General features: G+C 36.3%; 4 protein-coding genes across 10 annotated transcripts; 2 read left to right on the forward strand and 2 right to left on the reverse strand.

Annotated features, from left to right (window-relative positions):
* The first annotated feature begins 10,087 nt into the window (after positions 1 to 10,087).
* Positions 10,088 to 12,306, forward strand: LOC136234823 (uncharacterized). Its single transcript, XM_066024309.1, has 2 exons — positions 10,088 to 11,038; positions 11,899 to 12,306. Exons 1-2 carry the CDS (start codon positions 10,568 to 10,570, stop codon positions 12,055 to 12,057), a joined length of 630 nt encoding a protein of 209 aa, XP_065880381.1. The 5' UTR covers positions 10,088 to 10,567; the 3' UTR covers positions 12,058 to 12,306.
* A 10,836-nt stretch (positions 12,307 to 23,142) lies between these two features.
* LOC136200642 (CST complex subunit CTC1) lies at positions 23,143 to 34,045 on the reverse strand. 6 transcript variants are annotated; one of them, XM_065991065.1, is made up of 16 exons: positions 32,792 to 34,042; positions 32,565 to 32,683; positions 32,238 to 32,312; positions 32,058 to 32,136; positions 31,842 to 31,904; positions 31,672 to 31,749; positions 31,353 to 31,550; positions 31,093 to 31,197; positions 30,695 to 30,973; positions 30,043 to 30,537; positions 29,274 to 29,912; positions 29,048 to 29,139; positions 25,270 to 25,474; positions 25,010 to 25,124; positions 23,997 to 24,331; positions 23,143 to 23,739 (listed from the first exon to the last, which is right to left on the reverse strand). In XM_065991065.1, exons 1-16 carry the CDS (start codon positions 33,890 to 33,892, stop codon positions 23,566 to 23,568), a joined length of 4,152 nt encoding a protein of 1,383 aa, XP_065847137.1. In that variant the 5' UTR covers positions 33,893 to 34,042; the 3' UTR covers positions 23,143 to 23,565. The 6 variants fall into 6 exon arrangements, with proteins under 6 accessions (XP_065847137.1, XP_065847135.1, XP_065847134.1 ...); XM_065991063.1 differs by having other exon boundaries at positions 29,274 to 29,903; positions 31,842 to 31,946; XM_065991062.1 differs by having other exon boundaries at positions 31,842 to 31,946.
* A 337-nt stretch (positions 34,046 to 34,382) lies between these two features.
* On the reverse strand, positions 34,383 to 40,610 carry LOC136235557 (mitogen-activated protein kinase kinase kinase 5-like). Of its 2 annotated transcripts, none has more exons than XM_066025291.1 (11): positions 39,986 to 40,610; positions 38,826 to 39,623; positions 38,653 to 38,740; positions 38,034 to 38,096; positions 37,783 to 37,946; positions 36,873 to 36,948; positions 36,708 to 36,767; positions 36,508 to 36,633; positions 35,364 to 35,561; positions 35,127 to 35,227; positions 34,383 to 35,029 (listed from the first exon to the last, which is right to left on the reverse strand). In XM_066025291.1, the coding sequence occupies exons 1-11, from the start codon at positions 40,345 to 40,347 to the stop codon at positions 34,810 to 34,812; spliced, it is 2,256 nt and encodes a 751-aa protein (XP_065881363.1). In that variant the 5' UTR covers positions 40,348 to 40,610; the 3' UTR covers positions 34,383 to 34,809. The 2 variants fall into 2 exon arrangements, with proteins under 2 accessions (XP_065881363.1, XP_065881364.1); XM_066025292.1 differs by having other exon boundaries at positions 38,826 to 39,617; positions 39,986 to 40,605.
* Positions 40,611 to 51,576: 10,966 nt separating this feature from the next.
* On the forward strand, positions 51,577 to 55,778 carry LOC136235721 (protein OSB1, mitochondrial). The gene is made up of 4 exons (XM_066025613.1): positions 51,577 to 52,068; positions 52,167 to 52,290; positions 52,388 to 52,505; positions 55,123 to 55,778. The coding sequence occupies exons 1-4, from the start codon at positions 51,719 to 51,721 to the stop codon at positions 55,644 to 55,646; spliced, it is 1,116 nt and encodes a 371-aa protein (XP_065881685.1). The 5' UTR covers positions 51,577 to 51,718; the 3' UTR covers positions 55,647 to 55,778.
* Positions 55,779 to 72,089: the final 16,311 nt, after the last annotated feature.

Genomic DNA, 72,089 nt, shown 5'->3' on the forward strand with positions numbered 1-72,089 from the left:
TGTCACCACCACACTTTCTTGAACAAAAAACAAACTGAGGTTGATTTCTAATGGCATTCTTAAACATGTATTTCTAATTATAGTCATAAGGTTATTAATTTTAGTTCTAATTTTTGATAATATTAGTGCCAAGACAAGGGCATAGATTGTTGATTGTACATCTTGAATAGATTGTTGAACAGATTGTTGATTGTACTTCTTACATAGATTGTTGATTGTACTCGTAGTTTTTGAATGAATATATGGTTATAATTTGTTTGCTACAATTGACAATATATTGACATTACAATAGTTTTCACCTGGTCAGTGATTTACTAAATGGATTTAATATTGACAATAACAAATTCACCTGGTCATTAAAATCATCCTAAGGTTAAGATTTAACAAGCTTAGATCCAACGGTGCCTGACAAAGTGAAAACCACTGTGACATTATAATCTCTAAAATTTATTTTTTTAACAATACTGACTAGGAATTTAGTTTTGTCGGTAAAATATGACCGTTGACCTTAAAAATTTGAGAAAGAAACGGTTCATCGGTGACATTATGACGTTTACGCATTAATGGCCAGTAACTATTTTCTTCTAACTGTTTGAAAATTAGTACTAGAGGCACTTTAAACCGCATTTAGTGTAAATTTACGTGAAGTGAGACTTAATTTACATAAATTTGTTATTTAAAAAAAACAAAATATCTAACTTCATGAAAATAAGGTTTTCGTAAAATATTTCAATTTTACGTAAATCCTCTACTAATAAACGTAATTTACGTAAATTAAGACTATTAGTAGAGGACTTACGTAAAATAAGACTGGATTTACGTAAAGTTGTTATACTACAAAAAAAAGTAAAATAATAACATCCCAAAAAATCGAGTTTCAAGTAAAATATTTGATTTTTATTAAAATCATTTAGTGTTAATAGTTAGATAAATTTATAAATAAAATATAAATTAATTAACAAATAAATTTATTTTTTATTAATATTTGAACGAAAAATATTTACATTACATATCCTTGTGATTTTAGGAAGACACAATTTACGTAAAGTTGGACTAAATTTAAGTAATCTTGTTATTTTAGGAGAAAAAATCCACAAACCTTGTAAAATATACAGTTTTATGTAAAACCTTTGAACTTTATGTAAATATTTTATTTTAAAACATAAATTACGTAAGGTTTGATTAATTTACGTAACCTTGTTATTTTAGAACAAAAAATCCATAAATCTTGTGAAAAATAGAATTTTACATAAAAACTTGGAACTTTACGTAAATCTTTTATTTTTAGATATAATTTACATAAAATTGGTTTAAATTTACATAACCTTGTCATTTTAGGAGTTAAAATCCACAAACTTTGTGGAAAATAGGATCTTACGTAAAACCTTTGGACTTTACGTAAACATTTTATTTTTAGATATAACTTACGTATAGTTTGACTAAATTTACGTAACCTTGTTATTTTAGAACAAAAAATCCACGAACCTTGTGAAAAATAGAATTTTACGTAAAACCTTGGAACTTTACGTAAATCATTTATTTTTAGGTATAATTTACATAAAATTGGTTTAAATTTACGTAATCTTGTTATTTTAGGAGTTAAAATCCACAAAATTTGTGGAAAATAAGGTCTTACGTAAAATCTTTGAAATTTACGTAAATCTTTTATGTTTAGACATAATTTACGTAAAGTTTGACTAAATTTATGTAACATGTTATTTTGGAGAAAAAATTCATAAACGTTGTGAAAAATAGAGGTTTACGTAAAACCTTTGAAATTTACGTAAATATTTTACTTTTAGACATAATTTATGTAAAATTTGACTAAGTTTATGTAACCTAGTTATTTTTGGAGAAAAAATTCATAAACCTTGTGAAAAATAGAGTTTTACGTAAAACTTATGAATTTTATGTAAATCTTTTATTTTTAGACATAATTTACGTAAGTTTTGACTAAATTTACGTAACCCTTTTACTTTAGGAGAAAAATCCACAGACATTGTGAAAATTAGAGTTTTACGTAAAACCTTTGCAGTTTACGTAAATATTTTATTTTTAGATATAATTTACGTATAGTTTGACTATATTTACGTGACATTCTTATTTTAGGAGAAATAAATTCACAATCCTTGTGAAAATAGAGTTTTACGTAAAACCTATGAATTTTACGTAAATCTTTTATTTTTAGACATTATTTACGTAAGGTTTGACTAAATTTACGTAACCCTTTTACTTTAGCAGAAAAATCCACAAACCTTGTGAAAATTAGAGTTTTACGTAAAACTTTTAAACTTTACGTAAATATTTTATTTTTAGATATAATTTACGTATAGTTTGACTAAATTTACGTGACCTTTTTATTTTAGGAGAAATAAATTCACAATCCTTGTGAAAATAGAGTTTTACGTAAAACCTATGAATTTTACGTAAATCTTTTATTTTTAGACATTATTTACGTAAGGTTTGACTAAATTTACGTAACCCTTTTACTTTAGGAGAAAAGTCCACAAACCTTGTGAAAATTAGAGTTTTACGTAAAACCTTTAAACTTTACGTAAATATTTTATTTTTAGACATATTTTATGTATAGTTTGACTAAATTTAGGTAACCTTTTTTATTTTAGGAGAAACAAATTCACAAACCTTGTGAAAATAGAGTTTTACGTAAAACCTATGAATTTTACGTAAGGTTTGACTAAATTTACGTAACTATTTTACTTTAGGAGAAAAATCCACAAACATTATGAAAATTAGAGTTTTACGTAAAACCTTTTAACTTTACGTAAATATTTTATTTTTAGATATAATTTACGTATAGTTTGACTAAATTTACGTAACCTTTTTATTTGAGAAAAAAATTCACAAACCTTGTGAAAATAAAGTTTTACGTAAAACCTATGAATTTTACGTAAATCTTTTATTTTTAGACATAATTTACGTAAGGTTTGACTAAATTTACGTAACCTTGTTATTTTAGGAGAAAAAATCCACAAACCTTGTGAAAATTAGAGTTTTACGTAAACCCTTTAAACTTTACGTAAATATTTTATTTTTAGATATAAATTACGTATAGTTTGACTAAATTTACGTAACCTTTTTATTTTAAGAGAAAAAAATTCACAAACCTTGTGAAAATAGAGTTTTACGTAAAACCTATGAATTTCACGTAAATCTTTTATTTTTAGACATAATTTATGTAAGGTTTGACTAAATTTAAATAACCTTGTCATTTTAGGAGAAAAAATCCACAAACCTTATGAAAATTAGAGTTTTACGTAAAACCTTTGAACTTTACGTAAATAGTTTATTTTTAGATATAATTTACGTATAGTTTGACTAAACTTACGTAAACTTTTTATTTTAGGAGAGAAAAATTCACAAACCTTGTGAAAATAGAGTTTTACGTAAAACCTATGAATTTTACGTAAATCTTTTATTTTTAGACAAAATTTACGTAAGGTTTGACTAAATTTACGTAACCCTTTTACTTTAGAAGAAAAATCCACAAACATTGTTAAAATTAGAGTTTTACATAAAACTTTTGAACTTTACGTAAAGATTTTATTTTTAGATATAACTTACGTATAATTTGACTAAATTTACGTAACCTTGTTATTTTAGAACAAAAAATCACAAACCTTGTAAAAAATAGAATTTTACGTAAAACCTTGGAACTTTGCGTAAATCTTTTCTTTTTAGGTATAATTTACATAAAATTGGTTTAAATTTACGTAACCTTATTATTTTAGGAGTTAAAATCCATAAAATTTGTAGAAAATAAGGTCTTACGTAAAACCTTTGAAATTTACAACATAATTTACGTAAAATTTGACTAAATTTATGTAACATGTAATTTTAGAGAAAAAATTCATAAACGTTGTGAAAAATAGAGGTTTACATAAAACCTTTGAACTTTACGTAAATATTTTATTTTTAGACATAATTTACGTAAAATTTGACTAAGTTTATGTAACCTTGTTATTTTTGGAGAAAAAAATTCATAAACCTTGTGAAAAATAGAGTTTTACGTAAAACCTATGAATTTTACGTAAATCTTTATTTTTAGACATAATTTATATAAGGTTGACTAAATTTACGTAACCCTTTTACTTTAGGAGAAAAATCCACAAACCTTGTGAAAATTAGAGTTTTACGTAAAATCTTTGAACTTTACGTAAATATTTTATTTTTAAACATAATTTACGTATAGTTTGACTAAATTTAGGTAACCTTTTTATTTTAGGAGAAACAAATTCACAAACCCTGTGAAAATAGAGTTTTACGTAAAACCTATGAATTTTACGTAATCTTTTATTTTTAGACATAATTTACGTAAGGTTTGACTAAATTTACGTAACCCTTTTACTTTAGGAGAAAAGTCCACAAACATTGTGAAAATTAGAGTTGTACGTAAAACCTTTGAACTTTACGTAAATATTTTATTTTTAGATATAATTTACGTATAGTTTAACTAAATTTACGTAACCTTTTTAATTTAGTATAAAAAAATTCACAAACCTTGTTAAAATAGAGTTTTACGTAAAACCTATGAATTTTACGTAAATCTTTTATTTTTAGACATAATTTACGTAAGGTTTGACTAAATTTACGTAACCTTGTTATTTTAGGAGAAAAAATCCACAAACCTTGTGAAAATTAAAGTTTTACGTAAAACCTTTAAACTTTACGTAAATATTTTATTTTTAGATATAATTTACGTATAGTTTGACTAAATTTACGTAATCTTTTTATTTTAGGAGAAAAAAATTCACAAACCTTGTGAAAATAGAGTTTTACGTAAAACCTATGAATTTTATATAAATCTTTTATTTTTAGACATAATTTACGCAGTGTTCTAAAAGTCGGCCAAGTCGCCGACTAGTCGGCGAAATTCAGAACACTGACCGATTTTTTATAACTGGACGGGTTAAGTCGGCGGTCCGATATATTTCCGCCTAGGCAGTTCAAGTCGGGGTAAATCGGGGCATGTCGGGCTAGTCGGGCAAGTCGGGTTAGGCGGGCAAGTCGGGTTAGGCGGCTAAAAATCGGGCCAGGCGGCTAAAAATCGGGTCAAATCATAAAATTATAAAAATTTTGCTACAAAATAAATAATACAAATAATTAATGATCACAACAACAACAAAAAATAATAAAACTAATTTACATAGCACTAAATAAAATTAATTTCAAATATATTAAATTACGAATTAAATATTTTGAGGAAGAAAATAAAGAATTATTTGTTGAATATGGAAAAGGTAGTAGACATATTTTTTTATGAATATTTATGGATATTTTATTATTTATTTAAAGTAAATATTTATAATATTTAGATAATATTTATTAATATTATTTTTAGATGTGATAATTTATATTTTAAATGTGTTTATATAATATTTATTTAATTATAAATATAAAAAATAGAAAAATACATATCCGATTAATCTCCGATTAATCTTTTGAGGTCTTGTCCGCCCGAATATCGCCTTACGACTTTTACAACACTGCTGACTAGCGCCTTACGACTTTTACAACACTGAATTTACATAAGGTTTGACTAAATTTACGTAACCTTGTCATTTTAGGAGAAAAAATCCGCAAACCTTATGAAAATTAGAGTTTTACGTAAAATCTTTGAACTTTACGTAAATAGTTTATGTTTAGATATAATTTACGTATAGTTTGACTAAACTTACGTAAACTTTTTATTTTAGGAGAAAAAAATTCACAAACCTTGTGAAAATAGAGTTTTACGTAAAACCTATGAATTTTACGTAAATCTTTTATTTTTAGACATAATTTACGTAAGGTTTGACTAAATTTACGTAACCCTTTTACTTTAGGAGAAAAATCCACAAACATTGTGAAAATTAGAGTTTTACGTAAAACTTTTGAACTTTACGTAAAGATTTTATTTTTAGATATAATTTACGTATAGTTTGACTAAATTTACGTAACCTTTTTATTTTAGGATAAAAAAATTCACAAACCTTGTGAAAATAGAGTTTTACGTAAAACCAATAAATTTTACGTAAATCTTTTATTTTTAGATATAATTTACGTAAGGTTTGACTAAATTTACGTAACCGTGTTATTTTAGGAGAAAAAATCCACAAACCTTATGAAAATTAGAGTTTTACGTAAAACCTTTGAACTTTACGTAAATATTTTATTTTTAGATATAATTTACGTATATTTTTGCTAAATTTAGGTAACCTTTTTATTTTAGGTGAAACAAATTCACAAACCTTGTGAAAATAGAGTTTTACGTAAATTTTTTATTTTATGAGTCCCTATGTTAAATATCTAACATATTGTTTAGTTCTCGTATTTTAATAATATATTGTTTGTTTCTTATTTTTTATTTTGATCAACAGTTTTGTCACTTAAATTTTTAAATTATTAAACAGATTAATCCCTTTACAAGGGTCTAAAATGTTGAATTGAGCTTTAATTAAGGACTGAATAATGTATTATTAACATATAAATAGTGATTAGATTAAAATATAGGGACTCATATATTATTTACCTTGTAATTAATAATCTTTAAAATTTTCATAATTAAATATTACCTGTTATAGCAGGTTACTTTTTTTTATTAATTTTAATTAACCTTATTTTTATTAACACATGTCCAATTATTATTGGATACTAAAACAAAGTATGATTACTTTTTTTTTTCAACATAGTAACCATAGAATTTACCAAAAAACAAATTAAAAAAAATACTATATTTTGTATGAGTTGGACAAAAAATATATTTCACCGAATTTAAAAATAGTAATTTCTAATTCAATTATTAAATCTAAAAAAGTATGATTTTTTTTGGAAACAACGGATATGCAATTGATGTAGAATAAGGAATAAAATGTGTTTGTTGTATAATGATGTCTGAAATTGACTCAACTTACCAACGTTAGAGGTAAGATTGCTCTTCATTGACAATGTTAGGGGTAAAATTGGGGTAAATTTCATCTATGGTGTACAACCTTTATCCTATTTCACACTTTGGTGTACAACCTTCAATTTGTCTCACTAATATGTACGAACTTATAGGTAACTTCCCAATATGGTGTACAACCGGTAAAAATGACCGGTCAACGCCTGATCAATGCGCCACCTCAGCATTTTTCATCTACCCATTTAAAAATATGGGACCCACTTTTTATACAATTACTAAAATACCCTTCTCCATTTTAAAATTACTAAAACACCCTCTTCTCCTTCCTTGCAACACATCTCTCTTTTCATTTCTCTCTCTAAATCCTCTCTCTCCTCTCTAAAAATCCAAATAAATGAATCTTTTTTTTTTTTTCAATTATTGGCTTCCATAAAATTCCTATGAACAACAGGGCTCAAATCATGAAGAAAGCTAAGCATGTTCGGATCAGACGGCAATATCAGAGGTAATGAAGCTGGGCCGGCAATAAAATTCCAGGAAATAAATTACCCAATATTTCCATTAATTGATTACTCATTTTAATTCCTCCTAATAAATTCCCCATATCTTTGATTATCTGCTATTATCCTTGCATGATTTGGCTTTCTCAATCTTTGATTATCTGCTGTTATCCTTGCACGATTTGGCTTTCTCAATCGTTGATTATCTGCTGTTATCCTTGCACGATTTTGCTTTTTCAATCGCTGCATACCTCGCAGCCGGAGAGATTGCACCGCCGTCGTCGTCGGTGAAGGGATTAGCAGTAGAAGCTGAAAGTGGGGAAAAAGATGGACCCGTTAAGCACTGAACTAGGTTCATGAAATCAGTAGGATTTGTGTGGATTAGTTTTGGGGAAACAATGTAGATTATGATAGGAAGGCGGGGTTGTGTTTGGTGGTGGTGATTGAGTGGTGGTTGTGATGATTGAGGCACCATTTGAGGTTTTTTTGATCTTGTGTGAATCTTTGCCGACTTTGAGTGCAGGTGGTCTTGGAAAGGTAATTAGAAAGGTAATTTTAGGAGGAAACCAAATTGGGGTATTTTAGTAATTACACATATGGTAAGTTAATTTTTAACTTTTTGACCGGTCAAACTGCTGACGTGGCGCATTGACCGGTCATTTTTACCTACTGTACATCAAAGTGGGAGGTCACCTATAAGTTCGTATATATTAGTGAGACAAATTGAAGGTTGTACACCAAAGTGTGAAATGGGACAAAGGTTGTACACCACTGATGAAATTTACCCGGTAAAATTGTATCATTTTACACGTTAGGAGTAAAATTGCTCCAGAATGCATACATTAAAGGTATTTTTGCACCTTTATAAAAAAAAGGTATTTTTGCACCTTATCCCATATTAAAAATTTAATTTATTCATTTACTTGAATTAAAAAAAAATCGTTCTTATAATATTTGTTGAATCAATTATTAAGTAATGAAAAAATGCAATATATAAAAGAAAAAAATGAACAAACATAATGCATTAAATTAAAACGATAACATTCATAATTGAATGGAAGAAATTTGATGTGATCGATCAATAAAGTCGATGATTTCGAAACATTCTCAAATATGTTCTACTAAATCAAATTTGAGTTGACCGTACATTCCTTTATTACGGATCTCCATATCCATTACGAGATAATGCTTAAAATCCGAAATATATCCATTTTGAACATCTTGAGGAAGTATTGATTGAGAAACTTCTTCAAGAGATTATCTCAAGTACGCGTGTCGCTCATTTTAAATAATCATGTTATGTAATATGATACAAACATCCATAATGTCGTGTAGTTTTCTTTTCATCTCAAATTTGTGCTGGTCCATGTATTATTATAAAACGGGCTTGAACTATCTCGAAAGCTCGTTCTACATATTTTTGTAATAGATTCACTTATTTCATAAGCATATGGAAAGCTTTTCACAAAAGCAACCCATTCAGGATTATGCATCAGTTGTCAGGTAGTATCTCATGGTGTATGTCTTATTGTTAACACTGAATTGAACTGATAGAACTATACTTTGTAATTGTCCTTAAACAAATTCGACCAGTTCAAAACATTTAGGTCATGGTTCCCTCAACCGCACCGAAATATATGTGTCATATCCATAGATCCACTAAAGCGGCTACTTTGAACATGATTGTTGGGCATCCGTGATATCGTCATGTATATTGCTCTTTCCACGCAACTTGACAATTCCTTCACTCACAATGCATACAATCAAGACTTCCAAGCATACAAGGAAATCCATAGTGTTCCTCGTGCACCTGATTTGCAGTTGAGTGCCTATGTTTTTTTAGGGTAATTAATTTATTAGTCTCTATATTTTGACAAAACACACTGGTTAGTCCCTGTATTTTCAAAAATACATAGTAAGGTCCCTAACCTTTTTCTTATTGTTTAGTCCTTCCATCTGTTTGTTAGATTTTTTACCGTTTATGAATTCGGAAATGGTTAAATTACCCTTCACTATTTACTTTCAAATTTCAGAAGAGGAAATCTAATTTAGAAGAAGAAACCATTTGTATGGAGAACAAGAAAAAGAACAGACCCAAGGCTTACGAATTTGAACGATTAAGAAGAAAATCAAGAAGAAGAACACTCAAACTTGATTTCAGATGCAGTAGAGTTTAAAGGAAGGGAAAATAAAGGAAAAGAAGAACGCAAATCCAAATTGACTAACAGAATCTTCATGAGAGTCTAACGACATGGACTAAACAGTTCATCGAGAAAACGGTTAGAGACTTTCCATGTATTTTTTAAAATACATGGACTAAACAGTGTGTTTTATCAAAATATAGGGACTAATAAATTAATTACTTTTTTTTTTATGCAAAAAGAGGACCAAGTTCCTCACCTATTTTCAAAATAAAAAACTTTTAGATTTATTCTGTTAATTTGATTATGGATGATCTCAAAATATATTAAAAATAAGTATTTCTTAGTTTAAATAATTCAAATTATTACTTGATTAATTATAGACAACTTTTTAAAATTGAATTTCTTTTGTATATTTTCCTTAATAAAATAAAAATAACTTAATGGACCTCCACTCCTGATCTCCTCTTTCCAACAACTGGGCCGCGTACTGATGGGCGAAAAGATTACTGGATTCGGGTTACAGCGGCCCCGAAAATTTTATTCCCAGACCCACTGGTACCGTTTTACGGCCCGCTTCCCTTCCCTCCGCGCACTTTCCGGCGTTTGTTGTGCTTTCTTCCTCTCCCAGAGTCTACTCCGACTAAACTTGATTTCCTACACAGGAGTGGAGTGTTCTTGCATTTCGTGAATCCCTCAACTTTGTAATGTTCTTCTTTATCGATTAGAGCTTCTGTGCCTCGATTTTAGTTTTAGGGTTTATGTGAAGTTTCTGGGATTTAGATATAACTTTCAATACTCCACGCTGCCTGCCTGACCTCACTTTCATGTTCTTCTGTTTATAATATTTTCAACATTATTTGCGTTCTATCTTCTCTGTAATTTCACCTCCTTAATTTCGTCTTTGCTCAGTGAATTGAAATTCTTGTTTACTTTTGGAAATTGCCATAATAGTTGCTGTGGATAAAGTTCATCCTATTCGATAAAGATATAAACCTGTGCTGCGTTTTGGTATAAAATTAGAGATGAAGATCGATTCCGCTCCTAAACAACCTTTGTTTTGCTTGAAATGGCCATGGGATGTGGAACAAGGTCCTCGAAATCCTAATCTTTGCACCTTTGAGGGTCCTTGGATATTCAAGTCTTTGCAAACTCTTGGATCCATTGCTTTCAATTCTCTTAATTCAATTTCTAAATCCTCAAATTATTGGATCAGTCCCTTCAATCCTAACAAATCAGGTCCCAGAAGCACCCAAGGTAACAGTTTGAAGTCCCAAATGAAGGTCCTGACTCCTGAATTGCAAGGAGAGGCAGAGCAAAGAGCATTCGCTTCGGCTCTAGCAAGTGGGAAGGACGCTACAATCCTTGAGTTCTATTCTCCTAAATGCAGGTTATGCAATTCTTTGCTTGATTTTGTTTTGGAGATGGAGAATAGGAATTCAAGTTGGCTCAACATTGTCATGGCAGATGCAGAGAATGAGAAATGGTTGCCTGAGGTTTTCAACTATCCTCTCCATTTTTTATTCATGCAATTTAGTATTTCTTCATTAATACAATCTACTTATTTATTTGTTTATTATTATTAGATTGTTTGATGAAGATAGTAGAATTTGCATTTAAGTCATGGTCCCTGCTATGAACTATGTTGCACCGAAACTCCTCTTTAATAGTTTCTGCATTTCAGTTTCATTTCCGTTCTCTAGCTATATTTTTCTACAAATAACTTTTCAGTATCCGTTTCCATGCAACATAGGCTATGAACGTAGAGATAGTAGATGTGCCTTTAAATCATTGTTCTTGCTATTTCTTGATTCCTGGGACATTAGCAATCAGATATGTGATAAATTACCTACTGCAGTCAAGGAAATAATATGATATGATAGACTTCTGGAATTATAGTTTTATTCAAACTATTTCTGTTATGAATTTCTTGGAGAATTATATTAAATATCTAGTCTTAGCAAAATGAATTCTGTAACATGGATGAATAAGTTCATGCAACATATAGTAAATAGGGACATATGGCAGGTATAATAGTCCACGTTTTAACCTCGCCTGGCGGAATCCTTAGTTAGAATTTTTTTGTTTGGATTCAGTATTTCCTTTTTGTCATACTTTTTCTATTCATTACAATAATCCACTTTTTAACCTCACGGAATCATTGGTGGGAGATTAATGATTAATGTTACACGTAGACCAGGAACGCGACAAATATGCAACTAATGATTGCAGTTATCTGAAAAATTGCCTTTCTTAATTAGAATAATATCCACATGCATAAGATTTCATTTCTGAATATGAAATAGGCTTGATTTGGTATTTTCAATGATTCTATGGTTAAATTGATTGGATGCAGCTCCTCCATTATGATATAAGATATGTTCCTTGCTTTGTACTGTTGGACAAAAATGGAAGAGCACTGGCAAAGACGGGTGTTCCAAGCAGTCGACTACATGTAGTTGCAGGTATATCGCATCTTCTCAAAGCGAAGCGCTCTCAGAGTAATTCTGGCTAGGCTAACGAGGAATCTGCTACGATCTCCAGATTGATAATCATTAGAAACTGTTATCAAAAGATTTTCTTTGTTTAGTTGTTATTTTATGATAGAGCTGATTGATTAATGACATTATATGAACTGGTAGAATGTGATAAAGATGATACCTTTTCTTATAGCAATGTAAAGATGCTAACTGAAATTGCAGCTGTGAATTCATTCTTGTAATGGCTGGAAATAAAATAAATGATTTCTATGAATTGTGCATTAGCACATGAGTATTGAATGGCAGTAAACTGCCCCAATTAAAAAGTTCTGAAATTTAATACATTTTTATTCAAAAAATGGTTTTTGACTTTAGGTGGTTGAAAAATAAAGTCTGCCTTCTTTTTCTAGCTGGTGATGACTTCATTTTTGTGGGTTAAACTAAACCGCATTTAACTCTGCTGTAAAATAGTATGGCACCTGAACTGAACTTAAAAGAACTAGTACCTTGTCATAACTTAAAGAAAGCTTCAACTTTTAAATTAAAGTTAGCATTTTCCACATGAAAAGACATTACATTGAATTAATGAAGATCCATACAACAATGGCCCCATACAACATTGAGCTAAGCAAACAAGAATGAAGTGCAAATCTCAAAGCAAAAAAAGGGTAACAACATTACAAAAAGAAGACATAATAAATGAAGAAAGATGAAGAATCATTGATGTTCATGAGGGTGGTGCTGGTCGTCGTTTTCTTCGTTCTTAATTTCCGGGTGGGATTGAGGTGGTGTAGATGGAAGAACAGAAGAGTTAGGAAGTGAAGAAGGCGGAGGAGGAGGAGGAGGAGGGGTGATTCTACCATCAATGCAAGAAGAACAATGAGTCTCTGCCCAGCCCTCAATATCATAATGACCATAACCTAAGATTCTCCTTCCAGAGCAAATTCTTCCAATCATAACAGCAATTACCCCCAAAACCATTATAACAACAAGCACAGCAATGACTGGGCCAACTGCGCCGTGGGACGAAGAGTGGGTGCTGAATGAATCCTGAGCTATTGTCACTGCCGGTGTCTGCTGGGTCACTGGCATTGACATTGCCAAGATTTAGCTGCAAAATGGAAGAACGAAGAATGAAGAAGTGAGATGTAAATTTAGAAATTTGAATGTGGAGAATAGAATAGATATGGAACTTCAAATTTGCAATTGTACTATACTATCCCCACTCTGACTTGATGCCTGTAAGTAAGTAAGTGAATGAAAGAGAGAGAGAGAGAAAGAAAGAAAGAGAGATTCTGTAGATAGCCAAAAAAGTACAAAACAACTTTTTAGAATTAGTAACTAATTTTGGCATTTATCATTTTGGTTAGGGCGGGAGGATAATATTTTCTCAATCTTCTTTTTAAATTCTAAAATATCCCAAATACAAACACATCAAAAAGCTGCAATTTTTATTTAATTTTTATATGGAGAGAGTGCATAGTTTGGTGTTTCTGTTGTTGGGCGTTAAGAAATCAAACAAAAAGTAAGAGGTTTCGATATCATGATCGTGTTATGTGATCGAGTCGTGTGAATCGGGTTGTCTAGAGAGGAAGGGGGCAAAGCAAAGGGGAGGAAAGGAAAAAAGTTTCCATATTTAAATAAGAGAAAAGGACAGAGAAAGAGAAGACAGTAAAAGGACGAAAAGAAAGGTAAAAGAGAAAAGAAAGGACTGAGGCTGGAATGGGAATCTAAAAGAAACGACTTGAAAAACTACAAAAACTTGCCTTTTCGAAAACGCCTAACACCTTTCTCAACAACTTCTATGGATTGGAAAACAACCTTAACCATTTTCACTTTCTATTTCAATAATTTCATGTTTTGAACCTGCTCTTATATTTCTACCCACACCATTTGTTCTCTTCCTTATTGGAAATTTGGATGTCATCACAACTCTATCAAGACAAGTCATCAATTATAGGGTATTGCTATATACCGCAAAAGTTATACTTTCCACCGCACTCTTTTGACATTTATACCATCCTCACAATTTCAAACCAATAACCAAAAACTCTCAAATCCTCTTTAGCTTTTGAAGCTTTTCATAAAACCCGACCTAAAACGACATACCGCCAAAGGAAGGAAGGGGAAAAGGCTTAATGAATCTTCCGATAAGTTTTTTTTGAAAAAAATGTCCGAAATCACGGGTTGTGCCTCCGAAATCAGAGGCGGAACCCGTTTTTTTTTTTTTGCCTAAACGGAACTCCGATGCCGTTGCCACCACGGGCGGAACGGACGAACTGTTCGTTCCGCCCGTGGTGGCAACAACGTCGGCCATACTTTCCACCGTAAGGTGGAACTGGGTGGCACGCTCGTTCCACCGTATGGTGGAACTGGGTGACGCATCCGTTTAGGCTTATTCCTTAAAAAAAAAAATTCAAAATTTAAAAAACGAATTTTTAATTTAAATTTATATCGTAAGATTACTTCGTGTTCGAAATCATGGTCTTCGGGAATACTCGGATCCATTTTCGTTAAATTCGGGTTTTTAGGCTTGGGAGAGAAAGAGAGAAAAAAAAAATTTGAGTTTTTAAAAAAAATAAAATGAGAATGGCGTAAATGTCAAAAGCGTGCGGTGGAGGAAAAAAAAGTTGCGGTATATAGCAGCTCACTTAATTATATTTTATATATTTATTTACTAGACGCCATCTTACATTTGTTATCCTCAACAATCACAAAATTCATATATTTTCAACCATCATCAACATTATATTATTGATAACAAAAGTGTACACGTTATCAGTATTTAATACTCAAACTTAACACGTCAATCAACCTACTAGTATAAAAAACATAAAAACAAGGGCACAACATTTCTAGACCAAAAGTAGAATTTCCTTTTTTTTTCTCCTATTAAACTTTTAGGGCTTGATTGGATAGATGGTTTAGAGGGGTTAGTAAGGGAATGGTTAGTAAGGGTTGATGGAAACCCTTGTTTGGGAGAAGGAAGGGTTAGTAAGGGTTTCTACAAACCCATGTTTGGAACACAAAAAAATTAGGAGGGTAAGAGTTTGGAGGGATTTTGAAGGGTTTCTTTTTAACAAATTGCATCCAATTTTGAACCCTCCAATTTGGTGGGTTTGGAAGGGTTATAAATTACCCTTCCTTCCCCTTCCTTCCCTTTCCTTACCGTTCCCTACCTTTCTCTACCATTCCTTTATTAACCCTTCACTACCCTTCATCCAATCAAGCCCTTAGGTTCTCACCTCCAGATTCTTTGTATATATAAATAAATAACTAGGTAACCGGCATATATAATAATTACTCCTTATTACATTTATTACAAAATTTATTCTATTAGACGATAACATAAATTAATCACATTAATTATTATATTTATTTCTAATAACTCCCTTAATTAAAATACTCATTTAATATACCAACATTATGAATTATAATGGGTGTTGTTAAACTTAGCACTTGTTTCACACATTTAGCCTAGGGGAAATGACGAAACTGCCCTTATTGTTTTTGGGAAGCAAAAAGTATTTTTTTTCTCTCTACGGAACGTGGGCGTGATGTTCACACGCCCACATGTGAATTTTTTTTTTCCAATTTTTAAATTTTAATTATAATTATTCTAAAGAATTCTAAATATTACAATTATTAACATTATAATTTGAATTATAATTACTAACATTATAATTAAATAATATACATGAAGTATTAAATATGTATTAAAATGTGTTAAAAACAATAAGTTCTAAAGAATTCTAAATATTAAAAAATTACAACAAGTCAATTCGTCCTGTTCCATTCCTCCATAATCTGCTCCGAATCAGTCCTAAATGGTGGAGCCTGCTCAGCGGGCACGAGTGCAATCGTCCGCTGAGCGACGTCTGCCAAACGGCTAACCCGCTGCCCAAAATTAAATGTTAGAAAAAAACATAGGTAAAACAATAATAAATAAATAAATAATAAAAAACTTACATATTCGCTGTTGGAGCGAGAATGGTGGACCGGCACATCCTGAGGGCACGAAGCAGACGGGGATGTGAATATCGTCTGTACCACTCCATGTACCCGACAACACAAGCACCAAGATCGGCTCCAACTGTCTGGCATCTCCTGCAATCAACGCCACGAGTAGATGGAAATCTCCACCAAGTATCATCAACTGTTACTCCGGAATGCGTGAGTTTATACGATATAGACTTCCATGGCCGAAATATAGTATCCGGTCTAATGTACTTCGTCGGGATAGTCTGAACATAACCGACCTGATGAAGTACTCGGTCGGGCATATATGGCTCAACAATATCTCTACACCGTATCCACTCGGCGTAGGACGCCCAAAACTGATCATCATCGGCGACTGGACCAAAAGGCAACCACATCACCTGCAAAAAATATATAATAACATGTTAATAAGAAATGACATTTGTTTAAGTAAATTGTTGCAAGTATTTTACCTCGGCTGCCGCCATCTGGTCAAATTATGCACAAAAGCTCACGAGTCGGGAGGCCTTCCTGTCTGGAGTCCCGACATCCCATCTACACGCCCGGAGAGCAGTGTCTGGAGTCTGGAGTGGTAGTCGATGGGGTTGGAATGCCGGAAAGTACTCATATATCCACGCCTGGAGGAGGGTTAAACATCCACATATACCCGGACACTCTCCTCTACTCACTATCACTAGCTGCCGATATAAGGTGGAAAGTGTAGAAGATCCCTAAGAACGTCCAACAGCCCCTGTGACGCCAGCGTGAACCTCCTGGAGATGGGATGACCTGATCCTATCGCCACTCTTGTCGACAAACAAGGTGGATCCTAACATAAGTCATATCCATTTGAACTAATTTAATCAGAACCTCTTTCCCAGCACTAGATAAGAATTGATGACCCTAATATCCAAACCGCTTCCGAAGCCTGTCAAATAAGAAGACAAATATATTGCATTTCGATCTGCCAATGAGTGATGGAAGCCCTAGATAACGTCTCGTATCAAGTGGGGAGAACACCTGTAGAAGCGAACATAAAGCAAACCTAATATCATGTTTCACATTTGCACTGAAGTATACACTCGACTTATTCAAATTAATACCTTGGCCTGACGCTAACTCGTACTCCGCAAGTATGTCCACCACCTTTTGTGCTTCTGGTAGAAAGGCTCCAAAGAATATGGAACTCCCATATGCAAAAGATAAATGTGTTACTGAAGAAGCACCAATACATACTTTACAACCTGCAATCAAGCCCTCCCTCTCAGCTTCAGTATTAATTTAGAGAGAACTTCAGCACATAATATAAAGAGATATGATGATAAAAGGTCTCTTTGCCTCAAACCCCTTAATGGGTTAATAAGACCAACTAGCTCTTTGTTAACCATTACTGAATACGACACCGTTGGCACACACAAATTTATCCATCGGACCCAGTGATCATAAAAAATCAATCTTTGCATGACCACTTCTAGAAATGTCTAATCAACTTTATCATACGTGTTATCACCATTTTATATAGGTTTTAAAGTATAGTTTTGTCTTTATTTTTGAGTCTTCATGTATATTTTCCCCTGATTATAAGTGACTTTGATCTTATTATGGTCTTAATTAGATTTTTGAGTTATTTCAGGTAGTTTCGGGCCTTAAACAAAGAGAATTGGCAATTTCAGCATAACTGCTCACCGAGCTACACCAGGTAGCTCACCAAGCTACTCGATGAGCTACTTTTTTGAGTCAATGTAGGAAATATAAAGTCATGACATGGTACTCGAAATTAAGTGGCAGCTCGACGAGCTAGAACACAATACAGAATTAGAATAACAGTGAAACTCTACCTAGAAATGCTCGGTTTATGCATCTTCCACGACTCTAATTCGACAAGAAGAAGGTTAGAATACCCACTAATGGATCAGGGGAAATTATAGGGTTTATAGAGGTCTTTGATCCCTATAAATAAAGAACTTTTCATTGTAATTGGAGATTATATTAGTCGTAACTTAGTTTTACTTTCCGTTTTCACATACTTTAGTTTTTAGTTTAGTTTTCATTCATTTTTACTTAGTTTAGTTTACTATTTTCGTTCTATTATTAGTTTGGTTAAGCAAGATTTTCCATTAGTTTGTTAATTCCCTTTTTGTTTTCAAGTTAAGTTTATCTAATTCAAAGTTCCTCTTCATCTACACTCTCTTTCATCCTAACTTTTAATTGATAATCCAAACTTGTTAAGCGTGAGTTCATCTTCAGTCCATCCCATCATGCCTTTCTGTCTTAGCTCAGATATGAGCTAAAACACTATAGGCTAGGATAGCGGTGAACCGTGCTTAACGAGTATGGATCGTTAAATAGGCATTTATGTCATATTGTAGGACTTAACTAGAGAATTAACTAAAGTGTTGCTTACCTCTATATAAGAAACCTAACCAAGTAATTAGGTAGAGAAGTTGAATTGCAAAACCTAACCAAATAAATTATTCAACTTAGCATATTAGTTAATCTTATACCTTTATCGAATAGTGCGTCTTCATGGTCTACGTTACGGCTTAGCCTTGGTTTTCATAATGTCTAATGCCTTCAAACATAATTAGAGATTTTGCCTAACCAAGCATCGACCTAATAGTGCTTGAAGTAGATTTAGTAGTTCTTGATTGGAGTTACTATTTTCTAATGGAAAACCACCGTCTCGAGTTAACCTTTAAACACACACAACATAAACTTATTGATCCATAAGAGTTAGTATGGACATCCTAAATCCTAGTCTTCCATTCATACACATAGACAAATCAATTGTTAGTTTGCCTTGCCTTTTAGTTAAATCATTAGTACAAAATACAATTCAAAATCACCTAATTGATACCTTAGATAATATATGATTTAAGTACGAGTAGGGAATTGAATAGTAGTCCTTGTGGGATTCATGCTATTTTTTAGGACTTTATTACTTGATACGATAGAGTCCACTTGCTCTTAATTCTAATTATACACTTTAGCACTATCAATATGCTTTACTAATGTCTAGTTTGATAGCCATTTCCCCATAATTACCTTGATTTTTACACTTCATATGATGAATGGACTCAAAAGCTATCTGGACATTATTAATATTGGATCGACCAGGTACAAAAGCCGACTGACTCTCATGCACCTATTTCAGTCTATTAGCCAGCACCTTCAGTATTATCTTATACAATACATTGCAGAGGGATATAGGTCTTAGGTTTTTGATCGATTTTGGGGATTCACACTTTGGTATTATGACTACAATAATATTATTTAGATCATCTGGAAACTCCCTTCTCTCTAACAAACCCACAAGCCTAAAAAAAGTCCCTCTTGATTCTATCCCAATAACGCTGGAAAAATCCTAGACTCATTCCATCCGGACCTGGTGATTTATCTGAATTCATAGAAAATGCAACTATCTTAAATTCATCAATACAGAAAGGAGCTACAAACATATTGTCCATATCATTCTCAACTATAGGTGATATCACACTTACAGTTTGAACTAGGTTAAACATAAATGGAGCGAAAAGGTTGGTGAAATACTCACAAATGTGCACTGCCAATGTTGTTGTTCCTTCAACCGCATCTCCCTACTCATCTATGATGTAGGAAATTTCATTCCTCTTACTGCGAACTTTTACATCGGTATGGATTTTTTTTGTATATAGGTCCCCGTCTCTAAGCCAAAATAGTTTAACCCTCTATTTTCTCAAAACTTCCTCATCTTCCAACAAAATATTTAGCCTCCTTTTTGTCTCGAAATATTAAGCTATCAAGCTCCTATTGGTTTTCTCATGTAAATCGACTAATTGCTTATTGAGAAGCTGAATTTGTTTTGTGAACTTTAATTGGAATCCATTTCCCCATTTCTTCATTGCCTCTACACAACTGGCCAAATGCGAAGTTAATGGCATATTTTCCCTTCTACCTCAAATTGAACAGACCATCTCGTCGAACCCATCCTCTCTCGTCCAAGCTAATTCAAAATGGAATGGTCTTTTACCCTTAGTTACATTTGTTATTGCTAATTGGAGGCTTATAGGTGTATGATCAAAATATGAGGATGCTTGATTCTGTAATTTGTACTCATGAAATAAGTGTAACCAATTCTCGCTAGCAAAAGCCCTATCCAGCTTCTATTGAATCCATAATTTCGAATTCAAATTCTCACCCACGTGAAAAGGCAACCCTCCATGTTAAGTTCAGATAAGTTACAGTCACTGATCGCTCAACCAAACTCTTGCATCAGATGCCCCGGATAATTGACTCCTCCATATTTCTCATCACTATTAAGTATAGAATTGAAATCACCCATAACCACCTAAGGCATGTTTTGTGAGGCCTCAATGGTTCTAAGTAAATTCCAAGAATTCGTATGTTTATTACGATCAGCATAACTATAAAAAGCTACAAATCTCCATGAACCCATATCCATGTCCTTAACTAACACATTAGTATGGTGATCAGAATGACCGAGAACGGGTGCATCAATCCCTTCCTTCCACATGAATGTTAAACCCCCACTTCTACCACGACTGTTGATTACCAAGCAACCCCTAGAACTAAATTTTCTTCTCAATCTATCAAAATTGTTGTCATCTACCAACGTCTTCATGAGGAAATAAGATCGGGTTTGTTAGTCCGGACTAACTCCCACAATGATCGAACTGCACGAGTATTCTCCAGCCTTTGGCAGTTCCAACTAATGCAACTCATTTCCAGGTCAACCACTGTTTGCTACCACCCATTGAAGCGTCTTCCATCCTCCTTCATTTTCATCATTAAACATAGTGGTATTAGCTTCCTTTGCCACTTTATTCATTTGACTTCCCCTCAGCGGTATACCATGCATGCATTCCTCCTCCCTCCCTATTGTATAGGACCTCATTTGGGATCTAACTGGTGAAGTAGTCCACGAAGTTCCCCCAATCCCATATGGCAATGTACCTCCTTCCCCTGGTTCTCTTAACCATCTCGACCCTCTTTGGTTGCCACCTCTCTGAATTGGTCTTTTAACCAATCACCTCATTCGCTCTAGAGCTCTGATGCCCCCAACATCAAATAGTCGTTCACAAAACCGATAAGAATGATCCAGTTTACCACACAAATAACAGAACATCCCTAATCTTTCGTACCTGAAATGGATGAAAGACCATTCCCCCTTCTACTTTCGGATTTTCTTGAACCGCTTCATAGGCTTCATTGTGTCGATCAAGACTCCGATCCTCATATACTGCCTAAAGATGGCTGAACCATTTTGGTGTCATATTCGCAAAACTTTCCAATAAAGTCCCCCAACTGTTTCCCCACCAATTCTGACATTGTACCAAGTGGTAGGTCATAAATCTGAACCCAGATTGCCATAAAATTCAGATCGACATGTTTAGGCTCCACCTCTAACTGCCATTGATTCATCTCAAGCATGTAATTGATGAATGCCCATGGACTACCAAAATTCTATCCTTATCGACTTTGTGAAAAAATTCAGAAAAAATCAAATTTGGGACAATCTCCTGAATCGTGATCCCTCTTCATGGCCTCCATAGATTTGCCATGCAGATATTTATCACAGAGAAGTTCAGTGCCTTATTTGTAACAAACCGACCGATCAGAATCAACGAGCTATCAACTTCCAATCTGTTCGTCAACGAGATCCCCAACTCCAAATCCTCATGCTTCTCCTCGCCGATGTTAATATTAGTCAGCCTTTCCTCTGTGGACCGGAACCCCAATGCCCACTCTCGAATAAAACAAGTAACTTACCCAGAAAAAGTTGGAACCTCAACCCAAGTTTTGGACAAAAACAAACTCTCTCACACCTTGGAACCCTAATGCCGACATAAAGATAAATCAAGGAAACTTACACAAACAAAAAAAAAATACGGAACCTTAGCCTAAGGTTAGGTCGAAGACAAATACACTCTCACTTTGAAGAGACGAATGCACTCTTACTTTGGAGAGACAATTATAGAATTGTCTTTATTATATTATAATTTATTAATATTTTTTAAACAAATTTAATTGAATGCATTTATAATTAGAATGAATTTAAATAAATTTAATTATTTCTTCAATTTCAAAATAATTATTACATTTGATCAAATTTTCCTATTTCATTTTATTTATGAGATTCAATTCTCAAGGTAATATTTTCCTATTTTACCATTATTAACAAATTTCACACTACTTATTTCATCCTTATCTTAATTAATGAGTTAATTAAGTGGATGATATTTTAATTCATTTTGTACGGGTTTAATGCAAATCAAGCATTTCGTTGTAAATCAATCATTTCGTTCGTACATGAATAACAATAGTTTGGAACTGTTTTTCTATTAAAAAAAATTAAAATGAATTTAATTAGAATGCATTTAATTAGAATGAGTTTAAATGTGTTTACAAAAAAACGAGTTTAAATGAATTTAATTACCATAAAGTCCTCTATGTATCTACTTATAGTAGGTTAATTTCACGTGATTAAGTTAGCACACAGACTTGAGATTCCTTACCTGCCTCTCTTAATAACGTAGTATTCGACTCCTACCTACAAACTCAAATTAGATAACACATGATCACTTAACAATAATTTGAAACAGAGAAAGACAAAATATTAAACATAGGATAAATGGTCACGTACCAATGGATTATAATTTATATGGCAATTACTTATCGGTTGGTGCAATCTCATCAGAAAAATAAAGGTGTCGTTGAAAATGAGTCTCTTTCCTTTATCATTTCACACCATCCCAATGCCAACTTTACTTTGATAGCAACATTTCACCCCCACCCCACCCCCCTACTCTCATACCCTACTTTCTGCCAACCCAATTATTATTATTCACTGGTACATTTTTTGTCATGTTTCCCTACTTCCTTTTGCAACCACAAATATGTATCTTAACCTGTAAACTGCTTCAACTCAGAAATTCAAACTCATCATGATAATGGTGTCGACGCGATGGGAATCGTGCCGGCAATAAAATGTATGCAGGAAATTAATACTATGGTCCAGGATTCATGGTTTTCATGGTTTTCAATAATCTATAATGAAGCCTAATTGGGAAGGATGACACTTTAAATAAAATCTAATTAAAGTAAGACAGGCTCTCTGCTGAAAAAGAGCCAAAGAAAATATATAATCTAAATGAATGTACATTCTATATGAACTGGTTGTAAAGTTGAATGGTAGACTCAGGTCATATCAAGCTACGCCTTAGTTCCAACAAAACAAATATCGAAAGTTGGTTAACCCTCAAAATCAGCTACGTTTAGTGCCAAAATAATAACTAATACATAATACACATCCCTGTGGTGTTATCTCGAGCATGCTGTATTGTGTATCTATGCAAGTTCCTAATGGAACATTGTGTTGATACTAATACTTACATTTGTTTTAAAGAGTGTAGAACCCCGTCTTCGCAAGATTTTAGGGGTCTGGAAGGTAGGCAGCACAACAGCAGTTGCCACCACTTCCAGCACACACATTGTGTTGGGAAAGATAGTTTCTTTTAAGCCCTTGAGATAAGAAACATTCATGCTAAAAAAATTAGTATGAAGAATCACTTGTCTAGCAGTTCTTGAATCGTGTTCCTGGCCTCTGTGAGGATATTAACGTATCGAACTTCTGTAGCCCATATATTCTGCATGGGACAAGCAGTTGTTTCCATTTGAATAAAGTGTTCTTTCTCCAACTTGTCAACAGCAATTGAATCCATTACACTAGCAACAACAGTCTGCAGATGAAAAAACAATTGTGATACAGTATCAGTTCCATATCACAATGATGCGCAGAGTATACAAAAGTTAAACTCATTTCATTTTCAAGTTCTTGAAAAGAGCTTCCACTATAAATAGCTGGTAGATGCAAATTCAATGGCATTAAAGACTTATGTTGTACTTCTGCATGAGTTGATGTCCAAACAATATTTTCAGTACTTTCAAAAGCCTGGAGTGGTAATTTTTCTCAAAGAATAATTCTGTATGAACTCACCCAAAGTGTGCCGACACAAGCATTCGAGATAATGAATTTCAGGAGATTCTCATCTGAGATGCTGAGGAAATCATCCGAGCTGACAGACACAGTAAGATCTTGACAAGGAGAATCTAGTATTAAACCAGTGTTTCTCAAAATAATTTTGTCATGTTTCCTCAGAATTCTTTCAAGATGAAACATTGTGCTTTTCCAGCAACCCTTTTCTATCCCAACACACTTCAATTTGCAGCCACTGCTTCCAAAAGCTCTTGCAGGAAGTTCATCATGCAGCCTTAGCAAAGTTGCTGCGCTTTCAGCATTTGCCCAGCAACAACACATGGATGATCCGTCATCTACACAGGCAATAAGGAGAAAAATAATAGAGACAGTACAACATCAGGAAGCCAAATAGTGTATGAATATACTAGGTAAATCCAGCAACTCAAAGATCAAGTTAAGCAGCACAATGACTTCTAATCAAGATAAAAAAAAAATTATACCATGAAGTACCAAACTCCACAAGAACCCAACAAACAGAATCATCATACAATCTTCAGAGTTAACTTTGACAATCGTCTCAACATTCAACATCTATATCAGCACTGATTTCTTTAACATTCATGACAATTAACATTCCTTCAAAGTTCTTTTTCTTCGTGAATAGTTAATCAAGCAGCAATCATCAAATAATCCTAGTTTAGTGGCAATAAAATCATCACTTTTTCAGGAACCAGTGTGCCATGTGATATGACATCATTCAGTAATGCATTAATGCATATCCAATGTAGACTATTTGGCATTGAATGAAAAAGAGAAATCTAACAACTGTGATAGGAAGCCATTTTATAACACTGCTAAATCGACCCGTCTCTATATATTTAGAGAGACGTGTAAAGAACGAGGAACATATTTACAGAACCAGTAGGGAATTTTGGGAAGCATGAAGTACAAATCTGGTACGGCAACAATCCTAATTCCTATCCCCCATGTTCTATCTGATATGCGCATGCTTCAAATGGAAGAAAACTTACCCAACACAAAACCCATCACTGGAATGTCCACAAAGTCTTGCTTGGACTTGGTTTCTGAATTTAGATTATTATATTTTCTATTCTTCTCCAGAACCAAGATGTGAACAGCAACAATCTATCATAACCAGAAAAAAGGTAAATTGCAGTCACAATCATGTTCAAGCTAATTAGATGTGCTTATACTATAGAGTAAACTAGCATGGAAAAGAAATATCCATATTCAACCAGCTTACAAGTTTGCAACTTGATCGATAACTTACCCTGCCAGTAACCTGCATAGGCTTGCAATCCTTGCATTGAAATTCAGAAATCATACCAGAAGAAACACCGTTCAATGAGGAAGCAGATGAAATATATAAGCTAGGCTGGATATCAGAAGATTTCTCAACAGTAGGTTCATCCACAATCCTTATGGAGTTTAAAACAATAAATGACACCGGCGTCAGCTTAAATTTATTTGTTCCTCTGGAAAACAGAAAAGGCCCATATCAGTGCATGCTACACCAGTGCAGAAGACCATAAAGGAATTAACTCAGGAGCAGTTTCTGTAGGCAGTAAAGATTGTTAGCTGGAATGCAAGTGCTGATATTTGTCAAGGAACCAATTGAACGAAATTTACTAGGTTGATGCGTGTAGAACACATGCCCATCGTACCATATTTTGAAATTAAATCAACAAATGGGGTTGCTAGGAATCGAACCCTTGATCACTTGGTGATAGAGGCTCTGATCCCATGTCATGGAACCAATTGAACTAAAAGCTTAAGCTGATAGTTAAAGGCCCAATTCATATTTATATCCGACAATATTCAATAAAGAAAACAGTCAGCAACATATACTGGGATAAATAGAAAGAGTACCCAGTAAATATCAGAATGCAAGAGTAGAACTCTACTGAGGGTGTACAGTCAACATTCTGACCCAAATACAACAACAACAACAACAAAGCCTTAGTCCCGAAATGATTCGGGGTCGGCTAACATGAACCATCATATAAAACCGTGAAAATCAAGTCGTGTCAGCGACACAGATTCGCTCCCTCCACTCCGTCCTATCCACTACCATATTTTCCTCAATTCCCAATAAACTCATATCACTCTCGATCACCCTCCTCCAAGTTTGCTTAGGTCTTCCCCTTCCCCTCACCACTACATCCCTTTGCCACTCTTCGGTTCTCCTAACCGGCGCATCAAGCGCTCTACGTCTCACATGGCCAAACCACCTTAGTCGGTTTTCTCTCATTTTATTCTCAATAGATGTGACCCCTACTTTTGTCCTAATTATTTCATTACGCACCCGGTCCTTTCTCGTGTGACCACACATCCATCTCAACATACGCATCTCCGCCACCGACATCTTATGGATGTGGCAGTGTTTCACTGCCCAACACTCCGTACCATATAACAATGCTGGTCTAATTGCCGTCCGGTAGAATTTTCCCTTCAATCTATTAGGCATGCCGGGATCACAAAGGAAACCCGTAGCACTCTTCCACTTCGACCAACCAGCTTTAATCCTATGAGCAACATCTCCATCTACTTCTCCATCCGTTTGGATAATAGATCCTAAATACCGGAAGCAATCCGAGGCCTGAACAACTCTCCCATCTAGGGTGATTGTCCCTACCTCCCTACTCCTACGGCCGCTAAACTTACACTCCAAATATTCTGTCTTACTTCGACTCAACTTAAAGCCTCTAGATTCTAGAGTTTGCCTCCATAGTTCCAACTTCATCTCCACTCCTTTCGTCTCATCAACCAACACAATATCATCTGCAAACAGCATGCACCATGGTATACCATCTTGAAGTGAACTTGTTAGTTCATCCATAACGATGGCAAAAAGAAATGGGCTTAGTGCGGAACCTTGATGCACTCCAATCGTAATAGGAAACTCTTCAGTCTTCCCAACACTAGTACGTACACTCGTGCATACTCCCTCATACATGTCCTTTATGATGTCAATATATTTCCGCGAAATGCCTTTCCTTGTCAAGGCCCACCAAAGTACTTCCCTTGGTACCTTATCATATGCTTTCTCCAAGTCAATGAAAACCATATGCAAGTCTTTCTTCTTATTTCGATAGTGCTCCATTAATTGTCTCATTAGATGGATGGCTTCCATAGTTGATCTTCCCGGCATAAAGCCAAACTGGTTTTCCGAGATCTTCACCGTCCTCCTTAGCCTTTGTTCAATCACTCGCTCCCAAAGTTTCATAGTGTGACTCATTAATTTGATTCCCCGATAGTTGGCACAATCTTGGACATCGCCTTTGTTCTTATACAAAGGGATTAAGGTACTTTTCCTCCATTCTGATGGCATCTTATTGTTTCTCCAAATTTTGTTGAAGAACGTCGTCAACCATTCGATTCCTCTTTCTCCCAAACATCTCCAAATCTCAATAGGGATGCCATCAGGTCCTACTGCTTTCTTCAACTTCATCTTACTTAATGTCATTTTGACTTCACCCTTTTGAATTCTCCGCAGGCATTCATGATTTATCATATCGTGATGGATACTTATATCTCCAACATCTTGTTGGCGATCTCCATTAAATAAGTCATCAAAATAGGACCTCCATCGTTCCTTGATATCCTTATCTCCAACTAGGACTTTCTGGTCCACATCCTTCACACATTTAACTTTTCCGAGATCTCGCGTCTTCCTATCTCTCATCCGAGCAATTCTATATATGTCTCTTTCCCCTTCTTTCGTATCCAATCTTGTATACAGATCCCGATTCACCTTTGCTCTAGCATCTCGTATGACCTTCTTTACTTCCCTTTTAGCCTCTTTGTATTTTTCGTAGTTCTCGTCACTCCTACATTTCCCCAATAGTTTATAGGATTCTCTCTTACTCTTTACTGCTTGTCGTACTTCTTCTGTCCACCAAGATGTGTCCTTACCCGGTGGCATGCTACCTTTAGATTCCCCTACAACTTCCTTCGCTACTTCCCTTATACTATGCTCCATCTTATTCCATATCGAATCTATATCTGAATCCATATTGCAAGTCCAAATATCTTTTTTGGTCATCTCATCCACAAATTTTTGTTGATTCTCCCCTTGCAATTTCCACCACTTAATCTTAGTCTCTACTTGAGGTGTTTGTTTTCTTATACATTTCCTACTTCGAAAATCTAGCACCACTACTCTATGTTGGGTTGTCGTACTCTCACCAGGGATCACCTTACAATCAATATAACTCTTTCTCCAAGCACTCCTTACTAAGAAGAAGTCAATTTGGCTCGCATTACCGCCACTCCGATAAGTCACTAAGTGGGATGTTCTCTTCATAAACCATGTGTTCATGATACTCAAGTCATAGGCTGATGCGAATTCCAAAATATCATTTCCTGCTTCATTCTTATCTCCAAAGCCATACCCTCCATGAACACTCTCAAACCCAAATAAATAAAAAATAATCATATATTTGTAAACCATAAGAATACAGCAGGGCCACCCATAAAAAATGGATTTTGCTCTTATCTGTAATTTTTACTGTTCCAGTGGGAGGTTTGGCCTATTTGATGTTCTCGGATCCAGCACCTCCAAAATATAATTCCCAAGCTTCAACCAATGAGATGTAGACTGTGGAAAGGACAATACCATACTGTTGCCATCCATTAGCATCTGATGTTAGTTCAAATTGTATATGCTCCATAAGCATTTAACTTGAGCCCATTACCGCAAACTTAAATGCAGTAGAACTGATGATATCAGCAACATTCAAATTCTATAATCATACAGCACCACATTTCTATACAAATTCAGAAAGCAACATTTTCTTCATATGAAAAATATAGCAATGCATGTTCCCATCCTGTATCGAGATTGCAAATTAACTCAACAAATGACAGTGACAGATGATTACAACCATATATTAAGAAATCATAATAAGGTAGCATGCTTGGATATTTAACATAAGAAAACAAGGTAGCATTAGCAATATCATCAACATGATACATCCTAATTATGTAAAAATGGTAGAACTCTAACATTAAAGCTGAAATATATCTTTGATGGACTATATGAATACCTCAATTCAAGAACTCGATGAAACGTTGCGTTCACATTGGCCCCAAATCCAACAAGATATGCATGGTTACTTAGAGAACCAAAAACGCTCGCCTAATAAATCAAAAAAATAGCTACAATATGAATAATTTATTCAAATTACAAAAGTAGATGGAAATAAAAAAAATAGGCAACTCCTTATTTACGCCCATGTATGCACACATACAGATAAACTGATAAGGAATTACCATTTGATTATTTATCAGAACATGGATACAAGAACAACTCTTGTTCTCCTGAAAGAATCTCATCTGAGGAACGTCACCAAATTTTTCACAGCTTAAATGACCATTGGAAATATGTCCATCAAAACTGTGAATTGCAACCACACTTCCTTGAACAGACGTTAAATTTCCCTCAGGAAAAAGGTTAGAAAAATCAAGTGATCCTGAAGAGAAACCAGACATAGATGTTGCCAGACAAACTTCATGGAAATCGTTATAACTCTGTTCTGGTGTCATAGGTGCCTCCAAAAGAGTTTCTTTGATTTCATTAAGCTTTAGTTCCAAATAAACCATAGCATTGGCAGAGAGATGAAGACACACATCTGAACTAGATTTTGGAGAACTTCCCATGGACCTCAGGTGAACTTCAACTTTATCTTTTATCGGATTCTCTCTACAGCTGAGAAAAGAGTCATCCTGAGAAGAATCATGTGTTGATCCATTATATGTGGCTTCCTCTTCAGAAGAGAAGGAAAGGTTCCACATATGCATTCCAGATGAGATAAAAACTTTAGCACCAGTAGCAATATTATAATCCTTAATGCTACAAAATGATTCTCCCTGACTGTGCATTATGATGTAATAACTGCCAATCTGCAACAACTGGAATTATTCATTTGTCAAGTAAATACTTTGCCTCCATCGTCAGTAAAACAAGAAAATAGCTGTAATTCATCATTGCCATAAAATTGTAACCAAACATACACCCACACACACATATAAGCCTACAAACCTGATACTTGAAAAGGTTTTCAGAGTTGAATTCTAACAACACCTTCTGAGCACTTGATTTATCATAATTACCAATGTTTAGCTTGTAATTAGTGAGACAAAGTTTTCCTGACCCAAGCAAGCTGTGACCATTAGCAGTTCTAATAGTGGCCAAACATGGAATTTCAAGAGAGCTCAAGTTCTCACATTTGCCCTCAGCATATCCCTCACAAGAACTGGAGCAGGCAACAGCTTCACTGCAACTGTAGTTGCAACCATTCATCAAATCTGAAACAAGTGTCGGACATGACACCTTATCAACTTTACGCTTCTTACTGGGCAGATGTTCCTCGTAAATTCTGCTGGGGTATTCTGTTGATTGTTCATTGAACTGGTTCCCTGAATCCCTATGTCGAAGCATATTTCCATCTTTCCCAGCAAGAAAAAGATCCCAGGGCAAGATAATGGCCTCGGCGAACACAGTAGACCTGTCCGATATTACTGGTACACCTTGAAACTATAGAAAAGATAAAGTATCAATATGGATGATTAGCAATCTGCCGAAGGGGAAAGAAAGAATAATTCCAACCTTTAGAAGAATTTTTTAGGATTGAAGGGCTTAACAGAAATAAAATTACTTAGAGCACCTTCTATGAACATTTAACAGAAATTACCTTCTGTAGCATAGGGAATTTGTGCGATATGCAAATTAGATGAAATTTATTATCTTGAAGTTCCATAAAGTCATAAGTCCTGGAAACACAAGGGTAAAAGGGCAGATTTCCGGAGTTTGCATGGCTTAGTTGAAAACACATATATATCGTCAAATTTGCCTGTCCTGCCCATGGGAGACAATGAAATATATTCCTACATGACAGTGTTTCATAGCCAGGCAATCCTTGATGACCCACAATCTCAGGTGTTCCTTCCACAATTAGACTATAATTAAGAACCTGAAAGAAAACAGCTCCAAACACGTAAAAATAATAGTTTTGAGATGAATAAAAAATTTATGCACTCAAACTGCTTAGGACAAGATAACAGATGTCCCAGAATCACTATTGGACATAACCTCATAGATGCTATTGGATTTCCAAGTAGATGGAAGATCAGGTACGATGACATCAATGCTACCTGTTGCATCAACTAACTGCAACCTTCCTGAAGATGAAGAAGTCTGTGTAAACAATACAACATACAGTTAATCAATTCGTAACCAGAGAGCAAGTACTGAAATGAATCAATTAAAATAATTCATTTGAACAAAGTAGCAGAAATGCTTGCATGGAGAATCTTAAATTTCAAATACCACAAGAAAGGTAATCCACCTGCCTTTAGACTTCCAAGCAGAGAAAAACCTATATCATCACTCCGAAAAATTCTCTTCAATGACTGACTATGAGATCTTCCTTCACATGATGGAAGACTGGATTGAGTTTTGTGACATTTTGTATAACAATGGTTGTGCTGCAACATTTCTCTCCTCCACCTAGCCTCCAAAAAATGGAGAATGGTAGAGATAGGTGCCACCTAAGAGTCAGCAAAGTACTAATCACTTTATCATTCTAAATTGAAGATTGCGCCCTTTGCTGGGATGAAGAAAACCATTGTTAATATATCATATATAAAGAACAATGATTGCAGAACTCACCAATTTAAGGTAACTACAGAGTGGTTCCCCACCACAGCTACATGAATCGTGCTTGCAAAATTCTGTAAGTATTGCATGCTGAAAAAAGACTCAGTTTAAGAATATGGCAAGAAAATACAAAAAATTCACTTGTATCAATTCTGCTAACAGTGAAAATTTTACCAATTTACCCGAGCTTGAATAACTGATAAGTGTAAATGTGATCTAGTAAACACTTGAGCCAGTCCTTCTCTCTGGTTACAACTTGCAAACATCCACATCAAGTTAGCAGACAACTATAAAGGCAAAATTGTCAAGAAAAAACATGAAAATTTCAGAGCAAAGAAGGACCTGTTTCCAGGATGCCAGTTCTTACACATTAGCAAAAAATAAAACAAGAAAATTACATGTTTTGATCCCAATATCTCTTTCTCAGACAAAGAAGAGGCAAACTTCTTCCGGAAACATGAAATAACAAGTAATGCCCTGAAATCCAACCATCATCATAAATAAACCATTGAGAACATTATTCAATCAAAGCAACTATTCAATTTACAAGAAGCTGAAGCATGTTTAAAATTCCATACCATAGTCTTGCAGAAAAAGTCAAAGACTCAATAAACTTCCCCAACTGACTTGGCGATCTTGATACTACATGAAGCCTGCAGGCATACATTGGTTATATGTTCCCACAAAATTGAATAGATTCCTTACATTTTAGTATTTTAATACAACATAAAGGGACATATTCATCAGAAAGACTATTGCAGTTAGGGATTAGCAGGCCACAAAGATTAATACCACTCTGAGCTACTTCATTAACCTCTCAAGTTCTGTGGTGAATACCAGATGGCCATGATACTTTTGGTAAGAAAGCAAAGAACATATGATAGTAGAAATATCAACAGCCATACCCAGTTTCCAATGGAGAAAACGACTCTACAGTAATGCATGTCTGGAAGCAAGACCCAAGTATTAGCATCTGTGTCCAAGTGAATTTTGGATTTACAAAATGTACATTCCTCAAAGAAACCTAAAACAAGCCCACGTTTGGCATTTCCAAAATACACGATCAGACTTCAGAGCATATTGTTTAAGGAAAAAAATCAAAGAGCAAAAGCAAGAAGATTAATTTACTTACAACAGCGCCCACCCTAAGACTGTGTGGAGCTGCAAGTAGGTGATCCGTTAGTAAGAGCCATACTCGTTTGTCCAGCTCAAAAACCATTCCTTGCATGTAAACGCCGCTGATAGTACCAGTATAAGCACCCAATTCCCCTTTACCCGCCATAACATTTCTACAAGATAGTGACAATTTCTTCGCTAACCTCGGCAAATGTAAAACAGAACTTCCCGTGGTTACAAACATCAAATGAGACTGCTCTTTTCCTATAAAAATCAACTTCCTTTTCAGCCCCAACAGTGTGATAACGTTCCCTACAATCTTGGAAATCACAGGATGCCAGCTCGAAAAAGAACCATGGAAATATATAAACAACGGCTTTGTAAATGAATGAGGCATCCGTCCTGGACCTAAATTATGCAAAACTGCAATGGAATCCTTAGAATTACATAATTTACACTCACAAGCCATAATTCGTACAATAAACCCCCGGAGATTGCAAGATTTGGTCGCACCGAATGAACAAGGAACAAGTGAAACAGGGCTTATTGAATCGATCGGACCGTGAACGCGGTAACGTGCTTTTTCTTTATCTTTGTTATCGAGAGGAGAAGAAGAACACGAAGCTAGAGGAATAGAATCCATACTTGAACATCGAGTGAATGAACTAGTACTCGAAACTGAAAACTTCCATTTGATAATCTCCAAAACTCCTCCGGCAGAATGTTTTAGAGGAATAAAATTCCAAGCAAGGACCTGAATCTTCTTGCCAATAACATTGACAGAGAAACCGAGAATATCGCAGCAAATGGTGGATGAACCATCGGAGAACTGAAAACAATTTCCATTTGGGCATTTTAGGGTTTCAGGTGGGAGAGTTAAGGTTCCGGTGAGAATCGCCGGATGGCTCAAAGGAAGGAGGACGTTATGGTTAGGGCTTGAGTCGGTAGAGGTAGGAGCAGATGAAGAATTTTTATGGGGCCTTGATTCTGAATTGGAAGATGAAGAAAGGACAGAAAAGCTGGGAGCGGCGGAGTTGATAGACGATGTAGCCGTGTGAGGTCGTCCAAGGCGAAGTAGCTCAGAGATTGTGAGTAACTTAATGGCGTCATCTTCCATGTGGCTATGATTTTCAATGAGGAAGATGTCTCTGGTTTTTAGTTCAGATTAGCGCTGTAGAATCAAGAATTGAAGATGAAGAGGGACAGGAACAGGCGGGAACTCAATTGGGGCTTTTAAATGTTCTTTGTTGCGCGCCAGGTTCTTCTGCAGTTAAAATGTCGGCCCAAACTTTTTGTTGGCTTGCTGGTCAGACTCCACATATTTGACTGCCTACTTCACTGGTATGGCCCAATTTGCTATACTTTAACAAAATGTAACCTTTTTCATTATCAATCAAATTATATTTAACTAAGCCACCAAATACACAGTCCAGGGTGTTCGAATTCTGAAGATAAAATCACAACTGTGATTAAAATATTTAGTGGAGTGTTTTACCGGCTCAAATCTGGACTAGTTTGGACTGCCAAACTAGGATACTGGATGGTTTAGACCCAAAAAATATATATATTTAACTAATTTAACGAAGCATTCAATCAAAGAAAGAAAATTAAAAAAAAATCCATCTCCCATAAACAAGAAATTATTCCCATATTTTCAAAAGAATTACAGATTCCTATATTTACAAGTTCATCAAAAGCACTTCAGTTCTAACAAATAATCTGTATCTATTTCTTCCCTGTCATCCTTGAATCATCTTAAGACCCTAACCCCTTCTATTTATACAAAAAGCTCTAGCCATGATGATGAATATGCAAATGACCAGAACATTGATTCCAATAAACTTACAATTAAATAGTTAAGATGCCCTCTCTGAAATTTCAAGATAAACTCGATTGATAACCGGAACCTCGAGGTTCATGAGCTGTGAACCTGAACAGCAACATCAGGATCTCCAATAAATTCTGTTAACTATCTTCTTCTACTTGATGTACATTTAAAGGAACTTGCTTTTATCAAACAATGACCATCACACTTTAGATGTGTGGAACTTCCCTTCCATGACTCCTTAAAAGCGCCAAAGGATGGTTATTCACAGTCCCCAGCTGCATATTGCTGGGAACATTTGAAGAAGAGCTGAAATTACGCGGACTGTAAACGTGTTGTGCTGCAGGGAGCACTTCAAGTTGGGAGTAAGAACGATGATGGGAAGATCCAGTACAATTGAATGTGTATACACCCCTTTGCTGACTTACACTGAGGAAAAAACCAGAGAAATAAAATTATTATAATTGCAACACAAAAATTAGATCAGATGATCATACAAAGATGTAAATGCATGCAGTTGTATTACCTGTTGCTGCGCAGTTTATCGTTCATAACCCGAGTGCACGGTGAGACAGGCATAAAATCATTGCTTTTTGCAGCACATTCTCTTGAACTTTGTGAGTTATCCTGCAAACAGAAAACATGTAGCAGAACACGATCATGTATATTCTCAGGGTAAATAAATCATAACAAAGTTTATCAATTGGAAATAAATAAATAAAAACTGTGACATTTCTATCAGGTTTAGTGCCGTGAGGCTTACAGTTGATAATGCCTGCCTGCAGGTTGACATATTGCGTTCACTTGAATTTTGCATGAAAGGATGATCAAGTAGCATACTAGCTGAGGGTCTCTGCGCAGGGTTTCTTCGAAAGCAGCAGTGGAGAAAATCTTTTGCCTCTGGAGACATTGCTTCTGGTATAGGTGGAGATTTATTCAACACTTTGAACATTGCTTGAGGCTGATGTGCAGAATAACATTGAACAATTAAAAAATAGAGAGTATAAAGACCCACACACATGCATGCTCACGAATTGTAATAGTATTCAAAATGAAAACATGTGCAGGGATCCAAAGATAGGCCCAGCATGGAAACATAATACGAATCAATTAATCATCGTATAGTATTAGGCAACATAGAGAAAACGAAGTATGAGTTAATAACTCCACGAACATAAAGATGCTTTTTGCCAAATCCTGGCCAGTGGAGAACAGTCCTTTCTTTTCCTTTCAACTCAACAATTACTAGCAGGATCCATCATCCAATTAACACTTCTATGATGTGCCAGAAAACAAAAATATCTTATATTTTTTCAAAAAGAAATATGTTTTCTATCATAAGTACCAAAACAAATAGATAGAAGGACCTAAAAATAAGAGCTGATAGGATGTTAGGAAACTTGCAATAATGAGTTATCTAAAAACCTTAGCAGTTTTCTCAAGTATCCTTCCCTTCTATACTGAGTTTATAATTCTGGAGGGTAGAATCGTTTCAGAAAAACAGCTTTCATAAAATGATATTAAGATTTTTGTTTGATTGAGGCAGTTTGACAAGAAGTACACATCAGGTAGGCAGGCATTGTTCTCGACAACAGATTTCTCACCTTCTGTAGCCCTCAAGCAGATGCTCTTAATCTTAAATCCACAATGCATGCTAGGAATGCAGCTTATAGACTCAAAAAGAAATAAAAAATAAAATACAGAAGTTGTAATTGTAATTCATTCCTTATGAGAATAATTTGAAATGATGGTAATATAATGGTAAGAGAAAATTTACTTAAGTAAACTTTCTTGTTATTTTAATATCTTACCTAAATATTGAACTGAAAATGAGCACTCTAAACAGCAGGCATTTGGAAACTTTCTTAGGGTACAATAAATGAGTATAGATCAAATCTTGAACTCACCCCTTGGATCTCACCCCATGGAGGTTTACCAGTGAACATCTCAATGATGGTGCAACCCAAACTCCATATATCAACAGCCAAAGCAAGATCTGGATTTGCATCTTTCTGCATCACAGCTTTTATGACCTGCAAACATATAACCATATTAAAGAATATCTAGCATTATGCCATTAGTAGATCTCAAATATCTTAACATGTACCTCTGGAGCCATCCAGTGTGGACTTCCTTTCAAAGACAACTCGTACGATAGTCCAGTGAGCTGCACATCAACAGAAGGTAAATGGTAAAATGAAGATGCACAGGAAAGACAGTACTGAATATTTTCTATAATTATCAAACGTGTTCAAAGGTATTTAACACTCACGTGCTTTGCCATTCCAAAATCTGCCAGCTTAACTACCCCTGATGAATCAACGAGAAGATTGGCTCCTTTAATGTCCCTGCGGAATGCAAATCTCTGAATCATTAAGATTCCATATTGCTGGAAAATGCTTAGGCTTTGTGACAAATAAATGCATCAAACTTATTTTTGGTTATTTTTCAGATTTAGCTAGCTCTTTGATCTTTGACAATTTATTTGTTAAACAGATATGCAAATCATGTTGCTGATTCTCTTACTAGAGCATCAGGTTCTGAGTCAAGTCTTGGGGAGTGGTTGTCCTCTCCTTTTTTGGATTGTATACTACTACTTCGATTTAATCAATCAAGCTTATTACAACAAAGCCTTAGTCCCGAAATGATTCGGGGCCGGCTAACATGAACCATCACACAAAACCGTGAAATCAAGTCGTGTCAGCGACATAAATTCTCTCCCTCCACTCCGTCCTATCCACTACCATATTTTCATCAATCCCCAATAAACTCATATCACTCTCGATCACCCTCTTCCAAGTTTGCTTAGGTCTTCCCCTACCCCTCACCATTACATCCCTTTGCCACTCTTCAGTCCTCCTAACCGGCGCATCAAACGCTCTTCATCTTACATGGCCCAACCACCTTAGTCGGTTTTCCCTCATCAAGCGCATCAAGCTTATTATTTCAAAAAAAAAAAAGGTGCATCAAGCTTCCACATAAAGCTGTCCATTTGGAATGGCGTGAAGTACAAGAAGTAACTTTCTACTTATGCACAACAAACAATAATCGTACTCAATTTTACAATACAGAACTTGTGCATCACTTATTTGAACAAATGATATTTTATTATTCTGCCTAAGAAGACAACAGCTTGTTAAAGTAGAGAGTTGCTCTTTTAATTTCCCATATACATCAATTACCTGTGGATAGTCTTTTTGCTATGCAAATAAGCCAATCCGGAGAGAATATGGCGAGTGAAATTACGGACTATAGATTCTGTCATAACTCCACAATGTTCCTGTACATATCTGCTGATTGATCCAGGATAAATGTACTCCAAATATATGTAAAAGTGATCATCAACCTGAACAAAATTCAGTGTTTTGTTAATCTAATCAAACTTGCAAAAGCTAATATGCAAAAGGCATACAATGAAAAGAGCTAAACTTACTATCTCACTGCCGTAATACTGCACTATATTTGGATGCTCTAGATGTCGGAGAAGTCTGATTTCCTACACAAACAACACAATAAAAATAATTCATACTTGTATCAGTTTAATTTCCAGTCAGTGCAATTCATATTTGCTTCCGTAGTTAAGACGGCTGAGAGAACATGAACTAGAACTATGAAGGATCATTCAAATTGATGAAATTATAACGAGTGTCAAATTGCAATGCTCGAGAACAGTATAACTCTTTTCCTCAGAAAGGAAAAATATACTCTTCTAGCTTTCTTAATGATGTATCAAGAACCAGAATCAATCACAAAGATCTTTATGTCGCAACAGAGACAAACCACAAGCCCATGATTTACAATCCCCCTGCAACTCTTTTCAGTGCCACAGTAAAAGAACCAACTAATGTTCACTCTATATAAGATAAGGTTGGATTGGAGTAAACTTTACCCGCAACCACTTTCAAAATTTATAAAAAGCCCTACATGAAGGATTTTTATAGACAAGTAAAACGCAAATAGTTGGGCATAAAACTTCATGTCTTTGACTCTAGGTTACCACACAATAAGACAAATGCCTAATAAATAAGTTTTAAGGGACTCTTTGAATATACCTGCTCCAGTTGCTTTATGCATTCAGTAGATTTGGGATCATCAGGGATGATATCGACTTCCTTGATAGCACACAAAGCTCCAGTTTCTCTGACAAATGCAACAACAAAGTACTATTTAATGCTGAAGAATTGAAGAAGATAAAAAGTACCAAATTTTCAGAATGCATGCGTACCTGTTGGTTCCAACATACACAGTTCCATATGTACCTCGTCCAATAAATTTTCCTTTCTGCCACTGAGGTTTCCTCAATGATACATTTGGATTCTCTGTTGTGTGATGGAGAACCAGTGGTGGCAATGGCATAGATGATAGTGGTGGCGTAGCTCTAGGAGGGAGAGGTAATGGGTGTGGACTATTATTACTTTCAGGCCATTCCTTAGAACTTCCTGGAGGCAATTTATTGTGGGATGTAAACGAAAATTTATTGTAATTTTTGGGGCTGGGGCTAGGGCATGGAATTTGCAATGATTGACAATGAAACGGAGAACGATTTGGAGTATGCACAGTTTTCACAGGCGACACTTGTGAAGTTCGACCAGCAACCCTACCTAAATCTAGGGCATCCAAATCTAACCCAATCGGAGATGCCTGTGAAGCCATAAAATATGGTAAAAAGTCTGCTGTTTTTGACCTTTGAGGGCTGACAGCAGGACTGGAGAGACCACTCGTTGGAGCACTCCTGGGAGAACCAATATGACTCAACTTGGAACTAACAGATTCAATATTTACATAAAGAGATTGCCCGTTAGTATACTTGCTTAAATATTTAGCTGAATCTTTGGAATTAGTAGGAGAGAGGTCCCCTCGATTTGATCTTCGTGGACTAACTGCAGGAGTTGTTGGAGCACTTCTTACTGCAATCTTCAGTCTTGAACCTGAATTAGTACTCTCATCTTGATATAGCCTACAATGACACTTGCTTGAACACGAGGCAGATTTTGGGACAACATGATCTGCACTATTCCTGAAACTCCGTATAACAAATCACAAAGCCAGATCAACATAGAGCCTATACAAATTAGTGTGAATCTGTATAAACGATCCATCACTTATTTTAGAATTCGAGGCACTGGCAGTATACACCATACAGAAAAGAATTAGAGAATTGTGTGATTGAACAAGTTTAACTTAATAGATATATTAATTAATTGCCCGCATGAAATCCGATTACCGGTTGAAAAAACTTAATTAAATTAACTTCATTCCAATTTAATTAATATTCAATCAGGTGGATAACGAAATTTTAGCATTCTCGTTAGGATAGCTAAAATGTTGATACTCCTACTCCTACTCCTACAGATTGAGCAGCGAAAGATAAGAGGATCATATTACCTTCTCAATTCGTCAGGTGATCCTAGAAGAGGCTGCCCGAAATTCCAGCCGGATGACTCGGGTCTCTTAGTCAACGGCGTTTCAGGGAGAGGCAACGGTTGCGGCACGGCCGAAGAAAACCAAGGATTAGAAGAAGAGGGCTGCTTCGTAGCAGAACCGGGTGAATCATGAGGCGAATTGAAGGGATCAGTGAAGTGCAATCCGATATCTCGATGAGTGACGTGCCGGAGCTTCCTTTGGCGAGTGAGCTTCCGGCGATCAGAGAGAGAGTCAGCAACATTAGTAGAGGTTTGTGTTGCACAAAAGGAAGGAGAAGAAGGCGTAGAGGAAGAAGAGTAAACGGTTTTTTTCAAAAAAGGCATTTGAGCGATAGGAAAGTGAAAGCTTCATGAGAAAGAATCACAACAATCTTATCACTGGTGGTAGCTCCGCCATAAGGAGAAAATCATCGGTTACTTCTTCGCTTACTTGGGGAGGGAGGGAAAAAAATATAATTTTCCATGTAAATTTTTCTAAGGTTTTGAATTTGTTTAGTCAACAGTGAGGAATCTGACCCAAATTGAGTTTTAACAAGTCTCCGAAAACACAATCAGAAAATGGAGTCAGAAACACGATGCCCTGCAACCAGGTCAATACGTGACTCACACTTGCCTCTGTGGCAGGAGGAACCCCAAAGTCAAGGATGACAAAAAGACAAAATATCTTCCACGCGCCGTGTGCGTACGGCTCAAGTACGCACCTGATCTAATAATTATGATATTTTTAAGGCTTAACTAGATATTAATTAAGTAGTATTTAACAGCTAAAGTGTGGGTGGGTTTTTGTAAGTTTGGCATAGTAGAAGCAGACCCTAAACTCTGTTCTGGGTTTATATATAGCCGTCTAGCCGGTTAAGCTGGCTGGTGTCTTATTCTGTCTAATTTGGCAATTAAAATTTATTTATTTTTATGAATTTAAAATTGATATTTTGAATTGGAAGGTAGTGATTAAATATAATTAATATTTGTGTAGCTAATAACAAAGTTTGACAAATATGAAATGGGAGAAGAAGCTGAAAACAATGTCAGTGAAAATTGTTAATTATGTTGACTTGGTCATAAGTAGGGAATGTTTGGTTATAAGTAAAATTATGGTTAAACATGATTAGTGACGGACCTAAGGAGAAACAACACAGGTTCGAGCATCGTTGTCAAAAAAAAAAAAAAAAAACTTTAAAAACTCCATGAAAATTGTGTAATGTGGAAAATGATGTGTGATTTGTTTCATATGAATAAAATTAGAGTATAATCTGACTTTTATATATCCACGAAGTAAAATTAAACTTTGTGTATCATCTCATAACTAACTTATGATTATATAACGAGCTTCTTGCATATTGTGACAATTTGCTGAATTTCCAATACTCCCTCTCAAGTTGTGGATGGGAGTTGCATCAATCCCAATTTGCTTAAACTTGACCACATTTGATTAGAGTTTAAGGGCTTTGTAAGCATATCTTTTAATGGTACCTATGATGAAATATATGGGGTTGAATGAAGTTATAAAAAAAACATTCTTTTGAGAATGTGACAATTTAATATGTTTATTCATGGAAATAACGTTGTAAATGATATAAATGTATACCGGTTGTCACAAATGAAGTGGGATAGGAAACGAAAGTTCATGTTAAACTTTATTATTAGATAAACTAACCATTTTAGGTAGCCATTAAGCGATAGTATACTTCTATTGATAACTTTGTGATAACTTTTTGTTTTTTATTTTAGGGTTAATACACATATTAGCCCATGTATTATCACGGACAAATAGATATGCCCTTATATCAAATAAACTCACAAAACTATCTTTGAACTTTCCACAAACTTGTAATTATACTCTAATCTAACAGACCTATGATGTGGCATAAACGGTGTGCATCTTCACTTTCCTTCCACTTAAACATGCATCTTCTACTCTTCCACCTCATATCTCTCTCCTTTTTTCTCTCTTTATCCTTCTCCTCTACTACCGAACTCCAACTCCTACTCCAAATCAAAACCTCCATTGACCCGCACAATCACTTCTTAACCACCTAGAATTCAAACGCTGATCCTTGCGGTGGTTCTTTTGAAGGCGTGGTTTGCAACGGGGAAGGTCGTGTTGCTAATATTTCTCCTCAGGGAAAAGGTCTTTTCGGCCAGATTCCGGCGGCCATAGGAGCGCTTAAGAGCTTGACTAGTTTGTACCTCCATTTCAATGCACTGAGTGGAGAGATACCTGGTGAGATTGTTGAGCTGAGTTAACTCAGTGATTTGTATCTTAATGTGAATAATCTCTCCGATTCCACCTCGGTTTGGCAACATGTCTAATCTTCAAGGTTTGTTTATCAAATTCTCTTAGAAATAAACATCTCAATTTGTAATTGTATTCTTATTCCTTCAAAAATTGAAGTGGTTATCATGGAAAAGATGAAATCTGGAGCATATTAAATGCTCCATTCTAGGAAATTAAATATTACAGTTTGTGTATTTATTTTTTCAAAGTTTGGTAGCCTCTAAAATCAAATCCGCATTGGCTTGAATCTTAGTCCATTAGAAGTCGTCTATCGAGGCCAAGGAGCCGTCTTCGTTCAAGCTTCTGATTCTAATCTCACCATTAACGAGTTTGATAAAGCTCCGAAATCAGTCACATAGTGGAGGAAACTCTTGTCTTTCCACGTATGTTTTACTTTCCAAGATGGTGCTGCCATGTTGGGTGTTAGGTTCAAGCATTGCGTTACAAATGGGATTGGGAGTGTTGAGTCATGGATGAGTCAAAGTGTTTTCACGGAACTGTTAGATTAGGGTATAATTGTAGGTTTGTTGAAAGTTTAAGGATAGTTTTGTGGGTTTATTTGATATAAGGGCATATCTGTTTTTCCGTGATAATACATGGGCAAATATGTATATTAACCCTTTATTTTATTTCCAGAGATGTTTTTAGCATTACACAATAACCAATGACTAATTTACAAGTTATTTTGCAACGACCCTAATAACAGATGTGAACGTTTTGGATACGATATTTTACATGGAGATTTGGCTTATGCAATAACTGATGGTGGATCCTCCTTAGATGTTCCAGGTACTTAGACACATCCTTTAAGGGTGTTGTTCTTCCTAATCAAGATTCTTTCTTATCTCGTCTAATTAGGAGTCTTTTGGCATGCGCGTTATTCTCTTATTCTTACGGAGTCATATCCCCTTTATTATTATTTCCTTAACATATAAGAGTTAGTTTATTAATATTTAGAGTAGAAATCCTCGCTCATATATAAATGGTTTCACTTTCATCTAAGATACAAAGATTATTTTCTCTCTTAATCTAATGTGATAACAACCTAAATGTATTTTTCTAGAGTGAAGAATAAGGGCAAATCAATAGAAATAATGTCAAATCGTTATTCCTTTTAGAAGAAGGATTAATGACAATTAATGACGATTAGAACATGATCAATGTGGAATTAATGATAATTAATGCAAGATTAATGCAGGAGTGAATATGCAATAATGAAGAAAAAGGAAGGAGTCTCTAGTGATATGATAGCAAGTCATTTGGGCTTTTGTTAAGAAGATCCGACATGACTTAAAGACCTTAAATGGGCCCTGGTCCATTCAAGATAAAGATAATTGTTAGTCTCAACCGAAGCATTGACCAATGTCATAGCTTTAGTCATCTTAATAGTGCCGAAGGCAGTCTTTAGAGGAATTTTTTGGAGACACATGGACCAATCAACACACTAGACTCCAAACACACGCTCCTCACTTTCATAAATACGTTGGCACGTAAAGATATGGTCCAAAGGCCTATCATAAGCTACCACGTGTCATAAACACATCTCTAATTATCTATAAATAGCAAAGGCGTCCCAAGACTCCAGGTATCTGATTTCTTAATCATTTGACTTCATTCATTTAGTTTTGATATTCTATATAATATCACTGACTTTAGCATCGAAGAAGATTCACCGGACTCCGACCCCTTTGATGATGGTTATTGTGATTTCAGGTGACCAGAAATCTTATCAAGGATCAATCATTCAGAAATACGGTAACATTAAGTTTTTTTTAATGAAGCACCCTCATTCACTCAACACTTACTATATTTCTCCCTTTGCTAGTTAAAACCGAAGTAACAAACAACTACTGAATACAATCGAAAGATTAAGAGTTCTTCATATGGAAAATTGTATGAACTAATCTATCTCAAACGATTACACAAATGTGGAATTTTGGTGTGTTTTGCAATTTCTATGTTATTATCGTATATCTCTCTTTGCTTATGTTCGTCTTGTTGCACTTTGAGCTGGAGCTTGCATGATATAAGCAATAATTCATTCTAGCCATTTGAATGCAGAAGATGTCTATTGAGAAATTTTTTCTCAATTCTTCTCTTGGATTCTGATATGTTTGTTGAATCGCAATATCTGAAAACTAACCGTCAAAGAACCGTTGAGAAGTTTTGTCTTTAGTTCTTCTCTGCGATTCTGGTCAGGCTGGAGCGTTTCTATTTTCATGTATGGAGAGAGATGGATTGCTGTAGAGACGTCAGTTTCTATGCAGAACAGAGCATGGTAAGTTTGGGGAAGACAACATTGTTGTCTCTTCTAGTGTATTGGGCTTCTGGTTCGCTGGGCTTTTCTTCTATCTGGGCCTTTGTTTGGTGAAGGCATTTTGCTTCTATTTGTTCACTGGACAGAAACATCCTAATTTCTTTGAACAGTATTTCATACCGACAAATTATTAGTTCAAAAAGCAATTATTTAATTCTGAATTTTAATCTATAGAGGGACCTTATTCTTTAATGTTATTTTTGTCAAAATAAAAAATTTATCAAAATTGGGCTTCAACACTTATTTTCCCGGTGCAGCGAGATCCCCTTAGGAAGTATCGTGCGGTCATAGGGTACTTTGGTTCATCGGGATATAGCTTGCGGTTTCTTGCGTTACTTTGTGCCTCAGTGTGTTGCGCCTGTCCGGGCATGTGGGTTGGCTCCTGAGCGAAGAGGCGCTCAAATTCTCCATTGAATGATTACATTCTTTTGTATAATGCCATTTTTTTGTGAAACTTGCAAACTTTTCTTTGAGAAGGAGCTTGGCACTCTTATAATGTGCCCCATTATTTTTTTCATCCCATGTTTCCTTATTTCACTATCGTCTTGGCTGAAGGAGCTCGAATCTCTATATAGCGTGCATTCTAAGATAAATGCATACCCAAAAGGTTTGTCTATCTTTAGCCCCTTTCAATCAAGGGGACGCCAGTTATCTTGATGCTTGTAACTTAAAAAAGAGTGTCATATCATCGAGGTGATATTCTCCTTGGTCATCCACTTTATTTCCTTTTGCTTCACGAGCTCGACCTTTCTGAGCTTTATCCTTATCCGCTTCCACGTAGTTTATCGGTCGTTTGCTATCAGCATATCACATAAAGCTCCAACCTATGACCATTAACTTCTCAAAAGTACGAGGTGGGTCAATATAACACTTTTACCATAGTGGCTCGTAAGTTGTTCCCTTCGGTACCGCATTTGTGGTCACTTCTAATTTCAGCGACTTGACAAATTAAGTCATTTGGTGGAAGCGAGCAAGGTAATCACATAACGACTCTGTGGGTTTCTGATGGACATCATGAAGATCCATGCTTATCTTTCGTGCTTTCACAAATCCCACAAATCAAGATATGAACAAGTCTTTCGAATATCGTAAAAAAAACAACAAACCCTACAACTAACTACTTATACCACTCTTGGGTTGCTCTAACTAAAGTACTAGGAAATATCTTGCACATTATGACTTCATCTTTTGTATATAGATCCATTAAACTCATAAAAGCCATGTCATGATCATTAGGACCTCCCATGTTTGGATAGTGAGGCAATCAAAGAGTTTTCCTATGTAGCGAGAAAAAGGTAGGTCGATGATACTCTACGAAATAGGAGTATGGGGGGCAATATAGTACCCCACAATTCCAACGAGCACTCGTTTGTCTAAAATATGTTGAAAAATAACTTCCCAAGACTCACTCATTGAGGTTTTATCGGAGCTATCTTAATGAAAAGTGCGTCAAATACACCTTTACTTTCTTATGTTGATTATCTGGTTGATGGCTTACCGTATCACTAGAGATACTTTGAAGAGGGATCTTATGTTTATCTTTATGCCCTTCATTTAAATGTTCATGTGACATTGGTTTATCTTTAATCAAATAGGTCCATAATTTCTAATTTTCTTGTTGAAATTGTAACTGAGTTTCTTTCATCTTGGCCCGAGTTTCTTGACATTTATGCAAAGAAGCAATGGGCATTGCGTTGCAATCAACAGTGGTGTTTTGAGTTGTGCTAGTTCTGTTTGAGGTTGGATCATCAGTGTGGGGAGTTTCAACATCATGGTCATTATGGTTAGGGATGTCTTCATGAGTTCCTGCCAAATTTATTACAAAGCTCGAGTTTATTTCCAAATTTCCCTAGCGAGAATTGAGATTACCACGATCAGTCTTTTCATGTGATTTTTCATACATGGTATGAGAGGATTTATCACGTGAGACGATTTATTAAGTTAAGAATTCGGAGCAAGGACGACGTTGAGTAATTCCACACTTATCGCACCTAATGTTTAGATGTGTTGGCTTGCGATATGTCTAACATTTATTAACTTGCTTGCTTAAATGGAAGCTGACTTGTACTATTTTCAGTCTCTAACTTATTCTTATGTACATTCTGATGATAAAATTTATTATATTCAATAGGAGAGAGAATATAATGTAATAAAGAAGAGATAAAGTTACCTTTACCTTTACCGTTTACCATTTATATATATCTTGGTAGCGTTAAAACACCAGTTTACTTGTAGTGAGGCAACTTAACTTGGGACCCTTATATCAAAATGGATCTTTAAAATGTTTTGGGCATGTTCATGGGCTTGGTTCAAATCATATAATATATAAATAATATAGGTAAGGTACAAATTTAACTGTATAGTTTAAAAAAGAACATATTTTACTTAAAAAAACATATTTAATCTCTCGTATAGAAAATAACAACGTTAGCAGGTTTGGATTGGGAACCGGCCAGGAAATCGGTCTGAACCACTCCAGTTATTTGAATACTCAAATAACTGGAGAGGTCAAATCGGAACCCGACGGTCCGTCCGGGAACTGGTGTGACCCCGGTTACTTATTTATTTATTTTCTAAATTTAAACTTATCTTTTTTCTGTCTAAAAAACTTAATAAAAAAATAAATATATAACGATGTTCTAAAACAGAAGAACAATCCCTAAAAATAAGACCAAAAAATTAGGGGTGCACACAAAAATTCGTAAAACTGAAAAACCGAAAAACCAAACCGAAACAAAACTGAAAATAAGGTTAACCGAAACCGATGGACTAGTGTACGGTTTTTAATTTTAAAAATAGTGGTTAATGGTTACGGTTACGGTTTTCATATTCTAAAAACCGCAGTTAACCGAAACCGACCGAATTCAATTAAATATATAAAAATATATTTATTTATATTTATATTTATACATATAATTATACATTATCCCACTTAAAATAAATACAGGGATCAATAGCAAAAATTTAATAAGAAACACTAATTATTTTCGATGACTAACACTCAACGATGGAATATTTCATCCCAAATGTCGTGTACTATCAAATTTGTCACAAAGTAGATAATTAGTGAAATTAATATACATGGATCGGGTTTAGTTGGTAAAGCACGGAGAATAAGAATTCTGGCCCAAAAAACATAGTAATTTAATGTCTTAAAGAGTTGTTGTACGTGAAAAATGTAGTGTCCAATCCATAGTCCACACGTACATAATGCACGCACATCTCTCTCTCCCTCGTGAATCTCTTCAACTCGTCATTGACTCGTCGTTCCACTCACAATAAAAATTAGAAGTTTTATTATTATTATTATTTTATTTACTAATGGTTAGAAACCGAAATAAAAGGTTAACCAACTGAAATAATTGATTAACCGATTAGTGGTTAACCGAATTTAGTGGACTAGTGTATGGTTGGTGTTTTTAAAAAACAGATAAAATGATTAACCGACCGAATTAACTTTAATAGACTGGTTAACCGACCACGTGCACCCTTACCAAAAATCACGAGCCCTTCTCTTTCTTCTTCTCCATCTACTGCCGCCACCTCCTTTCTTCCCTATACGACTGGCCGCCTGACATTGCTTCCGCCGTGGCAAGGATTGCACCGCCTCAAAGCCTCCGCCTAGACAACTTCAACGCCTCCTATTGCATAGATTTGTGGAAACTTCTCTTCTCTTAATGATTTCTGCTCTTGTTAATCAGTTTTTTTTGTTAATGATTTATGTTCTTCTGTTAATGATTTTTGTTCTTGTTTATCAATTTTTTGTTAATGATTTATGTTCTTGTAGAATAATCATTCTCTTGCTTTTTTCTTGCAAATGAAATGTCTACCTTTTTAGTTAGAGGGGAATTGATGAACATGTTTTTAGTTGGTTTTGATATCTGTTCTTCTGATACTGTGTAATTTTTATTATGATATATATAAATATAATTTTAATATATATAATTAATATATATTTATTTATTATGTTGTTCAATCCGATCAATCCAAACCATCCCATCTGACCAAATGATCCGTGATCCAATTACAAATCCGGTTTGATGTCCTATCCGGTTTGATGTCCTATCCGGTTCTGATAACATTAGAAAATAATATAATATTAGACTTAACCTTTAGTCGTAGGTAAATTTATTGGTTGCCCTAACATACAAAAAGATAAAACATTAAAATATGAAACAAAATTAATAATTAAAAAAACAAAATTAATAATGGAGTTCCGAGTGAAATCATACCCGTTTAAACAATTTAATTTGAAATATTAAAAACTAGTGAGTCTTTTTATTTTTTTGTAAGGATTATGATATATACAGCCCTTTGGGCTGTATATAAGTATTTAATAGATTAATATATTCATGTGTATTTCCTATATTTGTATATATTATTGTATTGAATTTTTAAATGAATTAAATACAATTGTATTTTTTCAATATTTACATTAATAGATTTTTTTGTATTTAAAACTTGAATGCAATAATAAATATAAATGTTGAAACTTGATTTCTCAATCTCTATCACAAAACTGTCGGCATTCCCGCACCAGCCACCCAAGGGGATGAAAATTCCTTAAGGTTTGGGACATGAGCTCAATTATCGTGGAGGAATCCATTTCTAAAATGACTTTTCTGAACCCTTTTTTCCAAGCTAGACGAAGACCAAAATATAGCCCCCATAGCTCTACAAGAGTAGCCGTGCAAATGCCCAAATTCACCATAAAACCTCCCAACCAGACCCCTGCGTTGTTTCGTGCTAACCCACCAACAGCCGCGTAGCCGGGATTGCCTTTGCTCGCCCCGTCAGTATTGATTTTAATCCAATCATCATCTGGAGGTTCCCATCCAATCCAATGTTCCTATCGTGCTCTTTTCAGTGGTCCGATCAAGGAGAGTTGTGCTGATAGACATTCCTTAGCTCTGTGGAATATGAAATCTGGTACGAGCTCCGGGATAGAGTCATTGAAAATTCACTGGTTTCGTTGCTTCCACAACCACCATATACCCATCGCGAAGATGGTGTTCCACGGTATTCCTCTCACCTGGTCCATTTTACTTCCATTTTCCTCCAGCCAGTCACTCAAGCCAGTTGTGAAGAACGACGACCAAACAGCAATCGTAGGGAGAAGTCCCTGCCACAGTCGCCTACTATCCCGGCAATCCCTGATTATATGCATGACATCATCTACCAAACTACACGTTTGACAAGCAGTTTCAATCGAAATTCTCCTCCGGAGCCGATTTACATTACAAAGGATCGTCTCATGTTTAACTAACTAAAAGAAAAATCGAACTCTTTTCAGTACCTTTAATTTCCATCCCGTTTTCCAGGCCGTCTGAGTTCCATCCGCCGGTCGACTTGCTTCTTGGCTTTCATACCCTGTTTTAACCGAATATTTTCCGCTGGCAGTTTTCCGCCAAAACCATCCATCTCTGCATCCCGTATTTTGAAAAAGGACTATGGAAGCAATTCTTTTAAGTGGATGACAAATTTCGCAAGTTCTTTAACCTTTGGACACCACGAGTGTGGCGCGCCTCCTGCAGATCTCCAGTGCATTCTCCTCGATGACCGGCTAGACGGGAAGTTTAGACGAATGCTAATTACTTATGGACATCACAGGAAGGTGTAAAGACCAATTAATTTGGAAAGAAATGAGCAATGGAAGATTCTCAGCTAAATCAGCATACACATTAATTGCAAGGGATCGTTGGGATACCTCTACCTGGAAATGGGATTTCATTTGGAGCTTAAAAATTCCACAGAGAATTAAATTCTTTCTCTGGACAACAGTTCACAACAAGTTGTTAACCCAATTAGAACGATGTCGAAGACACATCTCAGATAATCCCACATGCTCTCGCTACAAACAAAAAGTGAAAAATACAATACATGCTTTAAGAGACTGCCCGAATAGTAAGAAAATTTGGCAATCCCTCCAAGGGTTTGGAGGTAATGCCGCTATCTCCATGGATAGAGAGGAATGGTTATGGAAATTCCTACATGATGACTCAATTGTGCAATGGGAGACAAGTAACAAAACAATTTTTGCTGTTACTCTTTGGTTCATGTGGAAGCGGATGAATCTTATGATTTTCGACAACTCTGAAATAGAGCACAGGGACATGGCTGCGGTGATTAAAGATTTTTGTATACAGGTATCAGGAGCAATGAATGAGGTTATGAGAGATCCAGCACAAGAACGACAACTTATTCGGGTTCAATGGGGTAAACCCCCGAAGCTGTGGTTCAAATTAAACACAGATGGGTCGTGTTGCCCAATCACGAATTCTGTTGCAGCGGGAGGACTGCTGAGGGATGGAAACGGACAATGGATTTTCGGCTTTCTACAAAACATCGGTAAAGGAAACAGCACCAATGCAGAGCTGTGGGGGATTGCTACTGGACTACGGCTAGCGATTGAACGTGGCTTTGGATATATTATCATTGAGTCAGACTGCCTGGAGGTGATTCACTGTCTAAACGGTCCAACCGAGGAAGCACAGACACATCCCAATAGAGTGCTTATTATGACTATTAGGGATCTAAAAGAAAGGGCAAATGTGAAATTTCAACATAACTACCGTGAGGCAAATAGGTGCGCAGATTGGCTTGCGAAAAAAGCACAAACGGCTCCTCGAGGAGTCAAAGTTCTATTGGACGCTCCCATGGATATCACAAGGTTACGTAGAGAAGACTGTGTAGGAAGTAGCACATATAGGTTCATCTCGGAGACCCCGGGATAAGTTTTTTTTCCTGTTGTTTTTTTTTTCCTCTTTTTGCTGCTGCTGCTGTAATTCCTTTGAAATAAAAAAAAAAAAAAAAAATTTACTTAACTTGTTCCAGTTCTCATTAGTTTTGTTTCTTCTCTTATTCTGGGCGTAAGCCTTCCATCTTCCAAAAAAAAAAAAAAAAAAAAAATATAAATAATGCAATAAAATATATAAATATACTAACCTATTAAATGCTTATATATCATAACCTTTTTTTAACAGTGAGGTTTTGATCATTAAACAATCTTCCCAAGCAGACACTCACCAGAGAATCCAGTCCTTGTATTCGCAAACTATCTCAGCATATTTCATCTGTAATTATTTTACCTTCAAATTGAATGCATGAACAAGGTGTCTCGTGTTAAATTCCTTATCAGGAGCCTTCCCCAATTCTCTATTCAAAGATTAGCCTTCTTCTCCTCGAATTCCGCTGCAAACCCTAGATCGCTAAATTTCTCAACCGACGAAGATGAAGGTGAAGAGGGCGATGGCGCGACCTCCGTTTATCAATATGCTCTCAGACGCCAGCGGCCAAGCACCATAAAATGGGATTCTCAGCTGAAAAATTCTGTCAGTTTAATCGGGTCCGTTATTAATCCCCTGACCCATCACAAAACGAAAGGTGACGACTTTGGGGCATACACTCATATAAATGTGATAAACTCCTCTGGCGAACCTGATCGCTCGTTTAGGTCAGCATATACTGAACTTAATTAAAGAGTGTTTCCATTTGCTATTAAACATATTATTGTCTTTTGCTGAACTGAGAAATTACAATTTCTATGATCAGGATACGAGTGGATATGTGGGATGGTATCGCAGAGATGGCCACCCAACATATAAAGAGAAACGATGTCATCTATGTTTCGGGCTATTTGAGATCTTTCGAGGATGCAAATCTCATTACTTACAAGGTGCACTGTTAATCCAAACTTTGTTTATTGATGTTTGAATTGGCATATGAATATCTGAAAAATTCCAGGAATATGATGCTTTCCAGTGTTTCTGTAGGTAATTGCAAAAGAAATTAGATACGCTGTACAGCTTGGTCAACAAGCATCCATCATGAAACATGAGGAATTACAATCAAAGGCCGGAAAGAAATCAGAGGAATTCGTATCAGAAAGAGGTATTGTAATTCTAACTACTTGTGTAATTTGATAGAGAATTGATATTCAAACTTTTCAAACAGGTTAGCAGAAATACTATTACATATTAGCACACAATCACACACAAATAAGTGTAATAGAGATATTCATTGATGATTGAATAGTAGATGGTAAATAGAACTCAGTGAAGAAAGAAACAGAAAAGGATAAATGGATTGAGCTAAAGACTCAACCCCCCTTCTCTACCAAATTGCAGAGCCTCTGCATATAGCAGCCAAACAGGAAAAAGAGCAAATTACTCAATACTTAGATCTAAGATTCGGATCCTCTGCATATTTCTAAATAGAGCCTGGGCTCTGGCGAGGCATACTGCTAGATTTTCAGTTAGCAAAATAGTTTGCAATTAGTTAACGTAGTCTATAGCTTCTTTGATGTCCTGAAATCTGAATTGTCAATCTACGAATTCTTTTTTTCAATCAAAGAAATGTCAAAAGAGACAAGCTATGAAGAACTGACACTAGTGCGGGTGCAGCATACGATATTTTTAAAAGATATGAGACAAGTGTGGCGGGACACAACAATTAATAAATTATGTATATACATATTACATATTAAAATCATAAATAACATTCAAAAGTTACGATAAATCACAAATAACATTCATAAGTCATTACAAACCATAAAAACATCCATAATAACAACTCAGAAACCCACTGAGTCACACTAACTGAAATTAAAACAAAAACAACTCAGAAAAGAGGAGAACAAAACCCACTGGAAATGAAAGAGAAAAGGAAGAGAGGAAAGAAAATAACTGATTAAAGAAGAGAGCAACAAACTGATTACAGAAAAGAGAAAACAAGAAGGATACATCATACAACCCACGTTCGCAGAAGAAAGTTAGGTTAAGTTTATGTTTTTCTAATTTCTAATTTTATGTCTTTTAACTTTTATTTTGTTTTATTTGGGTTTGGTTGGGTTATCGCAGAACTGATTAGATTTATTTTCTTTTTGGAAAAGTGTCCCTGAAGTGTTCCCGCCGTGTCCCTGTTTAAAAAAAATGAAGAAAAAACAGGGGACACTTTTTTGCCGTGTCCGGTGCGTGTTCCCATCCCCGTTTTCGGAGTGTCCGACACGGGCACTCCAACCTCCTGGAAGTGTCGGTGCTTCAGGAGACAAGGCTTGTGGAAGATTATCATTTAATAGTAATTGTTATGCAATTCAGGGCTTTAGGATATCTGGATATAATTATATAAGTTTTTAACTGAAAAAGTCTGCCTCTCAGAAACAGGCTTTGACATATAGTTTTATTATGTGACTTGCACTTGCTATGTAGAAATGATGTTATATCTACGGGTAAATAATTTATTAATCCCTATATTTTACGTAACATACTGTTTAGTCCTCATATTTACAATAATACATTATAAAGTACCCAATGTTACCGTCAACTGTTTAAAGAATGAGTCAAAATCTGTTAGTCAAACCAAAAAAAGTCAAAATGTACATAAAATAAAATTTAAATACCAGAAATGCCCTTTAGCCCCATATTTTCTTTTTCACTTTTCTTCAATTCTCCTCCTTGCATACGGTTGAAAGAAGAAAATAAAATTCAGTCTTTGGGAAAGGAAGTACTCTTTACATAAATGGCATTCATGAGTGCTAAATGAAGGAAGGCTATCAACAAAGAGCTTAGCAGCTGGTGAATGGGTCGTGAACAACAAAGTGTAGAAGCTCCAGTTGTGAGGATAATTCACAGTGGCAATGTAAGAAGGTGAAAAGATAAAATCTGGTGAATGAAGAGAAACTAAAGCTACCGAGACTCCATACCTTGCTTCATAAGAGTACAACTATTTAAATCAGACTGCTTCAATTCAATGTCAGGACCAACTTACAAAGGAGAAAGAGTAAAAATTCATAATTGCACCTGATGATTCCTGAAAGCAACAAGGCGTTTCGTAGCCTTGAAAATGATGTCCAACGTGTCGATTCAGTTGCAGACAAACGGAACGATTACAATGGAGGGGGGAGCAGGTGGTTTTCACTTTTCAAGGAAAGGGAAAATGATGGTCTTGCTATATTAGTGGAACAAACCTGCTGAAATACGATGGGTTTCAACTTACTTCTGCAAGAACACAACAATGGCGGCATCACTTAAAATAGTAAAAATTCATAATTGGATGATTTCATGTGCATGTCATGCAACTAACAGGCCTCAATCCCACCAAAACATTCAAAAAGAAATAAATAAATGATTAAAAGAAATATTAATTATTTATGTATTTGTTTTATTTCCTATGATAATTAATCATATATAATCCTTTATTTGTTCTAGTTCTAGAAGAAATATTAATGAAAAAACTGTAAAAGTATTTTTCAGATTGGCAGGAAACTTGTTGTGAGATAGTTTTTGGGTTAAAGGGTATAAAGACTAATAAATTATTTCCCTATATTTATCTTGGCATTTAATTATGTGAGCATATGCATATAAATTGGGTTGGTTTCGCAAAACGGAGCCTATGCCGATCAATCTTTATGGTATATTGCAATGGTTTCTTTGACGGAAATGCTAGAGGCTGAATATGCCTTATTTGTTTATTTCTGAATGCTTTCTCCCTTTCCTTATGTCTCCTGCAGCAAATTTAGGTGAAAATGGCATAGAAACGAACACGAGCCACCTTCAGTCGTGGCAACTATTTTTCTGCAAGCCATATGAATGGTGGGATAAGAGGGAAAACAAACAAAATTCATCCGCTCCAGACTTCAAGCACAAGCACACTGGTGAATGTCTTTGGCTGAGACCCGATGATCCACCATGGCTACGAAAACAACTCCAATTGCTTGACTTGGAAAAAGCCGAACAAAGACAAGCCAATAGCAGAACTGAAACTGGCATGGATGGGTGCAAAAACTATCATCACTTGTGGCAAGTATTTTTCAGCAATCCTCATGAATGGTGGGATAACAGGAAAAATAAGAAACATTCACGGGCTCCTGATTTTAAACACAAGGACACTGGTGAAGCTATTTGGATTAGGCCAAATGATCCATCGTGGGTCAAAACGCAGCTCCAGCTTCTCGATTCAAGAATTGAAGAGCAATGGCCAGGGAGAAATCAAGGATCCAAATCTCGAGTCTCCGAATGGTTGCCTAATGATTAAGAACTAACCTATAGAACCTTCAAAAAGGGTGTTAATGTGTTATACAATATTGATTTGTGCTTGCATTTCTGTTGCAAATTTGTTGAACATGAGATTTTAATACATGTAGAATGTATTGGTGGTAACTTGTAACTGTTGGGAGTAGCAGTAAAATATCTGCAGAGGGAATGTATCATCAAGCATGAACAATATACTGAAGGAGATCTTCTGGAATTTTATATACAGAAATATGAATACTATACCACAACATCTATAAAATTCAGTCCAAACTTGAGTAAACTCATTGCTACATTTTCGGGTAAATTACACCCATGACCACTAAACTTTACTCATTTTAACATTGTGGCCACTGAATTTCAATTCTTAACGATATGTCCACTGAACTTTACACTTTTCAACATCGGTGGTCACTCAATGTCTCAAAATGATCGTTGATGGCCTCAAAATAAAAAATTCAAAGAGTTGATGATATTCTAAGGAACTTTAATTCTTGAAAGTTTTCGTTTTGAGATCATTTAGGTGGTGTTTGGTAAGGAGAGAGAGTGAATTTTTAGAGAGAGAAATCTCCAATAAAGGTGATTTTGCAAAATAAAAAATGTGGTTTCATGGTAAATGTCGTTCTGAACAACTTTAATTCTTGAATATTTTCATTTTGAGGTTGTTAATTTTGAGAAGCTTGACCACCGATATTAAAAAAGTTTAAAGTTCAGTAGTCATACCGTTAAGAATTGTAGTTCAGATGCCATAATGTTAAAATGGATAAAGTTAAGTGGCCATGGATGTAATTTACCTCTACATTTTCTCCTTCTTCCATATTATCCACCAAAAAGCAATATCACATTTTAGCTTAAACTTGTCTTTGAGTGTTTTTGAATGTGGAGTTATTTAGAAGAATTTGAAATAATTTTTGAAAGAGTAATAGAGGTGTTTGTTTATCTACTTTTCACCTTATGTTTGTATTTTTATTTTAATTGGGAGAATTTCCGGTATACGATTAGAAACGTCACAGTAAACCAAACATGCCCTTTGTGAAAAAAAAAAGCAAAGTTGTTTTTGGCAGATTTTGCAAGAGATTGAAGGGATATATTGCATTGAGATTTTAAAAGAGTTGTATAGATTTTTAATGATTTTATAAATTTGTGGATGATTTTTGTAGATGTTTTCAAATGATTAGTATGGATGACATCACACAAATATAAACAACAAATTTAAAGAGCTATATACGGGTTCTTATAAGATGAAGTAAGGACATGTATCGCAAGAAGAAACTTCAAATCAAACTAAATTAAGATGTACAAATTGCCAAGACACATGGATCAATAAGAGATCACTTCGAAAATAAGCCTCAGATTCCACGTCTGAAATCAAGAGAAGATAATTTTGGTAAAATATAAATTGTCTTTATTACAGTCAACATTCACCATTCAGAGGTTGATACATCTCCTTAAACTGAGCTATGACATTTTGACTGACTACCGAATTTACCTCTGACACCAATATGCACGCAACTATTACACACAAAACATTCTCTACAATTTAGACATACTTGGTTAGTGTTTATCTTTCCTAAACTTGCTTTTATATATATATATATATATATATAATTTAATTTTTCGATACAATTTTTATTGGTGGATAAAATTAATTTAACTCTTAGTGATAGAAGAGAGAATTATCCTCCAAAAAAACTTTTATCGGCCCATTCATTCTTTTCAATAACTATTATTGTCAGAATAAAAAAGGGCGGCCCGATCGCACTACGTGTTTCCGCTGAGCGAGGGTCCAGGGATGGGTCCCACCACAAGGGTGTATTGGGGGCAAGCCTTCCCCTGCCAATTTATTTAGCAAAAGGCCGCTCCTAAAACTCAAACCCGTGACCTCTTGGTCACACGACAACAATGTTTACCGTTGCGCCAAGGCTCGCCCTCTATTATGGTCAGAATCTGAAAATAATAACTAAATGAATAATCAAATGCAAAATTATAAATTCGATATTAAAAAAAAAGTTCTGTGATATTGTGGTTATATTTTTTTTTTGTGATTGGGGGACCATGGATTAATTATCTCTTGACTAAGTTGGCGGTCTTGCATATACTATTAGCACCTTTTGTCTCCATTTTAGAAGAATAGCTATCACTCATCCCTTTCATGTTGCATTATTGGATTTGTGTTGAAAAATCAATTTTAGCTGCAATTAATGCCAAAAAGTATACTTTACACACTTGCAGAAACAAAATTAGTAGAAAAATTGAACCATATCTTGTCCTTGTTTAATAATTAAATTCAAATCTGTTTTACTTCAATTTTTATTTTTAAAAAATAAAGTACATCAACCCCATCACTCTGTAAAACAAAAAGTTACGTCCGAAAAAGCCATAACGTGCGACACAAGAACTTCTATATTTGTCATGCTGCCTGACCCACACATCCAACCGCCGTGTGCTCCATCGGATAGGGAGATCACTATGGCCACCCCGTAGGATCCTAAGTTGCCTCATTGGAATTGACGGGACCTTTTGCTTAATAAAGAGGTGCTCTGGGAAGTCTGTCCTCGTGAAAATCTTCGGGAGACAAGTCAAGTAGTTATTGATTACGTGAATGATGATCCCTTGTATCCAAAGGTTTCGTTAGACCCTAACTTGAAGAAAAAGTTAATGGTTTCATGAGAGAATGCTCTGTTACCAAATTCTTTGGCAAAAATCTTGGGTATGTGGCTTTACACAAATGAATGATGGATATGTGGAAACCGATTGCTAATTTCAAGATTATAGACTTGGGTTACGACTATAATGTTGTGAAGTTTGATGACTCCCTTGATAGAGAACATGTCATTATGAATGGTCTGTGGTTGGTCTAGAGCCACTACCTTACAATTCGGACTTGGTCTCTCTCCTTCTCGCCTTTTGACTCTATGACAGAATCGACTTTGGTTTGGATTAGGCTACCACAACTCTCCCTCTATTACTATTAGGGGTGTGCATCGGTTCGGTTTAAACCGCATACCGAACCAAACCAAGTGAGATCGGTTTTTCAGTTTGGTTTTTTTGACAATTCGGTTCGGCATCAGTTTTAATTTTAAGTGTATTTCGGTATTCGGTTCAGTTCGGTTTGACAGAAAATGTAAAAAACCCGAACCGCACCGAATTACACATATTATATATATATACACACACACACATATATTTGATTATATAAGTTTATTTTTTATTATTATTATTGTTGAGATAATAACTCAATATAGATATATTTTGGAAATATTTCAATTTTTGTTGTTGTTGAGGTAAATTTAATGAGAAAATATAATGATTTTTATTTGTTATTTGTTATTTTTAAGTTAATTCGGTTTGTTCGGTTTAAACCGAACCGAATCACATATTTCGGTTCGGTTTTAATTCAGTTTTACCTATTATTCGGTTCGGTATCGGTTTGAATTATTTTGATCATTTCGGTATTCGGTTTTTTCGGTTCGGTTTTGTACCGATGCACACCCCTAATTACTATAACCAAGACGTGCTACTTGCAATTGTGGAAGCTGTTGGAAAACCAATTAAGGTTGATGATAATACTGCTTTTGCTGATCGTGGTCGATTTGCACGGGTTTATGTAGAAGTTAACCTCATGAGACCTCTTATTGATGGCAACGAACAACGGTTGGAGTATGAAGGTCTTCACCAAACACAATTATTAGAGATTTGACTAGTCAAAACCTCTAAAGTGGCTCAAACTTCTAATTTTACCTCAAAAAGCTCTTTAACAAACATATAGTATTTAGCTCCGATTCCTGCAATCAACGAATTGGATATTAAGTAGAGAGAGAAACACCAAGTTTAAATGAAGAGAGCAAGAAAGATTAAAGTTCACATATTTTAAAATTTTACCCTAATGTTTAACATTTGGTTTCCATGTCACAAATAAAAATATTATTCCCTGCATTCCAAGATATAGAATTTTAATGATCTTTCGTCAATATTAACAAAACAATTACAGTATATAATACCAAAACAACAAAAGCATCCTCTTCAATTACAGTATATTGAACCTAACATTTTATTTTTCTTAATTATTAAGGACAAAGTTAAAAACCTTTAAACATCCTATATTTAGAAATAAAGGGAGTAAAAAAATAATATCTACGTTGCTCCCGACATTTGAAAATTTAAATATAATAAACCACACAATATTTTTTTTTTCTTTTTTTTTATAGCAAGCTATATATATTTTTTTTGGTAAGAAAGGAAAGGAAAAAAAACAAAACCAATAAAAAACCTACACCGGGATCAGTCTAGGAAGGCTGACCCCAATCATATCCTTTAGGAGAGAAGGCAAAAGAAAAGGAGGAACAGAGAGGGTAGAAACACCTAACATTCTCCCATGCCCAGCAGCTGCTAAGCGATCCGCCACGCGGTTTTGCTCCCTAAAAATATGGGAGAAATTAAGATACTCAAAGGCAGGACGAAGCCTCAAAATAGCTTTGATGAGATTCTGGCTCTTCAGACAAACAGCCTGGCTATCTGAAATCCTGTTAATAGCCTCCAGATTATCAGATTCCACCGAGAGCTTTTTAACACCCATGCGAATGGCGAGTTTAATACCTGACAAGATACCCCAGAGCTCCGCAGAAAAGGAGGAGCCCGTCCCCAAGTTATGGGTAAACCCCGCCATCCAATTGCCACCAGCATCCCGAAGAACTCCTCCAGCAGCAATTCTGCCATTGCTAAGGCAGGAGCCATCAGTATTCAACTTAGCAAACCCTTCTCTAGGCTTACTCCAGCCAACTAGCAGGATCTCTTTATCCGGGGAGGGGCGAACAAGGGAATCTCTTTCAAAGCTTTGAGTAATAACAAAGAGCTTCTTCGAGAAGAAAAACAATAAATCAGGAATAAGGACAACCTTACCCGCAAATAATTCTTCATTCCTCCACTTCCAGATTTGGTGACAAGTAATAGCAAAGAGGATGGCACCGTGCTCCATGTTGGCCAGCAAGTTCCCCTTGGCTCCTTGAGAGAACCAGTCCCTTTCAGAAAAGGCCATGAAGGAAGGGAGGATGTGATGAGGGAGGATCCCTTCCCAGATCTTCTTACTATTTGGGCAATCCCTCAAGGCATGGCACAAGGTTTCCACATTGCCTCTGCATCTACTACAGGCACTAGACTCAGTCAAGTGCCTTCTGTGCCTATCCGCATTCGTAAGGAGCCTGTCTTTGATACCCAGCCAAAGGAAGCTCCTGATACGGTAAGGGATCTTGAGGGACCATATGGACTTCCAAATCTCCAAGGGAGGATCAGCCCTATTAGGGGTAAAAGCTTCATAGGCCGATTTACAAGAATAAGTACCATTATTCGTCAAGACCCAGCAATGCCTATCCTTATCCTCCTCTTGATTGCTAATCTTCACTCCTCTAATGTTAAGAAGGGTCTCCAGACTAAAGAAAGAGTCGAACTTTGACCAGATCCAGTCTCCCCCCGAGTCCACCACATCAGCAATTTTCCAGGAAAGGAGATCAGCCGACGGAGGGGCATTACACACATCAATCAGCGGTTTATCACCAATCCAGGTGTCATACCAAAAGCTAATAGATCTACCATTACCCACCTCCAGGCCAATCCCCGTACAGAATTCAGCAAACACGGCACTGAGCCCTTTCCAGAGGAAGGAACAGCTAACAACCCTCTCCTTCGGGCCACCAAAGATTCTATCTTTCCGATACTTCCCGCACAAGAGACGGACCCAAAGGGAGGAGGGGCATTGCCACATTCTCCAAAGAAGTTTCATTAACAAGACTTTATTATTGTCCTTTGCCTGCCTAATACCAAGACCCCCCTGTTTTTAGGCTGGCAAGCTTCCTTCCACGGGACCAGGTGAACCTTTCTCCCATCTCCAGACTCACCCCACAGGAAACGCCGATTTATCTTATCCAGGTCACTAAGGACAGGCTCAGGAAGCTTACAGGCCTGCATGATGTGGTTCGGAGCAGCGCAGTTAACTGACTGGATCAAGGTAAGGCGACCTGCAAGGGAAAGAGAATTAGCTTTCCAGCTAGCACACAAACCATTAGTTTTGTCCAAAATATCCTTGAAAGAGGCTTTGGAAACCCTGTCACTGTGAAGAGGAACCCCAAGATACTTCCCCAAAGAGTTCATCAGAGGTATGCCAGAGAGCTCACTCAGTCTTCTGCACAAGCTATTGTCCATATTTTTGGAAAAAAGCATACGGGACTTTTGGATGTTAACCTTCTGGCCAGAAGCCTCGCAAAAACAATCAAGGATATCCATAACTGTTTTAATTTGCTCCTCATTACCCTCAACGAAAAGCATGACGTCATCAGTAAAGAGTAAATGGGTAATAGGGGGGCAATGTCTGTTGATAGAAGCAGGGTGGAGAGTCCCTTTGCACACCGCCTCTTGGATCAGGTGAGACAGTCTTTCCATGGCAATAACAAAGAGGAAGGGACTCATAGGATCTCCTTGACGAATTCCTCTGGAGGGAGAAAACTCATCCGACATGTCCCCATTGATCATGACCTGGAAAACAGGAGAGGAGATACACTTCTCAATCAAAATCCTCCAGTTCTCCGGGATGCCAGCTTTGGCTAAACTATCTAGAAGAAAGCTCCAGTTCAATCTATCATAGGCTTTCTCCAGATCCAGTTTGAGGGCCACAATCCCTTTCTTACCTTTCTTAATCTTCATAGAATGGACAACCTCCTGGGCAATAACAACGTTATCCATCAATTGTCTACTAGGAACAAAGCTCCCTTGGTTCTGGCTAATTATATCCGGAAGGATCTTCCGGATTCTATTAGCCACAATCTTAGTAATAGCTTTATACAAAACATTACAAAGACTGATGGGTCTCATCTGGAGGAAGGAGGAAGGCTTAACAACCTTAGGAATCAAGACAATGAGGGTTTTATTAACCGACCTGATATCGTTAGAGCCACCAAAAACATCTAACACAAAACTGTATATGCCCTCCTTAACAGTATCCCAGTGTTTATGATAGAAACTAGCGGGGATACCATCAATCCCAGGAGCCTTAGTGGACCCTATGCTAGAGAAGGCCAGATCAATCTCTTTAAGGTCAATAGGATGGAAAGCATCTTTAATAGCCTCCTCCCCCAAACGAGGAAAGGAAATACCAGAGTGGGCACTCTCCAAGTCCACAGCTTCCTCTCTAAACAGGTCCTTGCAGAAATCAAGGGCTGAGCGACGAATGTCTTCCTCCTTAAAAATCCACTCGCCACTAGCGTCCTTGATAGCATCAATCCTATTCCTCTGTCTCCTAATGATCGTAGAGAGATGAAAAAACCTGGTATTCCGATCCCCGTCTTGAATCCAGGCCTTCCTAGACTTCTGGAACCAAAGAAGCTCTTCCTGTCTAAGCACAGCTTCCAACTCGTTCTGGAGAGCTCTAAGGTGACCATTTAAGCTATGGTCGAAACGAGCCTCCAAGCAACGCTGAACGCCTTCCATCCTCCTCAAGAGTTTATTCTTCCTCCTGATAATATGGCCAAAGATGTCTTTATTCCAAACAACCACCTTCCTTCTGAATTCCTCAGCAGTGAGGAGAACATCAGAGTGGGGATGCCAATTGGTTTTCACGAAATTCCTAAAGTCGGGATGAGAATCCCAAGCCACAAGATATCTAAAGGGCCTGTTACCTTTCAGCCGGTTACTTTTGACCAAATTAATGAGGATAGGGCAATGGTCAGAGTGACGGAAGGGGAGATTCAGCACCTTGACCTCAGGAAACCTACAGATAGCCGCAACATTAGCATACACCTTATCCAACCTCACAAACAAGCTATTTCTTTTCCAGGTAAATTTGTGGCCAGCAGCACCCAGGTCTGAAAGCCCACACAGATCCATACTACGCTTGTGGTTAAGGCACCGGTTCACATAATGATTACCCCCTCCTCTCTGATCACTTAAAAGGGCAATATCATTAAAATTCCCGGCCACCAACCAAGCCTCCACCATGTTAGAGCTAATAGAATGAAGGATCTCCCACAACCTTGTACGATTAGAAAGAACAGGATCGGTATATATGATTTTTAATGTTAGGTTACCATTAGATTTTAGTATTTTTAAATGTAAAAATAAAATAAATTTCTCTACAAAAAAAATGTAAAAATAAATTTCATCTACCAAAATATAAAAATACTAAAATTTAGATTACATATATATATCCTATGTTTTTTTAATAACTAATGTTTAATAATAGGTCATATGATTTTTAATGTACAATATTTTTTAAATTCAAATATAAAAATAAATATACAATATTTTGTTTGGTAAACAAATCAATATTTTAAACTAATTTAAAATATTTTCCCGTAAAGTATTCAATATTTCTCAACTATAAATTTATAAATGAATTATATTTTTGTAGAAAGTAATTAAATTATTTTTTTTATTTCTTTTTAAATGAAAAACGTGATGAAATATAAGTCTGCCACAGTTAAAAATAATAATAAACCCAGTCAACACAATTTAGTTGACCCAGCAATCAATGCCACTTCGATTCATTAATTGTAGCTATACTACTGAGTGACACCATTTTTTCCAATTTTTTAATAAAAGAGACGAAAATTTTAATAACTTTAGAGAGTAGAGTAGTAACATGTTAATTTGCTCCTTCACTTTAAATCTTAAACTCCAATTGAATTAATATGGATTCAATGTAATTTTAATCTTAAATCTACAAAGAAAACTCTTTACAAGCTAAGCTGGAAAGATTTTACTTCCAAATAAGATGAAGCTTCATCCATGGAGGCCAGTAAATTTCTATTAATTCAAAAGTTGTCTCTTACAACAAAAAGGAGAGCTTAAATACCCCTCCCAATAAATAAAGAAAAATACATAAATAATCCCACTAGGGTTTCTTCTAATTGAAACAAGCTAGGGGCAAAATAAAAAAGCAATAAGAGTAAGGATAGGTTGGTCATTGTTCAATGGAGCAAAAAGGAAAAAAAGAGTGACCAAAACGAAATAAAGCAAGGATCAAACTGAAATTAGGCATAACAAGGAAAGAAAGTCGGAGCTGCTGAATTTCAATTCGACACGGCGTGTCGGGTCATGACACGGTGTGTCGAATTGTTAAAATTCGGGCATGAGGTTCTCATCCAACTGACACAGTGTGTCAGCTGGAATTTCAGCTCTTCCCCCATTCCGTGGGGCTGTGTCGCTGGCATCGGGGCAGTCGACGATCTTCCTCGGGTCCGTGTTGGAGATGCCCTCATCATTCACTCCCTCTTCAAAAGAGTTGGATCCCAACTCGCCTCTTGTAGTCTCAAAGTGTCCGTCCGATTTCCACAAGCTTAAGTCCCGCACATTGAAAGAAGGAGACATTTTTCCGAGCCAATTAGGGAGCGCTACATGGTAAGCATTGGCACTGATCTTCTTAGTTACTTTGAATGGTCCATACCTCCTCGGTCTAAGCTTGCTACTCGGGGCATTCACGAGCATCTCCTTGCTCAAATACACCATAACTTCATCCCCGACCTCAAATTGAAGGTCCCTTCGATGTTCATCAACCTTGGCTTTGACCTTGCTATTCTTCTCCTCAATTCTCATTTTCACCTCTTGGTGCATTTGGAGGTAATCATTAGCTAGGTGTTGGGCAGCCACGTTCTTATTCCCCCCCTTCGGAACGTCCCCTAAGTCAAGTGGGTGATTAGGTGTCTAAGTGTACACGATCTCAAATGGGGATTTTTCGGCAGTCGAGCTCACAGCCGAGTTATATACAAATTCTGCTTATGCTATCACGACACTTATCTCGACACTTGCTTCTCAATAGATTGCCCAAGGTCCGGTTGACCGCTTCGGTTTTCCCATCCATTTGCGGGTGAGCCGTGGTGCTAAATTTCAATGTGGTGCCAAGGATAGCCCATAAAGTGCGCCAAAAATGGCTAACAAACTTTGTGTCCCTATCCGACATGATACTCCTCGGGACCCCATGTAGCCTCACTACTTCTCGAAAGAACAACTTAGCAATTGCGGTCGCATCCTTAGTCTTTCGGCGTGGAATAAAGTGTGCCATCTTCGAAAACCGGTCCACAACCACAAAGATAGAGTCCATATATACAACGTTGAGTCCTCGACATCCCCAATACGAAGTCCATGGAGAGGTCCTCCCAAATGGTATCCGACACCGAAAGATGCATACATAGACCCGCATGTAGCGTGCCCCTTGGAAGCTTGGCAACTCTCGCACCTCTCCACAATGTAAGCTACATCTCTTCTCAACTTAGGCTAATAGTAGCGGGCGCTTACAGCCTCGAAAGTCTTCTCTCGACCAAAATGACCTCCCAAAGTCCCTCCATGTAGCTCCCGGATTACTTTCTCTCGAATTGACGTGCCCGGAAGGCACAATTGGCTGCCCCTCATGAGGTATCCATCGAGCAATTGATACTCACCACTCTCCACTTCATCTCTACACTTCCCCCAAACACTACCAAAGTCCGGATCCTCCCGATACTCCCCTCTTATGTGCTCAAATTCTTCCAACTCTAATGCTACTGTTTTGAGAAGTGCTACCCGTCTACTCAAAGCATCCGCCACTTTGTTTTGTTGACCCGCCTTGTGGAGAAGCCAGGGGAGTAGGAGAAGGGTGTACAAGGAACTCTCCCGCACAGGGTCCCAAATTTAAGAGGGTCTGATTTTTTTTATTATACAAATTTAAATAAATTAGTGTTATTAATTATTATGTGAAAAATTAAGTGAATGTTAACTTATCCAGAAAATTAATGCTCTAAAACTCTTGAGGGCCCAATTTTTTATTATTATTATACAATATGTAATTTAATTATTTTTATCATATTTATTATGCTAAAAATCAAGTTAAAAGTATTTTGGTGTTTCATTTTATAGAAACATTGTATAAAAGTATTCATTTTTTTAATGAATAGGGCCCAATTTTTCAGCACATGGCCCTAAAAATGTTTAAGACGGCCCTGGGAGAAGCTTATAGGGGAACTTATCTACAAAGGCGGACCACCTAGCATGCATAGAACGCCGGAGCTGTTTTTGACTTCCCAAATACTCGAGGGCTTGGTGGTCGGTATATAATATGAATTCTTTCCCAATAAGATAATGCTCCCACGTCTTGAGAGCCCGAACCACCGCATAAAATTCTTTGTCATATGTAGCCCACCTTTGCCTCGACTCACATAGCTTCTCACTAAAGTAAGCGATCGGCCTCCTTTCTTGCATCAATACTCCTCCAACTCCTACCCCACTAGCATCACATTCCACTTCGAATAGTTTCTCAAAATCCGGGAAAGCTAACACCGGAGTCGTGCTTAGCTTCTCCTTAATCAAGGTGAAACTACCCTCTTGCTCATCCCCCCATTTTAAGCCCTTTCCCTTCTTCAAACATTCCGTCAAAGGCGCTACAATGGCGCTGAAATTTCGAATGAATCGCCTATAGAATGTGGCTACACCATGGAAGCTCCTAATGTCTCCAACATTACTTGGAGTTGGCCACTCCCGGATAGCTCTTACCTTCTCTTCATCAACCCGGATTCCATCTCCACTCACTACATAACCAAGAAAAATAAGACTCTCCATCACAAAATCACACTTTTTCGTGTTAGCACATAGTTGGTTCTCCCGGAGTAGTTTCAATACGGCTCTCAAGTGCTCAACGTGTTCCTCCAAGGTCTTGTTATGGATGAGGATGTCATCAAAGTAAACCATAATGAACTTCCCAATCACCAGTCGAAGAACTTGATTCATCAATCTCATAAAGGTGCTTGGGGCATTGGTCATCCCGAAAGGCATCGCTAGCCATTTATACAACCCATATCGCGTCTTAAACGCTGTCTTCCACTCATCTCCTGCTCTAATCCGGATTTGATGGTACCCACTCCTTAAATCAATTTTAGAGAACACCTTGGAGCCATTCAATTGGTCCAACATATCATCAAGTCGAGGAATGGGAAACTTATACCAAATAGTTATCTTGTTAATAGCTCGGCTATCCACACACATCCTCCATGATCCGTCTTTCTTAGGTGTCAATAAGGCCGGAACCGCACACGGACTCATGCTCTCTCTCATATATCCCATCTTCACCAACTCCTCAACCTTCTCCTTCATAATTTCACTCTCCTTCGGGCTCATTTGGCAGTGTGGAAGGCTAGGCAAGCTAGCTCCCGGCACAAGGTCAATGTGGTGTTGAATGTCCCTTAGGGGTGGTAAACCATGGGGTAAATCATCCGGGAAGACATCCCGAAACTCATTAAGTAGTCTTCCCACATTTTCCGGCACCTCTCCTCCTTCACTTCCAATCCCATCCGATAGTGGACTAGCCATCACCATTACTACGAAAACCATTTGGCTTTCCTCACACTCGTTGATAAATGACTTGTGAGTAGGACAAACGATTAAAGTAGCCTTTCATCTAGCCTTAGGCTCTCCCACAATAGGTGTAAGCACATACCGGATGCCATCCTTCAAGAACTGATACGTGTTTCTTCGCCCCACATGAGTTGCATCTCTATCAAATTGCCAAGGGCGCCCCAAAAGTAAGTGGCAAGCATCCATTTCCACCACGTCACAATAGATCTCATCTCGGTATTCTCCAATTTCAAGAGGCACTCCTCACCTTTTGGTAACTTTCAATTCCCCCACATTCTTGATCCATCCCATGCTATACGGACTAGGATGTGCCTCAACATTCAACCCAAACCTCTTTGCTACCACTATCAATGATCACATTGCACTTTATGCCTTGCATAAGGCATCAAGTATGAAACAATTGGTGTCTTTGATCTTCTCCCACCTTACTAGATACCAACAATCTCCTCACAATATGAATAGCATGGCCCCCCTCATGCTCCTCATCTTCTTCATCCTCAATCGGATCACAACACACATCTCCCTCATCTTAATAGTCATCGTCATCCTCATACCGCTCTACCACATTGGCACTTCTCCTCTTTGGGCACTCATTCGACCGATGACCCGGTTTATTACATCGGAAACACTTGAATGGGGCCGGTTTGACATACGGGTTATTTCCCCTAGGAGGGGGTGCCGCCCTAAAGGGCCTTACATCCCCACTAGGTGACTTTCCCCCGCTCACCACTTTGGTGCCGCTTGAACTAGAAATCCCTTTGCCCTTGTCAAACCCCTTGGAAGCTTCTCTTCCACTATGTGCACTATCACTTCCTGGCCTTCGATACCCATCACGTGATCTCACACTCAATTATGACTCGGCTTTCAATGCAAGATTCCTAGCGTCTTGGACCTGAATCACCATTTGGGTTCCAATCCTATATTGAATGTTGTAGCGTAGGCCTTCGAGGTACCTTGAAGTCTTTTGACTCTCGATTTTCGACAAATTTGCCCTAGCCGAAAGCCGTAAAAACTCCGAAGTATATTCATGCACGCTCCTTGCCCCTTGTGAACAACTTCGGTATGAGCTATAGATGTATTGCTCATAGTCGGGTGGCAAGAACCTCTCCCTCAACATTGACTTCATCCGCAACCAATACCTAATCGGCTCCATTCCTCCCCTTCTTCTCTCCTCCTTCATATGATCCCACCAAACCGAAGCTCCGCCCTTCAATCTATATGCTACTAATAGAACCTTTCGATCCTCTGGTATTCCCGCATAATCGAAAAACCTCTCAACCTCAATTAGCCAATCAAGGAACCCCTCTTGTCAAGTTCTCCCCCAAATAACGGTAGGTCGATTTTCAACTTGATAGTGTCATCTCTATCAAAATTTCCTCCATACATGCCCCTATCATTCAAATCTCTTCTATATCCGCCTCTTTTATCATCATTACCCCCATACGGCTCATTCACCACATAATCCTCCTTCCATGACCACCTACATCAAAATCATGTACAATATCCATATTCCTAGAATTCAAATGCATAGGACCAACAACATCATCATTTACATTCCTAGCATTTAATTGCATAGGACCAACAATATCATCATTCACATTCCTAACATTCATGTATCTATCATTCACAATATCAACATTATCTTGAATGCCCATAGTTCTAGCAATTCTATTCATCTCAAAATCATCAAACAAGTCACCATCACTATCACTTTTCGGCATTCCTAATGAGAGCGGCGTTAGGATGCCTTACCTCATGAACTCGAGGGTCCATGCGTTGTTTCATTTGATTTCTTCTAGGAGGTGGCGTGGGGTGTCTATCCGGTTGAGGCCAGATTGGGTCTTCGTGTCTCCAGTGAGGGTCTTCGGCGGGTTGATTGTGGGCATTTTGGATTTCAAGAGTGAGACTCTCAATGGAAAGAGTTGTTGGTCCCTAGTAATTAGTTCCAAAGGGGGGGGGGGTTAGGAACTAATGTAACTTTTTCGCTTTTAATTATGCTGACTTAATGTTATTTTAAGTGTTTGATAACTCAGCGTGTTGGTCAGCACGGGCGATTGATTAGTCAGACAGTTTTAGTTCTATGCTGACTAAGACTGCTTGACCTGAGAGTTGGGAATTGACACTTGAAAGGTCAACTTCCAACTCAGCACTCAGATTTACTCAGTTTCAGTTTTAATAATTTATAAGCTGAGTAAATTTCTCAAGCAACACATGCACATATATATATATATATATATATATATATATATATATTGAGAGAAAGAGTTTAGAAGTTACTCAGCACAACTTATCCTGGTTCGGCCTCTCTGCCTACGTCCAGTCCCCAGTTCCTCCTGGGATTTTCAATCCAATACTGAGCTCTTTCAAGGTAGAGCACAAAACCCTTTACAAGGCAGTGAGTATGCAAGAGTACGTCCTCTATTCGTCTACTCAGCTCCTACTAAGTACTACAACCCAGCACTTAGATTTTTCTACCACTGAATACTTACAACCAAGTACTCAGCTCAACACTCTCAATATTTCTATTGATTACACACTTGTTCTTTTTCAAGTAAAGAACACCTTAGATGATTACAAAACAATCAATCTAGCATTTACACAGAGAATAGAAACGTTGGTGTAAGATTTTTTGTATTTGAGTGCTTTGAAGATTTTCTCTCTTGTATTTTTCTTTTGATGATTCGGCAATGATCCAAGGTTCTTGATTGTCCTTTTATAGATGGAAATCTGCAGATGGATCATTTGAATTTGTTTTAGCCGTTAACACCAAAACGGCTCTTTTGGGAAACATCTTCAGGTCAGCTTCAGACTGTTCCGCCATTCCCTTCCTCTGTTTTCTTCAGACGTCAGGTTTTATCTTCTTGCATCAGACTTGTCTTTTTGTGCCAGTTGTCTTTTACCAATAATCCATTGACCCATATTTCTTGGAATTAGTCTTCTGTGTATTTTCGAGGCTTCAATTATTGGTGCAGAAGATTGGCAGACTTTGTCCTTTAGTGAACAGATCCTTCATGCTGTCCTGACTGTCACTCAGCTTCATTCGTTATCTTCGAATGTTCAACTTCCATGCTGAGTTCCTTCTTAGTTAGCTCCGTTCTGTTTATACGATTCTGAAGGGGTCTTCTAATTTAGTCAGCTTCATCTGGCAACTTAGAAGAAGACTTCTGAGACTGAGTTCCACTCCACTCAGCTTTTATTCTTTCATGCTGAGTTCCATTTCACTCAGCTTGGCTTAAGCTGACTTGTGTCCTGTTTAACTTTATATATATTTTTTTGCACTCAATATTGAACAAACACATTAGTACAATTAAATCAAAGTATTTAAATTTAATTGCCTCTTAATCATGGATGATTTTGTCAAATCAAAATCTTGTGGAAAGGTGTTTCAACAAACTCCCCCATTTTGATGTTGGCAAAATACATAATTATGGAACTCAGTTATAAGTTACCCCATGATTGATTTATTTTTGAAATGACTCCCCCGTAAGGGTTGCACATATTGTCTTTGACTTAATTCTAAACCTTTCAAGATTTAATTGAATTAACCTTAAGACATTTGTGTATACTGACTTAGTTTAACGTTTAGATTTTTCAAGATCTGAGCTAATTGGATTTTAAGTCAGCTTTCAAAAATATTAGAAGTATGTTCTTACTCAGTTTATTACCTAAGTATTTTAGTGTTAATGTATACTGAGTATGTTTTACTTCTTAATTTGTTTGGTCAATTTTATCGACCAGATTGAGGGAATAGTACTTGACATAGATTAAGCAAAAAACAAAAACATATGAACATATGAGGAAGGAAGGATTCTATGCTAAGTCCTAAACATAGACTAGACTATATCTAGTTCTAACATCTCGAGCTACTCCTTTGCCCTTATCTTTACTTCTTGAGGCATCACCTACAAGCTGAGTTCCTTCTTGGCTTGTCTCCCCCGTTTTGCCATCATCGGGTTTATAAAGGAAGGTATCGTTGCGAGCATGAGTGGAGAGGTGATTTGAGTAACGCTGGAGCCTCTTAGTACTTTCTCGTAAGCCATCAATTATGGGAACACTGTCATCTTGGACATGGCAAGGAACC

The sequence above is a fragment of the Euphorbia lathyris genome, chromosome 7, assembly GCF_963576675.1.
Source record: "Euphorbia lathyris chromosome 7, ddEupLath1.1, whole genome shotgun sequence".
Lineage (NCBI taxonomy): Eukaryota > Viridiplantae > Streptophyta > Magnoliopsida > Malpighiales > Euphorbiaceae > Euphorbia > Euphorbia lathyris.

Coding starts and splice junctions, on each gene's coding strand:
- LOC136234823 (XM_066024309.1), top strand. CDS start 10,568: ATGAAGATCGATTCCGCTCCTAAACAACCTTTGTTTTGCTTGAAATGG. Junction 11,039..11,898: donor ATGAGAAATGGTTGCCTGAG/GTTTTCAACTAT, acceptor GATTGGATGCAG/CTCCTCCATTATGATATAAG.
- LOC136200642 (XM_065991062.1), bottom strand. CDS start 33,892: ATGGAAGATGACGCCATTAAGTTACTCACAATCTCTGAGCTACTTCGC. Junction 31,947..32,057: donor AGATATTGGGATCAAAACAT/GTAATTTTCTTG, acceptor TTGCCTTTATAG/TTGTCTGCTAACTTGATGTG. Junction 24,332..25,009: donor AGTGATGGGTTTTGTGTTGG/GTAAGTTTTCTT, acceptor TTGCCTGTGTAG/ATGACGGATCATCCATGTGT.
- LOC136235557 (XM_066025291.1), bottom strand. CDS start 40,347: ATGCCTTTTTTGAAAAAAACCGTTTACTCTTCTTCCTCTACGCCTTCT. Junction 37,947..38,033: donor AGTATTACGGCAGTGAGATA/GTAAGTTTAGCT, acceptor AATTTTGTTCAG/GTTGATGATCACTTTTACAT. Junction 35,562..36,507: donor CATGGGGTGAGATCCAAGGG/GTGAGTTCAAGA, acceptor TCTGCACATCAG/CCTCAAGCAATGTTCAAAGT.
- LOC136235721 (XM_066025613.1), top strand. CDS start 51,719: ATGAACAAGGTGTCTCGTGTTAAATTCCTTATCAGGAGCCTTCCCCAA. Junction 52,069..52,166: donor GAACCTGATCGCTCGTTTAG/GTCAGCATATAC, acceptor TTCTATGATCAG/GATACGAGTGGATATGTGGG. Junction 52,291..52,387: donor CAAATCTCATTACTTACAAG/GTGCACTGTTAA, acceptor GTGTTTCTGTAG/GTAATTGCAAAAGAAATTAG.